Source organism: Natator depressus, chromosome 22 (genome assembly GCF_965152275.1).
Source record: "Natator depressus isolate rNatDep1 chromosome 22, rNatDep2.hap1, whole genome shotgun sequence".
Classification (NCBI taxonomy): domain Eukaryota; kingdom Metazoa; phylum Chordata; order Testudines; family Cheloniidae; genus Natator; species Natator depressus.
The window spans coordinates 12,638,096-12,709,444 of record NC_134255.1 but is presented as its reverse complement, the minus strand read 5'-3'; the positions used below and the strand labels follow the sequence as shown (position 1 = coordinate 12,709,444).

The 71,349-nt window shown below is 47.5% G+C and overlaps 1 protein-coding gene across 1 annotated transcript; it reads right to left on the bottom strand.

Annotated features, from left to right (window-relative positions):
* Window positions 1-35,529: 35,529 nt before the first annotated feature.
* Window positions 35,530-60,715, bottom strand: TRIM29 (tripartite motif containing 29). Its single transcript, XM_074936952.1, has 8 exons — window positions 60,605-60,715; window positions 53,123-53,218; window positions 51,248-51,481; window positions 50,609-50,810; window positions 49,212-49,295; window positions 43,776-43,865; window positions 41,115-41,191; window positions 35,530-37,152 (listed from the first exon to the last, which is right to left on the bottom strand). The coding sequence occupies exons 1-8, from the start codon at window positions 60,713-60,715 to the stop codon at window positions 37,090-37,092; spliced, it is 957 nt and encodes a 318-aa protein (XP_074793053.1). The 3' UTR covers window positions 35,530-37,089.
* Window positions 60,716-71,349: the final 10,634 nt, after the last annotated feature.

Below are 71,349 nucleotides of genomic sequence, written 5' to 3'. Positions count from 1 at the left end.
CCTATCCCTGTTGGCTGCCCTAACCATCTGGCCCTCCCTGGTTTGGGCCAGAAATTCCATCCTGCACAGAGAAACCTCACCAGTGAAAGTTTCAGCTAAAGTGATAGGTTTCCGCCGAAAGTTTCAAATTTCATGAACTGGCATTTTCCAACAACAACAAAGTTTTGCAGAAAAAGTCTTGACCTGCTCTAGCCATGTGTCTCTCTTCTCTTCAGAGCTGGGTGGGAACATGGGATTTTTTAATTTTTTTTTTGGCCTATGTATTCTATTCTCTCATCAGTCCGTCCGGTGCATGAGGACAAAGGAGATCATAAATAAAGCCATGGATTTAAGGTTGGACTAAAATCTTATTTGAAGGGATTTGCTTTCCATTTCATTTTTTTCATGTATTTTTATTAACAAGTCTATTCAATCAGAACTGGAACTCCGCTGCCTCCTAATCCTGGAAGGATCTTTTCAATGCAATTTTTCAGCTGGATCCTTTCCCGGTCATCTTCCTGTTTTTCAGCACATTCAGATTTCTCAGTTTTTCATCACACGCGGGCACTTTCTATTCCTGGTGCATGGGGATGTTTCAATCACAATTTTGGCTGTGCGCGCATGTGCGCGTGCACACACACACACACACACACACACACACACACACATTTATTTATTTATTTATTTATTTGGGCTTAAAGTTTTATTTGAGTTTTATGTGGGGGGAGAAGTAGGAGGGGAATTTCCTGACAGCTTGACACATGAAATTGCAATCTTCTCCCTCCCCTGCTTGCCTCACAGAAATTGTATGTAAACCACGTCTAAACACTGGCAAGTTTCACCATTGCACTAGCACTGGTGAAACTTGCAGTAGCAGCGTGTGTAGTGACAGCTGGTGTTTTTTTACCACCGAGTCAGTGAGGGTTGAGGGAAGGGCAGGTCAGTGAAATGGTTGTTGCAATCTCTTATTGTCCTTGTTGCGGATTTACCTTGAATAAGGGTTTTATCTGGTACACAGATCTCTCTCAAAACTTTGTTTGGGGCTGGGGGAGGGAACAGAAGAGGCAAGAGTTGGGGAAAGGGGTGTGTGAGAGAGACAGAGAAGCCCCTGTAACGTGGCGATAGGCTCTTTAAGGGAGACTCTATGACAAGCATTGCATTTGTCCTGAACAAACCCAGTCTGGGTAAGGGTCTGATGGGAGGTGTAGTCCAGGAATCACATGACTGTGCTGGGGTTATATAAGGCAAACCTCTTGTCCAATATAGAGACCAAAAATGACCCGCAGGGAAGCTCTGTCAGAAGAGCCAGGGAAACAGTCCAGGAGAGTTTGTGAGGAAAGCTTTGGTGGGACACCTGGGTTGGGTGTAAATTTTTCAAGGCCTGCAGAGACAGGACACAGAGGGACCCTGGGAGGGAGTGAAACAAGTGAGGGGGGAAAGGCTTAGGGGAACACAGTGAAGGTGTCAGCTTGTTATGTGTCTTTGGTTAATGGCTTCAGGCTGGGGCCTCGAGAGGGTGGGAGGAATTCCCCCAATCTGCCTCAGTGGGCAAAAACTAGGGCAGACCCTGGGGGAAAGGACGACTGACCTGGTTAGGACAAGGACTGATAGGTCAGATGTGGAGTGATCATAGGTGTTTTTGTCTTCTATCTTTTTTTTTTTTTTTTGAGAGTTCATTTGAGATCATAGCAATTGTCTGGTTTCACCCACTTAGTTGTTATCGGGGCATTTGATGCACTGGATGAGGTACACCACATGTTATGATAAGCATGTATAGGATCCATGGATCTTGAGTGGGTATGGGTTGTGGAGGGTATTTATCATCAGAGCAGTGGAGCAATGTCTGCAGATTTTGAATTTCCTGGGGCAGGGTCTGGTGCTGCTTTGAATTGGTGTGTCCTGGTCTGTTCAGAGATTGTTTTTGGTGAGGTTGGGAGACGGTTTGAAGGCCGGAAAAGGGGGTTCAGGAAAGATTTCTTTCAGGATGTGGTCCCCATCTAGTATAGGTTGTAAGTGTTTGATACCCTATGTGGGTTTCGTTGTGGGGTTGTAGGTGACAACTAGTGGTGCGTGGTCAGTGGAGGTTCTTTCTCTATATTGAAGCAGGTTCTCTCGGGGTATTTGGGTGGTCCGTTTCATGATGCAGTTTACTTCTCCAGTGGAGTGTCCTTGTTGAAGGCAGTTTTAAGTGTGTTAAGATCTGTATCCCGAACTTTCTCATAAGAGGTCATATTCTATGGTATCTGAGTGCCTGGCTGTAGATAACAGATTTCTTGGTGTATTTGGGGTGGTTACTAGATCTGTTAAGGTCAGCGTGGTGATCTGTCATTTTCTTATACATCGTAGTCTATAGGTTTCCATTGTTAAAGCTGAACCTGGTGTCCAGGAAGTTGAGGCTGCTGTGGGAGTGTTCTAGAGAGAGTCTGATGGATAAGTGGTGGTGGTTGTTGAAGTTGGGCTAGAAATCTGAGGGAGTTTAGGTCGTCTGTCCAGAGGATGAAAATCCCATCGCTGTATTTCAGGTATATCATTGATGCATTTGTCCAGAAATCCTTCCTTGGAGTGGGCCTATGAAGAGATTGACATATTGGGGAGCCATCCTAGTCCCCATGGCGGTTCCCACGGTTTGGACAAAGTGTTTGTTTTTAAATGTAAAATTGTTAGAGGTGAAGATTAAATGAATGAGTTTGGCAATGTGTTTGGGGTGGACAATTGAGTGTTTTCCATTGTCTTGTAGATATCTGAGGCGGGCAGCAGTGCCATCATGGGAGGGATTTTGGTGTAAAGGGAGGTAACAGTCCTGATGGCAAGGAGCGTGTTCTGAGGTTGTTGAGGGAAGGGTTTGATGATATCCTTAAGTTCCTGTGTGAACTGTGGTGTGGAATGGTCTTTGAATTTTTTTTCGTAGATGGTATTTGAGAGTTGTCAGTTGGCCTCACAGATGTAAGTCCTCAGAGTTGAGGACTACAGTGACACCCCACTTTGTCTGGTGGTTTGATCACTATCTGGGGGCTGGATTTCAGGGACTGCATAGCTGGCCTCTCGGCAATAGAGAGATGGTGATGTTTGTTAAGGATTTCGCCATTTTTCTACTTATGTCATCCTTAGGTTGTGCTCTCCTAGGAAGAGGCAGTCCTCCTTGAATGCTCTTTGGACATAGTGGGTGCTTCAGAGCAGGGATGGGTCATGCAATAGTCTAAAACTGATCAATGCAGATGATTTGTACAGAAACAGAGCCCATCCCGGCCAATAGGCATCCATTCTTCCAGCGATTGACTAGAACTTACTGCTGTGTTAGTGTTCCAACCATGGCTCCATTTTAAGGGGAAAGGCAAAGCCCAAACCACAGATGGCAGATGCATCGTGTAGTGGAGGACTGCAAACCACTGAGATACGACAGTGATGAGGACGGTTGGTATAAGAAGCGATGTAGAGTCGAATAAATACCCCAAGGTCTGGGTATTGTGCACTGTGCCTGTACATGACATTCCCATTGATATCCATTTCTGGTTTCCTGAAAGTTTGGGAGTTTCCCAGGCAGGGATGTAGCCTTGACACACACCTCTTCTTTCTTGCACATTTGATCTATTGTGCATGCCCTGTTGTTATTTATTGTCAGTATAGAGTTTGCAAAATACCCCCTGGCTGCCTACAGAAAGGGGCCATTCAGAAATGGAAATCTCCTACTGATTGCAGTTCCATATCAAATCTTGGATTTCAAAAAGTTTAATCATCCTTGTTAGCATAATTTGGGTGGATTTATTCCATATCTCAGTGACTTAGCTGATTATTTATGGGACCTAACAGCAGATTACAATTAACTTTGATTAATGTAAAGATTTCTGAGGGGAAAAAAACCACCTTCCTCCACTCCCACTATAATTTATAATGCAGATCGGTTTTGGTGCAGATAAATTGAACCAGGTCATAAACCATCGAGACTCGAAGCATGGGGGCTGTGGGGAGAATCTGTGAGCCAGATCCCCAGCTGGTATAAACTGGAACAACTTCACCAAAGCCAACAGGGCAGTGTTTGTTTGACATAAACTGGGGATCTGGCCTTTTATTTTTAATCCTGTTTTTTCCTCTTTCCTGCTGATCTCTCCTTTGCTAATGCTAAGAGAGGAGAGGGAGAAAGTGGGTTTTAATTTATGTAGATTTATGCACAATACCAATATTTATGTAGGTGTGAGTATGCAGAGAGGGTAGGGGGAGAACAGGGATGTGTCCTCAGAGATGTCCCTAATAAGCAGATGCTGCAATCTCCAGGGATCTTTACCCCAGTAAACAGATCTCTAAGCAGGCTAAATGAGCGAAATAATCTCGTGAGCCTGGAACGTGAGAAATGCTGCATGGCAGAAAATGATGCAGCCTCAAATCAAGGTAATAACCAGAGAGAGGTGGTATTGAAATGGCCAGGGGTGGGGTGGGGGAAACACTGTCTTCACTGGGATGTCATTAGCATTCCAGGGTGATGCTGTGTCCATTTTGAGCAGGGGAGAGTCAGCATGAGCTTGGGCTAGTATTTGAACTACCCTTCTGAGATGACGCTTTCAGAGATGCAAGGTCAGTTCCTGAGCGATGCCTTCAGGATGAAAATAACTGGGCTTGGGATGTTGCTGTGTCATTTGGGAGTTTTCCCAGAGATGCTCTGTGAATTCAGATCAGTCCAGCACTATCCCGATTCCATACCCAATTAACTCTCATTGGTTGAGATCCTGTGTGGAGGGCTGGTTCTTCTGATCTCCTTCCTCTAGTTCTGGAACTGGACATCTTTAGCAAAGAGCCGTTCTCTGGCAACGTAGTTGCGTCTGATCAGAGTGGCGGGTTAAACTATTTCCTATCCCTTCTGAAGTCTGCTCCTGCCCTGTACATGATGGCTATTCAGTTAGGGCAGGATGCCTTTGAAGATGGGTAACAAGGGATATGGCGCTTTTCCCACCAAGTCTCCTTTGACCTGGTCGGTGGTAACTGAAAGGTGGCTAATATCTAATGTCTGCTCAGCAGCCGATGTGAAACTGGTGGATGCGTCACAAAAGAATCCCACTACAGCTGGCACCCTGCTGGCAGGCTCAGCAGAGAGGTCAAGAACAAACAGGCTGGGAAACCTTAATCGTCCTCCCTATTTCTTACCTGGAGACGGGGCTCTTGCAGCTCCTGGCTCAAACACACTGGCTGGGTGGCATGGAGGAAGATTGCAGTGCTGCTGTCCCTGCTCTGTGAATAAGCAGGTCATTCCATCACTGAGGCTTTAAGCCAGTGCTGGGGCAGACGTTTAGGGGGCAGCTAGTGCCAGCAACAACTCTGAGCTCCCACTTCTGCCGGGGCACAGGTCTGCCACCAGTCAAACTCTTCCCATCAGATTCACATGGCAGCTCTATCTCCAGGCTGAGAGGAGGGTTACCGATGACCAGGAGAGCATGCTGCCTAGAGTTCCACTATATGCCTCTTGTGCTAAAACATCCTCCCTCACTCAAAGGAGAGACAGTGCTTCTGCCTAGAGGGTAAATGCTGCCCTCTGGAGCACATGGCAGCCAAGCTGTGATTACTCAGCTTGAGAGCAGCGTGTGTAGTTCCTTCTTCCCCAGGGAGTGCATGGTGGGCCTTTTATGCTCAGCCATGTTTCACGTCTCCAAATCACCACCCTTTACTGGTTAGCAACAAGTCTCCAAGGATGCTCACAGCTGCAGCCTTATGCCCTGGACTTGCTCTGAGTGGGGTTTTGTCCATGTAGTTGTGTCCAATTCCTTAGGCACAGCTGTCTGCTGACAGTGGCGTTTGCACCAGGTCTGCAGCTGCCGCTGGTTTGCAAGGATTCCAGAAGGGACTCCCAGCACCTGCCTCAGCCACAGGATCTGTGCCTGGAGCCTGCTCACATGGGAGCACTAATCAAACTATTTTAAACAGCAGAACTTAAAAAGGATCGGGGAGGTGTTTGGATCGACTGCCAGAAACCTTCTTTGTCCTAAGCTTCCCTGCTCCTTCCTGGCTGGGAAGTGTGTGACGTTGCCGGTGCACCTGGGTTTTGTCAGGTCAGAACTGGAGGCTGGGACAAGATGAAAAGTTAAGATCCTGGATTGAGAACACTCAGTTGGGAGATGTTAGGATCCAGGGGCTGGGCTCATCTCTAGCTAGACTATGGCTGTTAGGAAGGCATCCTCGCCAAATTTCTATGCAAGCAACCTTATGCTGCTGATCATAGAATGAGCCATACACTTATAGGATAAGCTCTCCCTCACTTTGAACGTGCTCTTGCTGAAAATCAGTGGGAACTTTGCCATGAAGCAAAACCGAGAGCAGTTTTTCATCCATGGGTCCCCACTCTGCAAAGGTTATATTTAGCTGCTCAGCACCTGCAGGAGTCCCCAGGCACCTTGTGGGATCAAGCACTAAAAGCAACTCTAAGCAGCAATGCTAGTGCAAGAACAGCTGCCATATTCCATCTCAGAGGCGGCTGCACATCACTGATGAGCAATATGGCAGCAAGAGGAAGGCCTGGCCTGGCCTGTTAATTAGTAGTACTTCCTGTGTGACCTTGAGCAAGTCATTTAATTTCTGTGACTCAGTTTCCCTTCTTCAAATGGCAAAAATAGCACTTCCCTCCTTCACCAGGGTGTGGTAGGGATAAATGGATTAGACTGTGAGGAGCTCAGTAAGCTGTTGTACGACACTGATGGGGGGCCATAAAAGTACTATAGATAGAGCACAATCCCTCCGCCTGCAGGACCAGCCTCAAGTCAGCATGGCTTGCTCTATTAACTACAGCCAGCTGAGTCACTGGCCCCCGGTCTGCTGATCACTGAGCAGTCCCCTTTGTGGATGAAAAGGTGCTATTGGAATGCACAAGGCATTGTTCTGCTTAACATAAAGGGGCTTGCGTGCAGTTGTTTCTTTGTGCTGCTGACCTCGGGGTGATCTCCTCCCTCTGAGCTTTTTACCAGCTGTAGTAAATGTTCATTCTAGATTAATTCTGTCTCGGATCAATAATTAATGTTGCTGCATCCTTTACAACTCTCCCCAGCGAGAGGGAGAGAGAAGCTTGGTGACAGGATAGCATTTCACACGTTCCTTGTCAAAAGATCTTTGTTGTACGCAGTGGTGTTGTCGCCATGTTGGTCCCAGAATATTAGGGACATAAGGTGGGTGAGGTAATATCTTTTGTTGGCCCAACTTCTGTTGGTGAGAGAGACAAGCTTGTGAGCTTACACAGAGTTGTTCGTGAAGAGCTGAAGAAGAGCTCTGTGTAAGCTCACAAGCGTGTCTCTCTCACCAGCAGAAGTTGGGCCAATAAAAGATATTACCTCACCCACCTTGTCTCCCAAAAGGTCTTTTGTATTCTTTGAAGACCCCTCTGGTCCTACCTCTATCAGGCTTTTTATATCATAGATGCATTTTACTACTTTAGGGAAAGCAAGATCTCAGGACATGTTGATTGACATGGTCTTTAATAGCTTCCCTCCTTGCTACGTACATGAAATCCACCTAATGTGCTTGCCCGAGTCTGTGAAGCAGAGCCCTCGCTATCCAGACACAGTATCTTGTTTTAAGGGGGAAGTGCTGCTGAAAGGTGCCAGATGGCAATGGAGATCAATCCTCCAACCCACAAGATAGACAGGTTCCCCACTATTGCACCTCAATCCTGGCCTAGAGGGAGATCCCCTCTAAGAATGAGAGGGGAGTTAAGTCTCCATAACCCATTCAATCCAGGCCTTTCTGGTGGGACCCCCAAAAAAGAGGACAGATGAGTAGACCAAGACCACCGACTTCCTTTTGGCCACCAAACAACTGTCAGATCATTGATGTCCAGCTGCTAACAAACTGAGTCAGACTTGAAGTGGTGACCTAAGGTGAAAAATCTCTGAATCCCATTACCAGCCCCTGGAGCCGTCCAAGTAACTCGTATTAAAAATCAAAGTGATCTTGATTCTGTCTCTTTAGAAGACAAATAGGTCAAGACAGAGCAAGTTGGAATCGGAGCTCCTTTAGCCTCCGGCTCCCCTTGAGACAGCTCGCGACACATCAGGGTTCCTTCCCAATTGCAGTTTTGACTAATGCATTTGCCACTGGATAGAGAAATCTAAGCATCTATGTTTATTTCTATAATGGAGAAAACTAGCAGTGCAGCTGGACTTAGCCATGCTGGTGGTATCGAGGAGCCTTGCCATTGCACCTGGGACAAGGACTTGTAATATGTTTACAGTATATGAGACAAATGCTCACTTAATACTGTGTTTCAATAGCTCCTTTCATGCATGGATCTCAAACAGATTTTGCAAGTCCAAACGTGTGGATTATGATTTCCTTTAAAGAAACTGAGGCAATGATAGGTGCTGCAACAGGCCTGTATTCTCCCAGAAAAGAGTTTTGAATGGAGCTAACTGAAAAATGCCAACTTTCCATGGAAAATTTTGAAAGATCCTGGGTTTATTTGGGAGTTTGGGAGGGGGGGTCCCTCAAAATTTCTTGTGATTTTGTTTTTTGTCAAACAAATGAAACAAGAAAAACTTCAGTTTTGTATTTTTTTCTCAAATTGATTCCAAAAACTGATTTTTGCCTGTTTCTTTTTAGAAAATGTTGACAGCTTATTTTCTGCACAAAAAAATACATAAAAATAAATCCTTTTTTGTAAAAAAAAAATTGTCAAAATGGCTTTTATGATGGCGAAAAAAATCGATGATAAATTTGGAGTTGTAGTTGTTAATAGAAGTCAAGTCCTGCCTCCTAGTTCCCTCCCTAACCACTGGTTACACTCCTTCCCAGTCCACGGGTATCACAGTGAATCAGTGCTAGACTGAGCAACAGAACCCAAAAATTCTTACTCTCTAAACACCCCTTCCCTGATCCTTCTGACCAGAAAAGGGAAAAAAGAGATTCTGAGTATAGAAAGAATAAAAATGTGACTAACGATGTAGAATGCAGACTGCTGTTCCTCCAATTTAATCTCTTGGGACCAGGACTGACTCTTGCTATGTGTATGTACAGAGCCTAGCATTATGGGCCTAGACATCAACTGGATTCTCTAGGCTCAATAATAGGAGCACTGAAATTTGGAAGAGCTGACTGGTAGCTCATAGTTAGGCTTGACAGAATTAGATTTTTATTTTTTGTGCCTGTTTATTTTTAAGCATTTTTCCATTTTTATAAATGTTCACATTTGTGGGAAAATACGGGAGGAGCTCAGACGGCAATTATTTCATGACAGTAGAGGCTGACATTCAAAAAGTTAAAGCTTTATAATCGTCAAAATCCAAATACTCAACATCACACGTTAGGATACACAAGCAAATATCCTTAACGCAAACACTGATAAGTTCTAAAGCAGCATTTTTCTTACCTGGGCTATCTGTAAATTTTGATCATTATCGATGGGAATATTTTTTTCGTCAGTTTGTATGCGTGCAGCAAAATTGACATTTCCAGACATTTACTGGGGTAAAATTCTAATCCTTCCAAGTCTACTCCTTGCATAGCCCAGGACCATCAGCTCTTTCTCTCTCTCTCTGTCTCTCTCTGTGTGCAGGTTTTTATTGCCAGGGAAGTCTTGCAACAAGCAATTTCTATTCATCTATCTGGGAACATACGAGCTCTTTGTTCTTGGTAAGTCGTCTAGCCTGAAAGACCAGTTTTACTCTTATGTCTAAAAAATAGCATGAGAGACAAACCTAAGGGGGCAGAAGGATCCTGGTGCTGGAATAGATCCTCAGCTGGCATAAAGCATTGAAAGCTGCACTGCTTTATACCAGCTGCGGATCTGGGCCCTCACAATGGGAGAAGCTTTGACACAATTTGCCTATATTCTCCCTCCTTGCCCCAGACTGGGCTTAGGAAAATCCTCTGCATGCTTCCTAGCCAGCACCAATCGGTTGGTGACAAGCAGCAAGGCCCTAGCACCTGGCTGCATGCCGTTGGTCTTGTAACACAGGTTCGTGACAGTGTTTGTCTGTTAATGTGATTGATGCCATGGGAATGGCTAAAGCCCAGCTCGTAAATCTAGCTGTGCAGACTTCGTGCCGAACATCGGTTGCATTGATCACTGAATCGAAGAGTCTGTGGCTGAGTCTCGTGGGGTTCCTCCCACAAGGTGTCTTCACTTGCGAGTCCATTAATCAGAGCTTGGAAGAGCGAGCACAGCCTAACTCTAGCCTCGTGGTTGCAATACACGGTGTGGCTTTCTCCTTGTACCACATACGCTTGCATATAAAACAACGTGCATGTAAACTGATCCTCCCCGCACTGCCCTGCAACGTGCTAAGATTGAAACAAAGAGCCTATAAATAATCCAATCCCCCACCACAACTTGTGTTACCGCACCACTCACTTCTGTTGTCCTCTTCGTTTGCCGTGGACATCCTCTCCATCCTTCAGCCGCTTTGCCAACCTCATTGTTCTCTCTGTGCCCAATAGCCTTTCCTCTAGGCATGGCAAGGCATTGCTCAGCTACCTTCTGCTCATCTATTGGTGCAACAATTGGGTTACTCTAATTAATCCATAAATACGTCAGTGAAATGGGTTGATCAGCCTTGGTCTCTCAATTGGGCCCTGATCTAAAGCCAAATGGCATCAGTGGAAAGCCATCTGTTGACATCAGGCCCATCTTGACTTGAGATTCCATTATGCCTTCCTTTATCTTCTAGGTGAGAGTACATGGTATGTTGCTTTTACAGTACAGGTGTTCAGATACTCCAGTGAAGATCAGGCAATAGAGTTGTCTGGGGCTAAGGGGAGGGGTGGAAGCAATATAGGGAGTGCAAACTAATTAGAATGGGACATAGGGAGAAAATGTGTAAATATCAAGATTAATTGTGAAGGGTTTTTTTTTTTTTAGGCAATATACTGTTTGCTTTGCTGTAGTTCTTGACCTGCAGAAGGGACTGTGGGATTTATTCCTGGAGTCAAACTGGTGCTTTTGTCTCACACAGAAGGGCAAACACCTTTGGTGTTTTGTTTTTTTTTTAAACTAGTTAACTTGTTTCTGATAATGGGGTGGGGGGGGGAAAGAACAAATATAAAGTGTCGCTGGGACAGAGCACCGTGATCTTGCTGGAACATTCTGCATCTGAATTAAAACACACAGTGCCTGTGCTGCAGAGAGTGAGGGTTCTCTGCATTTCAAGGGGAAGAAAACAGAAGGACCAACATCTCCATAGCTACAAACACCATCCAGACCAGGGAGAGGAGTGTTTCCTTGTGGGGGCGGGATTTGGAGTTATGTTTGGTGACTGGCCAGAAGTACTTAAAAAAGAAGTATATGAACAGGAGTGTGTTGCTGTGCTCTGCCTGTAGGAGGAGCAGAAAAAAAATGCTCCGTTTACAGATTTAAGCCCTGAGGGAGAGAGGTGTAAGTGGTATATGCATGATAGTTACTGTCTTAGCTGACACATTAGGGACTGAACTGGCGACCTCAAGAGCTGAAAGCATGAGCTAAAGTACCATGGCTCCTTACGTGTGGTTGTAACAAACACACAGCCTCACCAGAATGGGCACACTCACCGGTGGATTATGCAGGGCTCTTACCCTCACGGGGTGCTGAGGCTAAGGGACTTGCCCAAGGCCACACTGAGGGATTCTGTGGCAAAGCAAAGAATTGAATCCAGGTCGCCCAGTTCCCGGGCAACTACCTAACTACTGTACCGTCCCCCCTCACAGAATTCTGGGCTGCTCAAGGGGCCAGAGCAGGCCCTGGTGTTGCTCTAAGTTATGGCATCCTATCCCAAGCTGTGCCACTGTGTTTGCCTAGACCTGCACAGAAGGTCAACAGTGCTATGGGGCTGTCTCTCTGAGCTGGAACTTTGCGAGGGAGCTTTTGTAGAGCAGTTTATAGCAGCTCTCAGCAATGCCTACACTGCGGGAGTTCTCCTCTGGCAGGCTATGGGCTTTTACAGGCAGGGGCCTGTGCAGGGGGGTGTGGGGGGCAGTGCTTCCAGGACTCCTGAAGAAGGCAAAGGGGCAGGTAAGGGACTTTGTCTCTCTCACAAGGTCAAACACTTCCTCCTCTCTCGCTGGTTAGCAGAAGGAACGAAGACCACTGCAAAGGGCAGCTCTCTCGCTCCAAGCAGGAGTGTGTTTCGTAACTTGAGGTGCTCAGGCATATTCCTGCATCGAAGAAACTGAGATGGAGACAGTAAAATATGGATTTTTGCAGCGTTGCAGCAATTATGGCAAATTACAGCTCATGCCCACACCTTGGCTATGAATGCATACTTCTGAAGAATGCGCAGGATTTTGGGGAGGGGGGAGAGGACATGTGTGCAGGGAGAATGATAGGCTTGTTTTAGCAACCGCATTTAGAATAGCAATAGCAGCAGCCATGTGGACTGGCCAGTCTTCCAGTCCTACAATTCTATGATTCTAAATGCTAACCATGTTTTGTGCTGCACACCATGGTCATGAACCAGGGAGCTCGAATTCTTCTGCTCTAAAAGCACAGGCTGCTGCCCCTGGAGCTAAAAGAGAGTGTTAGAATTGTAGGACCTATGATACACAGCTGAGCTGTTCTGAATCCATCCAGTGGAGGACAGAGGCCAACTCATTGCATGGTTTAGCTGTAAGGTGCTTTGGGATTTGTTTAACTGCAAGGGCCTAGGTAAGCCAAAGCATGCGGGTAGTTGCAGGGCTGAGGGGGGAGCGGTACTAGCCTTGTGTGAGCATTCCAGTCTCGGTACTAGGGGAGTTTTGGGGAATGCTTTTACTGCCCCCTCCCTGAGAAGCCTTAAGGCCTGTGAAGTATCTGTCTTTATGCACCCCCTCTCTGAAAAGCTACCGCAAAATCATCTCACCCCAAACAAGAGTCCTCAGGAGTGAAACCGCTGAGCATTGTCTCATTAGGAGGTGTCAATCACAGAGGATGGAATAGGCTGTGGGAGGAAAGTGGCTGAGAGAGAGAGAGAGCTGGGAGCCAAAGACGGGTGGGGAAGGTGCAGGGGAAATGGGAATCTGACAGACATAGTAGTGGGAAGAATCTCTGACACAGCAGCTGCACCACCAGTCCCTCCCACTGATTACACCTGCTCGACTGCACCCTGGAGCACGAACAACATTCCCCCTCCCCCCCCCCCGCCGCCGCCCATGCATTTGGCCACTCCATCCTCCTCCATGTACAAAAATAGACTATGCAATAGACACCTGAGCGACCAGAGGCACTTGCCAGGTTCTCTTCGCCTGACCTGAGGAAAGGGAGAGGAGCACTTCTGACACAGAAATAGCCGTACAGGGCCAGGCCTTTGCTGGTGTACAAGGGTGTAACTCCACTGAAATGAACAAAGCTTCACCAAGCTACATGAGCGGAGTCCCATGGCCCCCTGTCTGCAGTTTGCATGCATTCATGTCTTCTGAGACTCCAGCACCAGTCAGGGATTGCACTGCATTCAGTAGCAGGCAGTGGAGTTTGCAACGTGGTGATTGGAGGATGGAGGAAATGGGAAATCTGCCTTTCATGATTACCTAAGCAAGCTGCAAAAATCAATTGCCTAGAGCAGAGATTGGTCTTTAGTATCCCCCAGGTACCAGTGTAATTTCCTTCAGCCTTTATTTAAAGAGTTGATTTAAGATGGAGTCAGAAGGGTCCTTTGTATAAATTTCTCTGTTATTTCTTGTCCATCAAGTGCCTGTCTGTTTCCTCCTTCCAATCTCGGCATCTCCCACAGATCCTCCTGACCCTGCTCTCTCCTCTTCCTTCCTCTCCTGAATTGTTTCCTATCTGGGTCATACAGAATACATCCCCCTTCTCTTCTGGCATGATATGGGGAACTTTAGCCTCCCTAAAACAGGAACCCTTTCTGAGTCTGAAAACCCACAAACCTGCTTCCCCACACAGCTTGATTCTAGCTCTGTCCCCTCTATCCACCAAGAATCTGCAGGGAAAGGGAAAGAGACCTCTGCTGGCTGAATATCCTAATGCAAGCAAAGATATCATTGCTCTGCAGGGAGAACAGAGGGACAAAGATGCAATAACATCCTAGAAGCTGGGAACATATGTCATTTGCCTGATGACTAGGTTGTTATCTGCAGCATATTGCACAGTGGATTAGGTCTCTGCCTTCTTCCTGAGCATTGTGGAAAAGCTGCCCCTAATTCAGAGTTAAAGTGAAATCAACCCATCTGAAGGTGATGAAGCTGTAGCCCATCGTGAAGTTGGTTTAGCCACACTGGCTATTTTAGATCTGGTTCAGCAAAGATCAACTCATCTGTTTCTGCTTTAAATTACATGTGACACTGGCTTATTTCATGATAAGCCAGAATTAAACTAACTGCTGCCTGGTTTACTTAGTCTGTAGCGAAATGGGTCCAGGTTAATGAGTCTGCACCCACCAGTTTAGTGTGGATTTGGCTGGCAAACAGCAGGCGCTGGCTGCAGTTACATAGATAGTAGCTGCCTTAGTTTCGCTGTACTACAGGCCTACCTGTCTGTGGGGTTACTAAGCAGCTCAGCGTGTGTAGACACAGCAATAGCAAATATTGACTGCTATTGATTATGATCCATTGGCTGCACCAGCAGCAGAGGAATGATGGAGCGTTGTGCCATGACTGTTCCTTAGTGCCACTCAGAACTATGGTGGCTGATTGACACACATAAAGTGCTCCCAACCTCTCTGTCCCTCCCCAGCCTCAAGCAAATCCACATACTCCCACCTCACTGTCAAAGCCCTCCTTGCCTTTTCTCCCTGTGTGCTCTCCCTTTCTGCGCACCTCTCCTCATCTAGCAGGAGTCTCTTTTCTGCCTTTTCCCACGGCCTTATCGTCTGCAGCTCCTGCTGTCTGGAAAAGAGGTCTTCCTCTTCATCTCTCCATTTTCCCCAAAATTTCCCTGAGTTCCTGGCACTATAGCGCTTATGACACACACTAAAGCACTTCTGATTCCATCCAGCAGAGGGCAGTGATACAGTGGCCAACTTATTACAGTTTATCAAAGTGAAGGTCAAGAGGTGACTTGATCATGGTTCACAAGTGCCTACCAGAAAGAAAACTTCTGATGGTAGAGGGCTATTAACCTAACAGACAAAGGAAGAACAAGATACAATAAGTAGAAGCTGAAGCTAGAGAAATTCAGGCTTGATACAAATATTGAACAATGAGTAACCATTGCAATAACTGACCAAGGGACAGGGTGGATTCTCCATCAGTTGAAGTCAAGATTGGATGTCTTTCTAAGGCCTGGTCTACACGTATAATTTAGATCCCCATAGTTACATCCCTTGGATATGAAAAACTCACATCCCAAGCATTGTGCTATGCCCACCCAACCTTCAGCGTAAACATGGCTTGGTTGATAGAAGAATGCTTCTGTCGATCCAGCTATTGCCACTTGGGGATGTAGGTTACCTACAGTGATGGAAAACCCCCTTCCGTAGCTGTAGGAAGTATCTACACGACAGTAGCATAGCTACATCACCATAGCTGTGCCGCTGTAGTGCCCCTGGTGTAGCAAAGGCCTTAAAAAAGGGCTCTAACTCTACCACAAGATATGGGCTAAAGGCAGGTATTATTGGGTGAAATTCTTTGGCACGTGTTATTCAGGAGGTCAGACTAGATGATTATAATGATCCCTTCTGGCCTTAAAATCTATGAATTATAGCATGATAATGCACGGTCTGTTCTGCAAATCTTTCTTGCTTCAGTACCACTCGGAGCACCAGGGTCTCAGTGCTGCTCAGAGTCTGGGCAGCACCACTGAGAATCTCGTGTCCCTCGTTAGCATGCCTGTTAGCACAGCTGAAAGTGTTTGACATGAACTCCACAAATCCCAGGATTACCATAGGTAGCTAAGTGTTTGTATAGTGCTTTGGAAAACAGAGAACACTGTCTTTAAGTACTTTGGTATTAGTATTGTCATCAGCCCTCCAAGGCCTCTTTGCTTGGCGTTCAAGCTGTGTTCATGCACTAGGACGTCTTTTGAACCATCAGGAAACCATCTGTCAAAGCTTTATGTGACCTTTTCTGGGCCCTCTCTGGATGCTGAGGAACATTCTGGGGTCTCCATGCTTTAGGAGACATGAGGTTCAACCTGTGTTTGCTAAGAATATGCACATAAGGCAACCCACGCAGTCATTACTTAGAGGACTCCTAGTCCTGGTTCCAGTGAGGCTGATACGAGTGCGCATGGCCCCATCCCACCTGATTACTCACTTGGCAGGTTCTGAAAGAGACTTGACCCACGGGGGAAGCTCAACCTGAACCCATTCCAACCCCCACGAATTGGCCAACTTGGAGGTGCTCATACAGTGCTAATACCTGTCCTCTTGGTGTCATTTAGAATACACTTGACCATGCTCTGGAGCTTCCAGACGTGGTCTGGTGAAGAGGGCACTTGATTAGTAGCTGGGAGAGCTGGGCTGTCTCCTTAATTATGTCGCTGTGTGAGCCGAGGCAAGTCACTTCCCCTCCCCGTGCATCAGTTTCACCAGCTGTATGGCATGTATGATAATGCTTGAAGTGCTTTGAGATCTGTGAAGCCGAGTGCTTAGCAGGATTTGAAAAAGGATGGGACATTTCCATGGCGAATGAGACTATCTGGAGCTACGTTAATGGGATTATTCTTTTTAAAGGTAGTTTGGAAGGGCTACATAACCCCACCTGCTTTTGAGAGTATAAACCGACCTCTGCAGGAGGAACAGGGGAATCTTCTTCCTATCTACATGCATGTTCCTCATTACCATAGCATTTGAGTACCTCCCAGTCATTAGTGGATTTGCCCTCATGATACCACTGTATGAGAGGGAAGGATTAATCTCCCATTTTTACTGGGGGGAACTGAGCACAGTGTAGATCAAGTGACTTGGCCAAGGTCACAGAGGCAGTCTGTGGCAGAGTGAGGAATCAAAGCCCAGTCTCCCCAGCTCCACTAAAATCATCTTTTCTCCTTGTGGGCAGGTTAGTCGATTTATTCCCCATTTTTGGGGGGGGAGGGGCGGGAAGGAGGGTGCACCTTCCTCTGATGCATCTGGCGCGAGGCGTTGTCAGAGACAGGAAACCTGCCACTCCAGAGGCCAGCCTGCTGTCTTTCTTCCTCTGCTCCTCATCGGTGCCATCCTTGAACCCACTTGGCATGGCCGTCTCCTCCTTCCACCACCCTTGCAAGTTGGTCACCTGGGCTGGAAGCACGTTTGAAGGCGGAGTTCGCCCATGTGTTGCCAGCAGCCCGCGCTGCTTGAAGCCGGCACCTGCTGCCAGGCTGGAGGAGGAATCCGCCTCCTATTTCACTTGCCATGGCTGCAGCAGCAGCGTGAGAGGCAGGGGATGAACCGGGAGCCGTGGAGACATTTCGCCATTAAGTGGTGTAATTTAGTCTCCGCTCGGTGTTTTGATTTTGCCCAGCTGAGTCTATGTGCATTTAGATTAATCCTGTTAGCTGGCAGGAGCAGGGCTGCCTGCCGTTTATCAAGTGTGCTTGTGTGATTTCTTATTTGATATGCAGCCGCCACGGAGAAGGACTTTGCTGCCTCGCTTCTGTCTCTAGCAAGGCCCTCTAGACAGACCATGCTTGGAACCCAGGGGAGGGAGGGGATCCCTTGCTTTTTGTTGCATGCCTTGGGATTGTCTGAAATGCAAAGAAGGGGCCAGCTCCTCAGAGACTTCCAGGCCCCTCTGGGGATAATGGCTTGTTTTGTGACCATTGCCGTCTACCATACTATTAATATAACTCATGGGCTTGTGTGTGTTTGTTCTACGGCACTCTAGTGGTTGGAATTGGAACATATCAGCTATATGTCATAGACCCCATACAGCTAAGAGTAAATAAGATTCTCCTTTAGCACAAGTGATAGGGGTGCTTTTAAAACAGGAAGCTTTGAGCTCTATCCCAGCTGCCACTGTTAATTTCTGAGTGGGCACGCTATACAGCAGAGTCACTAGCCATGAAGTCCTAAGTGGCCACAGGTTGGTTACGGGATAGATCTGCCTTTTCAGGTGTGTCACAGTTCCTTCTCAGGAACGTTATCCTAGATTTATGGGGCTAAGGTCCCAGATTCTAAATCCAGGGGCGGTGAGGAGGGAAACAAGTCTGTGTTTTGATTGTAGGAAATGATATGAAAATGGTCAGTCTGATTCAATCAATGTGAGTTTTGCCGGCATCAGGACTGCAGATCAAAGCTGTATCCTCTGTCTTTTTTAAATAATGCACAATGAGGACTTCTTGCCACTAGATGTCATCGAGCAAGGAGCCTAGCAGGGTTGTAGTTAAGGAGGGCAGAAGACCCTGGTAGAGTCTGACCCTGGTAATAGCTGGTTTTGGGGATTATTCACTGAGTCCTCCAAGGCTGGTCCAATCCTAGCAGGAGCTGGCAGATCAGGAACATTCAGTCCCAGAGCTGCTGCCATTAGAACTGGCTGAATATTTTTCTTTAAAAAAAAAATAAAAATGTTTCAGCCAGAAAATGGTCCTTTTTTCCAAATGAATCTTTTTGCAGAAAATTTATATTTTTGTTGAAATTTTTCTTCCTCCCATCCCAATTTTGGGGCTTTCAAAATACAAAGCACTTTTGGTTTTTGATAAAACTGCCAAACTTCCACAAAATAAATGGACGCATAGAAAATACTTCCTATATCCCAACCAGCTTTACTTACCACGGGTCTCACTGGCATTATACCTGCAGGTTAATGGATCCCCACCTTTATAACAGAGAATGCATACTGCATCCTGAAAGAAACACCCCAGAGTCCTCCCTCCTAACGCCACCATCTCGGTCCTGCCAGAGTTCTCATTTTGATCAACAGCTGGCCTTTTAGCCAGGAGGATTTTGCTAATGTAAATCTGCTGCTCATGACAAGTGAGAATGGATGAAGTCGATTCATCAACACATGCTCCTTGGCTTCTGTTGTATGCATCGTTGGGAAAAGCAGGCTCACCGTCTCCTGGGAGAGGAAACTGCAGTCTTTCTATATCCTGGCATTCACTGTGTCCACTGTGCCGCTTGCTCACCAACTGACCCGTAAACACATTGAGACCTTGGTGGAAGGGGCATTCCAACATATGGAGCAATCAATGGGAGGACTTCCTGAATCAGGACTGCAAGTCAGGGCCATGTCATCTACTTTTCACATAATGCCTAACTAGCCGGTGGAACTCCTTGCAACTAGATATTGTTGAGGCCAAAATTCTAATGCTTTTCAAAATAGGATTAGACATTTATAAAAAGAGCGAGAACACTCACAGTTATGTCAGGAAGCATGGTCCAATGGTTAGGGCACTAGTTGATGACTTCGGTTCAAATCCCCGCTCTGCCACAATCTTCCTGTGTGACCAGGAGCAAGTGACTTAGCTCCTCTGTCCTTTACTTGCCCATCTATAAAATGTGGATAATAGCACTGCCCTGCCTTGGGACAGGCTGCCTCCCAAGCACCCCAGAGGTTATTCTGCAGCTCCCACCTCCTCAGTGCTTCTCAAACAAACTCTCCACTGTCCAAAGGAAACCAAAACATCCCTCCTGCCTCCATGGGGTCCAATTTATTCACGCCTCAAGTAATCAGGTGCCCTCCAGGCCACAAGCCCAGTTCAGTGTCTCTCTCCCCTTACTTGGGGGGTTCCCAGCCCTTTTCCCTAAATCTGGGCACACTTCAAAGTCTCAGAACGAGCTAATGTTGCTTGCTGCAACCTCTGTTTCATGGAGATCACCCACCTGTCTGCCTCCACCTGCTGCTCTTTTAGAGAATCAGCTCCTCCCACAGGTGTGCCTCCTTTAGTAATCAGGATTGGCTAGCCCCAGGCCCTCCAGCCAGGAAGGGGCAAACCACCCTGGTCAGTACCTTAGATATCTAGTTATTACGATTTTAAAAAAGAGGAGGGGTATAACATAAGAACGGCCACAGTGGGTCAGATCAAAGGTCCATCTAGACCAGTATCCTGTCTTCCGACAGCGGCCAGTGCCAGATTCTTTGGAGAGAGTGAACAGAATAGGGCAATTGTTGAGTGATCCATCCCCTGTAGTCCAATCCCAACAGTCAGAGGCCTAGGAACACTAAGGGCATGCAGATGCACCCCTGACCATCTTGACTAATAGCCATTTGATAAACCTATCCTCCATGAGGGTTAGCTGATTCTTTCTTGAACCCAGATTTGGCCTTCACAACATCCCCTGGCAATGAGTTCCCCAGGCTGACTGTGCGTTGTGTGAAGAAGTGCTTCCTTATGCTTGTTTTAAACCTGCTGCCTGTGAATTTCATTGGTGAACCCCTAATTTGTGTGTTATGTGAAGGGGTAAATAACCCTTCCCTAGTCACTTGTTCCATACCCATCACTCTTGTCTAGCCCTCTGTCATCTATCCCTCCTCATTCGTCTCTTTTCTAAACTGAGCAGTCCCGGTCTTTTTAATCTCTTCTCATGGGGAAGCTGTTCCACGCCCTTAATCAATCCTCATAAATCCTCATCTTTCAGGGCATAAGCCAACGACTAACTGATGGGTGTCAGGAAGATGCTCCCATTATGGACAGGTTATTCCATAATTGTCCACTGTGTTTCTTGCATATTCCTTTTAAACATCTGTTACTGTTCACTGTGAGATGGGAGACTGGCCTAGAGGAATCCATTGGTCTCATCTAGTCTGGCATCTCCTTTGTCCTTGTATCCCCTGATTCCCCATTCAAATTTGTCATTTTCCCTTTGTTAATGGAGACTGATTATTGTGGAGCAGAATCCATCTCATATCCATTTGGAAAATCTGATGCAAAGGCTTGACTGAGGGCTTTTTTATTTTTTTTTAAATTATTTTTAATAAAATTGGAAGTCATCAAAGAAAATGAACCTTGCTCAGTGGTATTCAGGCCTCAGTGACTAGGCTGAGATGGCATCTGATAAATGAGAGGTAAGAAGAGTTTCAGGAAATTTGCTTCTGTTTCTTGGAAGCACATGACTGAGCGAGGTTAATAATCTGATTCATTAGTTTATATCTGTGTGAACTAAATGTAAATCTTGAGTCAGCACTGTATATCCTCCCACCTGGATGTTACCACTTCCAGCACAGCCCAGACTGTTCGCCAGTTGGCCAACGAGTGCCATCCTATGGTTGATCAGTGGTCAATGTGAAATGAATTTGGTTAGATTCTGCCCCATTCCTAGTATCTGTATTAAAAAAAAAATCTCACGACAACTGTCGAGAGCCTGGCCTCCTTGTTGGCCACCAGCGGAGACGTCATGCATTGAAGAGGCAGGGAGGGGCCAATGTACCCAATGTACCCAGGGAGGGGCCAATGGGGAAAAGATGGCCAGCCCTCTGTGGAGATAGAGGTGGTTAGGGACTATTTAGAAAAGCTGGACGTGCACAAGTCCATGGGGCCGGACGAGTTACATCCGAGAGTGCTGAAGGAATTGGCGGCTGTGATTGCAGAGCCCTTGGCCATTATCTTTGAAAACTCGTGGCGAACGGGGGAAGTCCCGGATGACTGGAAAAAGGCTAATGTAGTGCCAATCTTTAAAAAAGGGAAGAAGGAGGATCCTGGGAACTACAGGCCGGTCAGCCTCACCTCAGTCCCTGGAAAAATCATGGAGCAGGTCCTCAAAGAATCAATCCTGAAGCACTTGCATGAGAGGAAAGTGATCAGGAACAGTCAGCATGGATTCACCAAGGGAAGGTCATGCCTGACTAATCTAATCGCCTTTTATGATGAGATTACTGGTTCTGTGGATGAAGGGAAAGCAGTGGATGTATTGTTTCTTGACTTTAGCAAAGCTTTTGACACGGTCTCCCACAGTATTCTTGTCAGCAAGTTAAGGAAGTATGGGCTAGATGAATGCACTATAAGGTGGGTAGAAAGCTGGCTAGATTGTCGGGCTCAACGGGTAGTGATCAATGGCTCCATGTCTAGTTGGCAGCCGGTGTCAAGTGGAGTGCCCCAGGGGTCGGTCCTGGGGCTGGTTTTGTTCAATATCTTCATAAATGATCTGGAGGATGGTGTGGATTGCACTCTCAGCAAATTTGCAGATGATACTAAACTGGGAGGAGTGGTAGATACGTTGGAGGGGAGGAATAGGATACAGAAGGACCTAGACAAATTGGAGGATTGGGCCAAAAGAAATCTGATGAGGTTCAATAAGGATAAGTGCAGGGTCCTGCACTTAGGATGGAAGAATCCAATGCACCGCTACAGACTAGGGACCGAATGGCTAGGCAGCAGTTCTGCGGAAAAGGACCTAGGGGTGACAGTGGACGAGAAGCTGGATATGAGTCAACAGTGTGCCCTTGTTGCCAAGAAGGCCAATGGCATTTTGGGATGTATAAGTAGGGGCATAGCGAGCAGATCGAGGGATGTGATCGTTCCCCTCTATTCGACACTGGTGAGGCCTCATCTGGAGTACTGTGTCCAGTTTTGGGCCCCACACTACAAGAAGGATGTGGATAAATTGGAGAGAGTCCAGCGAAGGGCAACAAAAATGATTAGGGGTCTAGAGCACATGACTTATGAAGAGAGGCTGAGGGAGCTGGGATTGTTTAGTCTGCGGAAGAGAAGAATGAGGGGGGATTTGATAGCTGCTTTCAACTACCTGAAAGGGGGTTCCAAAGAGGATGGCTCTAGACTGTTCTCAATGGTAGCAGATGACAGAACGAGGAGTAATGGTCTCAAGTTGCAATGGGGGAGGTTTAGATTGGATATTAGGAAAAACTTTTTCGCTAAGAGGGTGGTGAAACACTGGAATGCGTTACCTCGGGAGGTGGTAGAATCTCCTTCCTTAGAGGTTTTTAAGGTCAGGCTTGACAAAGCCCTGGCTGGGATGATTTAACTGGGAATTGGTCCTGCTTCGAGCAGGGGGTTGGACTAGATGACCTTCTGGGGTCCCTTCCAACCCTGATATTCTATGATTCTATGATTCTATGATACCACTCACTCCTAGAGATGGAGGCATCCTGGCAGGAGTGAAATTTGCCCTGTTCTGTAGCTAATGCATCGCCATCTAGGGCTGCCAGTTGCCAGCACTAAATGGAGATGGATTTCACTGTATGTTACCATAATGGGTATAGCCTTGTTATTCTGACTCTTGCTGTGTGACGGGGTGTGTCCATCCTGTCCAGAGATGGGCAGGGAAAGGGCTTAACCCTCTGTCTCTGGCTAAAGGAAGGACCCACACTTGCCTTCCCTGAGGACAGGGATCTGCTCGGTAGTAGGGCTGGGCCAGCCGTGAGGAACTGATAATGACTGGGATTGTCAGAGGAATCTAAGGGAATTAGATACATCCCACTGAAACCAGTGAGTCAGGTACTTAACTCCCTTAGGCACCTCTGAAGACCCCAGCCTGCATCCCTCCTAGCATATTCAAAGGCGAGTTTGCAGAGGGGAGCTGGGATGGACTCTGGGCAGGGAGAGTCAGGATCCCTAGAGGCGTGTGGGAGGGGAGTGGGCAGCTTCCTCTTTAGAACTTGGCTGGAGGGAGCCATCCTTGGACCCCTGCCCTGGACACTGGCTGAGAGGCCCTGGATGGGGCAGGCCGTTCTTACATGCGCCCTCCTGGCTTACAGTAAAGCTCATCGCAAAGGTTAAAGTCCCCCTTGGTGCTTGTTTAGACTCGTGCAACTCTGCACCAGTGCACCACAGCACTGGGGAAAAGCCCGAATGCACGGCTGTAAAACCATGCTTGCGCTGGCCCTGCTTACCCCCCCGTAACTGGAGTCATTAGTGCATCTCCTCTGGGGATTTCCACAATGCAGCCAAAAGCCAGGGTAGGCGAGACCTTAGAGGGTTTAATCCTCTGCTGCTTCCTTGAGGGAGTGGGGGGTTGAACAGTCATGAAAATCAGAGACTTTGTAACCAGCAGTGACAGGGATAGACCCCCCCCTCCATGTTAGATCACTGGAGCTTGCCATGCCGGACTTCACTCATGCAAGTAACATAGATCTCATCCCTCCTGCTCGGAGCCCCAGGAAAACGGACGCTTAACAAGCTCCTCTTGCTGGTGCATGCAGCAAGGCAACGGCGGCACGTCCTTCAATGTGCAGGAGCCCAGCTGCAGGCCCCTGAGCTGGGAAACCTTGGCACTGCCACCCCCGCAGCCAGTTCCAAGCAGGTACTGACATGCCTCCAGCACCCACGACATTAGCCAGCGTGTAGCTCGGCAGGGATGGCCGCTGATGTATTTTAATTAGAGAGAGAGTGAATTACATCAGGCTGCAAGAGCCCCTGACTCCTACTTGACGGCCTGGGAAAATGGAAAAACTAGCATTTTCAATTTAAGGTTTAGTTTGATAATGCCTTTTGGTGCCAGTAGATTACAGAGTGGATATTAAATCCTGCAGGATTTGCAATAGCAGAATACCAGTGGAATCCATAAGTGGGTGGGAGATGCAGAGCCAGGGAGCGATCGTCCTCTGGAGGTCCTGAGAGGCAAGAGAGAATCGGAAGTGAAGCTTTTCTATGAAGGTTGCTCCAGGTCAAGGCACACACGCACAGGCCTGTGGCCTATAAAGGTTCCCTCTTGAGACACCTTGGGGCGTCAGACAGTAGCTGACTCAACATGTCTGAAAGAAGCAGTGTAAGAGAAGATGGGGGCATGTCTAGATGTTGGAAAAGGGGCTCGGGAGTCAGGACTCTACAGTGCTATCTCCCAGCTCAGGGAGGGGAGTTCGAGCTAGATGTTAAAACAGAGGGCAAGGAAGTAGGATTCCTGGGTTCTTCTCCCAGGTGGGAGGAGACTGTTATTTTGTGGTTAAAGCAGGGGGAAATGGGAGCCTGGACTCTTGGGTTCTATCTCCCAGCTCTGGGAAGGGAGTGTGATTAAGTGGTTGCAGCAAGAGAACAGGTCTCAGGCTCATAGGACCCAATTGACCTTTTTTGTGCACCTCTGTTTGGTTTTGCTTTCCACAAACGTTCTAACAAGCCAGAGCACTGGCAGGAATTTCTGCTGTAAACGTGATAAAATAGCCAAAGCCAAACTTCATACTTGTGTTATATTGAGTATTGGGCCTGGAAAGGCGATTCTAAGAGTTTGGCTTATCCAGGCAGGGTACAGAGACATACCACAGGACTTCTGCCTGTACAACACCCAGCAATAGCATCCCAGCACCTGTTCACGCAATCCACATGGCTTTAATCACTGATATCCAGTCCTTGGAGAGACAGCTGCTAACAGCCCAGGACAGTCGGTGGGAAACGCTGTGCAAATCATTTAAGATAACAATTGGATAACAAGAACATGCAGAGTTGTAACAGTTAAAGCAAACAAAGAGTTTTGGAAGGGATAAACCTCCTCCTGTTTCAGGATTTAAACCAATCTCTAGCTATCAGGGATTAGAAGGAGACCTTCATGGGTGGGAGGGTGGGGGGAGATGATCCCACATCTGTCTTGTCTTGTGCCTTCCTCTGAAGCATCTGATGACGGGCACTTTTGGAGACAGAATGCTGGACTAGATGGACCATGAGTGACCCAGTCTGACAGTTCCGATCTTTCTAGGACTAGAGAAAATTCTCTCTCCATAGAAAACTGGCAAATGGAGAGAGGTGCAACAATCTGAGTAAATTATGCATTGTACATTGTACATCTAGTCAATTTTTGGTCTAGCCTAAGGATAGCCAAGCTGGAGCAGACCAGTGGTCCATCTATCCTTTCTCCAACAACGCCCAGAGGCTTCAGGACAAGGGCAGCTTTAGTGCAGAGTCATGGGTGCAATTGCACACTCAGGATCACAGCGCCTGGCCAGTTTGGCCCGGCTACAGAGCCTGCTCAGGCTGGCCCAGCCGCCCCTCCATTGTGACATCATGGCAGAGGGGCAGCCAGGCCTAAGATGAGTGGCACTGAGACCCTGTGCATCACATTGCAATGGCCTGAGCAGGAAGCCAGGCCCAGCTCCGGAGGACAGGAGCTGTTGCTGCAGGGTGAGCGTGAGACAGGCTTGCTCTCCAGCCGCCAGACCCCAGGGCCTCTTGTCTGCTCCCACTGAATTGGGAGGCTACATCTGTCCCTGCTTCAGGGTAAAATGCAAGAAACCCTTATGAGATGACCTAACTTCAAGGAAAGTTTGTGCCTGATCTGCATTAGAGGTTGGCTGCTACCCTGAAAAAACAGGATTCCTATCACTTCCAAAATTCTTGGTGTGAAATCCTGGCCCTGTTGATGTCAATGGCAAAATATCCATTGACCAGTGGAGCCAGGATTTCACCCTTGGTTGTTTTTAATCCTTACCATCATAACTGGGTATTTTTGATAGCAATATTGGATCCTGCTTTGAATCCTGCTGAGCTCTTCATCTCAATAATATTTCACAGCAACGAGTTCCATGCTAGAAATGCCATGGCTAGGTTTCCCCATTAGTAAATGCAGGTAATATTTGCTTACCTCCCAGGATGGAAGTGGTGAAAATTAATATTTGCAAAGCACTTTGAGATCACTCTGATGGCAGGTGCTAGAGAAAGGCAAAAGGTTGTCACTTATTATTCTAATGTACAGGTTGGTTGGTTTGACAGTTTATGGAGACTGTTTATGGACTATATACATGATTGATGAGGTTATATAGGATTATTAGTTTTAAGTAGGATAAAACGTGTACATTAATTACCCTGAATATTTTATGTGGTTCAAACTTTCACTCATGGGTTAGGAGAAATATTAACCTTTAAGCTCTTTTCCAGCAGCGTTTCCTTCTATTTGGATACTAAGGTTAATTGAGAGTGGTTTCAAACACCCTGTTAGAGGAAGGAGTTGGAGTGGTAAAAGAATGTACCATATGTTTATCACTCGTTCTACCGTAGTACAGAGAGGCCCCGGCTGAGATGAGGGGCCCGTTATGCTAGGCACCGTAATACCTGTGGGATGCTCAGAAAACTCTGAGTAATAATTCAGGTGTTCATTCTCTGACCACGATGGGAGAGAAGCTGCTGTGGGGAAGGGAAGGGGGGTTTCCTGGCCGCTGAGAATTAGCAGATACCTCCCAACAGAACACTTGCATCCCTCTGCTGATGATTCCAGGTCACTGCCTCGAGAACTCCAGTGGGCAGGGAGGTGGGTCTCCTGAAAGGCTGTGGCACAGAAGCACCTCCATCAGGCGAGGCTGACAGCACTGTGGAGTGCGAGACTTCTAGCCTTGGGAGGGCGTCAGAGAGGGGTAGGGGATGGCCGAGCAGCGAGAGAGAGCTCGTTATGTTCAGGTGAGGGAGGAGAAGCTAGGGCTGGGAGAGAAAAAAAAATCCAAACTCTGTCTTTCCCTTAGTTTGGCCTAAGAAGGTGAGGTTGCACGGGACTAATTTACAGCAACGTCTGATGATATGCCTTGAAAATCAGTGTTTTTTGATGCACGGGTGAAGGATAAAGAATGGAATTAACAGACTGCTGGGAGGAGAGTAGGTGGCGACGTCCTACAGGGAGTCCAAGAGCTATTGCATGGACTCATAAACCAAAGGGCTCCCAGTCAAATCACAGGAGTGCTGAGCACTTACGGCTTCCATTGATAGCAACAGGGGTTGTAATGCTCAACACATCTCCGGGTTTGGCTCACTGACCTTGGTGAGCATTGTGGGTGCTCAACATCTGGCCCTGCTGGCAACGGGATCTCCACAGATGTGGATGCAATACTCAGGCTGCCCTGTCTTCCAGGCCTGGATTTCTACCTCCTGCCTCTTTTTGTTCTTCCTGCGCTTAGAGAACATTAAGCACATGACTATTCACAGCTGTTTCCTGGGGCATTTTGCAAATGGCTGAAAAAAAGCCAATGTCTCGCTGTCAAGGTGTCACCGTTATCAATCCCTTCAACCTAGCAAGGTCACCGAAGTCATGTGATCAGAATTATTTCAATAGTACCCAGAGCCACAGTCATGCACCATTGTGCTGGACATTGTACAAACACAGATCAAAAAGACAGTCTCTGCCCCCAAGAGCTTACAATCTAGGTATCAGACAAGAGGGAGAAGATGGATACAGGTAGGCACCTGGGGGGCCACAAGGAAACAAGGAGAAGTTGCTCAGCATGATCTCTTGGTGAGGGTACTAAACCAAGAGCCAGGAAACCTAGGTTCTGTTCCCGGCTTTTCCACTGACTTGGGGTAAGTCGCTGCTACAGCATTTCCGCCCTGTAAAATAGGGCTAATATTTCCTTATCTCATGCAATGTTATGAGGATGAAGTTCTAAATGTCTGTGAGGTACTCAGACTGTTGGGTAACAGGGTGTGTCATGTCACTAGCTACACAGTATACTGAGCTCCTATGTGTCTAACTTGCCGCCAAATAACCTTAGGCCCCAGTGCTGCAAGCACTTATGGACGTGCTTAGTTTTTTCTCGTGCACTTGGCTTCAATGGGATCACCTGCTATGAGTAAAGCTAAGCAAGTGCATAAATGTTTGCAGGCTCAAGGCCCTAGACTGTAAACTCATCAGGGCAGTGATGTCTTGCTAACGGCCTGATTCAGCTCCTGTTGAAGTTAATGGACTCCCTTCCATCAACTTTGACCCCTGTGTTATCAGTAATATGTTTTTAGGTTCTGTATTGATGACGGGTGGAGGTTATTTTCCAGCATCCTAAACCCAGGAGTTTCCGATGATTTGGATAAGCTTTTGCTAAGGATTTAAAGGTTGAGATGCATATTGGAACAGCACCTCTGAGTCTTCCGAAGGTCTCCAGTCACCATTTGTAACCCTTGAGTAGTTTTATCAGGAGGCTGTATTTTACACTTGCTAATTTGCAAATTCAAATTCTACTTTCATCTGTTATTTCTTTTATGCAAAAAGTGGCAAATTTATGTGGCAAAAAATATTGCGAGAACAGAAAGGTTCACATGCAATTAGACTTTATTAGCCTTGTTTACGCCTCCCAAGAATTGTTAATTGTAAAACTTTATAGTCAGTATGTAAGAAAGATAAAACAGTGGCCTGACTTGCTCTGGTAAGAGGGGCCAAGGATTTGACTGGACTGAAAGGGATTAATAAGAAGCCCATCCTTTGGGGAAGTTTAGGGGACATTAGGTCACATCCCCAGCTAGTGTAAACTGGCCTCAGTGGAGCAATGCTGATTTACGCTAGCAGAGGCTCTGGCCCAACATTATCCTGATCTCCTGCTCAGTGGTGCACACAGAGAGTAGATCCATTTAAATCAATGGAATGACAACAACACACAACCAAACACAAGTATGAATAAACTCAAGCCCATTATGATGCAAACCTATGTTAGTGTGGATTTGGGGTCAAATCCTGCATTGCTGAGCACCCTCAAATGCCATGAGAGTCCATTCACAAGACAAACACTTCAATGCTGCTCTGGGGTCATCCTGACCTTCCTGAACAGGGCTGTAAAAGCCCAAATTCAACCACTGGAGAGGTGAGGTATTGCCCAAATGTCCCCTACAAGAACACTAGGCTACATCTGTGTTAGGAACGCTTCACCAGTCTAGGAATTCTGGAATAGTGTGCTGGCAAAGCGCTCCTAGCATATGTCAACTTTTCAATCCGAGGTGTGATGGCAGCATGGCCAGGCATACCTGCCCTAGCACAGTTAAAAATAACAGTGCAATCATGGGGGCGCAGGCTAGCAGGGTGTGTATGTCCCTAGAATCCCCAGTGTGCTTGTACAGCCCATGCTGCCCTACGCAAGAACTAGGGGTCACCAAATGAAATTAGTAGGCAGCAGATTTAAAACAAAGCATTTTTTATACAACGCACAGTCAACCTGTGGAACTCCTTGCCAGAGGACGTTGTGAAGGCCAAGACTATAACAGGGTTCAAAAAAGAACTAGATAAGTTTGTGGAGGATAAGTCCATCAGTGGCTTTCAGCCAGGATGGACAGGGATGGTATCCCTAGCCTCTGTTTGCCAGACGCTGGGAATGGGCAACAGGGGATGGAACACTTGATGATTACCTGTTCTGTTCATTCCCTCTGAAGCTCCTGGCATTGGCCACTGTCGGAAGACAGGATACTGGGCTAGATGGATCTTTGGTCTGACCCAGTATGGCCGTTCTTATGTACACTGCTGTTTTTAGCCCAGCTAGTGTGGGTAAAACTAGCCAGCTTTTCCTACCCAAGCTGTAATTCTACCATGGACTGCAGTGTAGACGTACTTCTAGTGTAGACGCAGCTGTGCCAGCAAAGATGCACATTGTAGCAAGATAGTAAAACCACCGCCCATGAACGAAACAAGCTATGCCAGTAAAAACACAGCTCTGCCGGGATAACTGTGTCTACACTAGGGACTTCTGCCAGCACCGCTATCTTGGGCAGCTGTCTTCACCCCCTTATCTGACAGAGCTAGGTCAGCAGAAGCCTGTTGTGTAAACACAGTCTTAGTACATAGTATTGCAGTGTTCAAAAAGCATGAGTCCGGCTCAAGAAACCGTGAGCTTGGCTTAAAACCCATGCGATTTAATAATGATAATTAATAGGTTCTTTTTATTTCTTTTGGCACTTTTAGCAGGCACAAGTCACATTTTCCAGCTCCTCTTGGCAAGGAGAAGGGCTAGAAATTATTGTTAAAGGAAGCTCAGCTTCTCATTTGAACACGTTTCCAGGACCTGGTGCTTCAAGGAAAGCATCAAATAGTGCGAGAGATGACACAGCTGATTACAGGAAAAAACAAAGAGCAAAGGTTAGCCGCCCAGGGAATGCCCAGTTCAGACCACGCTGCCCACTCCACCCCACCTCAACTCTGCCCCTTTTTGGAATAATAGCAGTTGGCTGTACTGTCATGTTTGGGAGTGGGGGATTGTGCATCTGGCTCCAATGAGGCATCTCATCCTGTCCAGTGTGATCCTTCGGCCAGTAACAGTTGTGCTGCTGCACAGGCCAGATGGAGAGTCCCATTCAATTATATGAACAGTTGTTATGCCTTGGAGCTGGGGGGCATGGGAAGATGGCAAGGAGGGGATAGGCTGCGGTGGGCTTGCAGGCTTTTCATGGCATCCCAAGGGGCATGCAGAGGAGCCTTAACTCCACCTGATCCGGTTTTCCAATGGCTGGATTCGGGCTCCGACACTTGCGTTCAGGAAGGGTACAAAGGCCACCAGCCAGCGTGTGGGCTGCAGCCTTCACTCCACCTTAGCTCCCTTGGACTGTGAGAGAGGAAGAGTCTGCATTCAGGTCTCAGCTTCACCGTTCAGACCCAGTGCGGCTCATATATTGCTCCTATTGTGGTAGCGCCCAGGAGCCCCAGTCATGGCCCAGGCCCCATTGTGCTGGGCGCTGTACAAACCCACAACAAAAAGGCAGGCCCTGCCCCAGAGAACTGAGTATAAGAGAAAAGACAAGGGATGGATACAGATGGACAGGGAGCGCAAAGAAACAATGGGACAGCCGTGGTCCGCATGACAGGCAGCTCATCCACCCCTTTCTGAAGAACAGCTTTGACTCAAGTGCCACTTTCCTAGGTCGAGTCCGGTTCCCTTCTTTGGGCTTTTGCCATGTAATTCCTGGGTACCTCGTGGCAAAACAGGGGTGCGACGTGCTTGAACACACAGCCCTGCCTATGCCCGTTCAGCCCTGCGACACCAGAGCTGCAGCCTCCTTCGAGAAGAGGAAGACTCACAGTACCATGCTGCCATCTAGTTCTCAGCCTGAGCAGGTGAGGGAGGCGATGGAGGCGTGCAGCTGTCCGTCCGCTCTCCCTGCCAGTAGCAGTCATGCGGCTGCTTCCCCCAGCGCTGTGTCGAAGTGAAGTATCTCGAAGGGTTAATGCTGGTCCAGTGTAGGAAGGTAATCCCCAGAAGGGCCCAGCAACAGGGATATGCGGCACAGAAGATGCTGCAACTGAAAGGCTGTTTAATGCTGACATCTATTGGACGCTCATGTCTCACAAACCTGGAACTCCCCCAGTGCTATGGGAATAGATGTGTGGGAAAGGCAGCAATGGGAATTTTCTGTCTGTTCCCCTTAGAGGTGGAGGTGTCCAAATGTTCCCCCCTGCTGCTCCAGGACATTCCCTGCCGCTGGCATTGGCACATCGGGGAGCAGGGACAAGAGGGCCCCGTCACCTTGCCCTGTTTGTTGTCCCTCAGGCCAGCGCTAAGTGGTGGTGTCACAAACCAGAATGGTAGCCGTTTACACTGAGCTGGCAGGGATGTAAATTGACCACTCAAGGTGCAGGGCAGGGGGGAGCCCTGGCTATTGTCCACCGATGAGTCTGACTACTCGTCTGCTGAGGAAACCCCTCCTCTGCGCCGAGACTCTAGATCCGGAGTCTCCTGAGTTTCGTAAGGAGTTCAGCAGAATAATTCCCAGGCAGGAAGGGCTGGCTCTGTGCTGTGAATAATAGCTGGGTCTGTCTTGAATGTCTCAACCAATAGGAAGGGCCCTCTTGGCTTGTCCTCCTCCACGCAACCCTTGTTCTGAATCTTTTCATCTACTCCCCCATCTAATAGCCAAGCTGCAGGGCCCTCAGCACCAGCTCCATCACCCCCCCACTGCTGGCTGGCCATGAGATGCTCATCACCTTGGCTATGTTCTCCTTGTAATTTGTTTCCTTTCTCTCCCTTAGAATCTAAACTGAGGAAGGGCTACCTGAGGGGAGCCCCAGGGCAATGGTGATCTGGCTTTAAAATACTCTGGAGTTAATCAGCCAATGTCTGGAAGCACCCAAAAGCATGCCAGCCTGCCACGCCAGAGGCTACTGCCGTCCTGCCACCCTCTGACGTCAAGGGTCCCTGACCTGAGCAGCTGCTTTCACTATATATTCAGCATGGAAGAGGGATATGATTTGGGGCCTGCATGTCTTATGTTGCACAGGGTCTGGCAAAATTTAAGGCCAGCCCGGCACCTGTTCTCACTGGGACTGGAAGCACTGAAAATCTCTGTTCTTGTCAGATTTCCAACCTGGTTCGCAGCTCTTAGAGGGGCCGGGTGGTGAACTGGACCTCAGAATTTTTTGAGGGGGTCTTGTAATGCTTGGGACCAAGTATCGAAGCATGAATCCAGGTCTGAACTTCCCCAAAGCTTAGGGCTGTGTAGATCCAGCTTTGGTTGGGTCTTGTCTCTTTGTATGAGACTCTGTCCCAGTGTCACAGAGCTGTGAGCGTGGACCACACTCCCGGGGGGGGTTCATTATTTTGTGTCTCAGGGCTGGCTCTAACTGGATTCTCTAAGCAGGGAGTGCACAGTCCTGCAGCTGTAAGGTTCATTATTCTATCCCCATGCTACCACACTGACTTTGAGGCTGGCCTGGTGTTGAAGTTCATTTCCAGGAGCTGAGGTTTGTTATTTTCTCCCAGAGTCACAGAGACAGGAGAGCAGGCTGAGGCTGTAACTTCCTTGCCTCATGCTTAGGAGCAGGAACAGAGCGGTTTTCAGTAATTTCAGGACCGGAAGAAGATTCCCTGTGATTGCTTTTTAATCACAGTAATAACAGTAATGGATGCAGCGAGTGGAATTGATGGGGAAGAGCTGAGATGTGTGCGCTCATAAACACATGTGGGATAAATGAGCAGGATTTATTGGCTTCTCCACTTAAGTGGCGCTGGCTTCATTCTGCTGGAGAGCAAGAGAGACCCGCAGTGTGGAAAAGGTACCCATCAGGCATCCTATGGCATGAAATGAGCCAGCCATCCTCTGTAAAGAGATGCATCTTAGGGGCTTATTATGGCACCGGTTACCACAGTACCTGGGCACCTTACAATAACCCTCTGAGATAGGGCAGGGCTGTTATCCCCATTTTACAGGCACAGAGACTAGATGATTTGACCAAGCTCACACAGGAAGTCTGTGGCAGAGCATGGTATTAACTCTAGGTCTTCTGATTTCCAGGCAAGTACCCTAAACACTGGACCATCTTTCCTCTTGAGCACAGTGAGAGCTTCACCCTGCTCTGACCAGCCTTTGGGCCCTGAAGACGTAACCATTCTCATTCTAGTGCCATTACTTTGGTTTCCCACTACATTTAACTTAGCATCAAGCCCCTTTCACCAGCAACCTTGTTCTGGTGAAGTTCAATCCTTCCTATAGGAGGAGAGCTGCTTCCAGGGAAGAAGGTTTTGTAAAGCTAAGTTAGTGTGGCGGACCTGCTGGTAGATAGAACCGGCTTATAATGTACCAGCCTGTTACAGAGACCTGGGCCCAGGCCATGGGTGAAATAGCATCCTCAGCTCAGCCCCCTTATATCATAAAACTGCTACACTCTGGTCTTTTTTTGTTTGATTGGCAGTTTTTGCCAAATCTTTCCTTCAGTGGGAATTGCACGTGCTCAGGATTCGGCCCAAGATGCAAGCTGTGAATGACACTGGCAGAGTTTTGCGGGGCCCTAAGAATGGATATTGGAAGGAAGGAGCTGTGTGGGTGGGATGTGACTGGGCTAGCTGGGGGTTTGGGGGCTGCAGAGCAAGTGCGAGGTGCTTTAGCAGAGCTATGTGTGAGAGGGCCTGGGCCAGCTAGGAATTCTGCACATCTGGATTTCTAGGCACTGGCAGAGGGCACAGAGTTAAAACAATGGGATTTGTTATACATCAGAGGATGTTACAGGGCCGGGGGGGGGGGGGGCACACAGCAGGTGTACACTCAGCCCTTCCCCTGCTCTATTTGTGGCTCTCATTTTCGAAGGCCCTAAAAGTGATCCAGAATAATGTAAACACGCAATCCACAGAGAGAGAAATCTTGACCCCAGCTGCTCCTCAGACAGAGGTTTCTCTTTTATTTCCGCAGTGCAGGTTGCACACTCCAAGAACCTCGTTTACATCGGCACAGCGTTGGCCTGCCTGATAAGACAGAAGTCTGAGTGGCGTTTCTGCTTTGCTGATCAAGACAAACAAAATAATAAAACAGTTCATGCAAAATTCACCTCTAAGCCTCAGTGCTAATCCACGAGGTACAGTAAGGACAAGAGCCCTGCCTGATACATGATTGCCTTCCATTGGGCGAGAAGGTCTCAAGCAAACTAGGGGTGCTGGCCGGAGAAAGTGGGGGCCTGATTCTTCTCTCACACTGGGGTAAATCAGGAGCAATTCCACTGAAGTCAATGGTGTTACATCAATGTAAAAAATGGTGTGGGCAAGATCAGATTCAGGCCCATAAGAGTACAGATCTAAAGTAGGGAATATCATCGAGATGGGCATGAGACATATATACACTGGGTCTCGGGGAGGCAGAAAGTGGTCAGTTTCCCTTATTATAGACATAAGAGCCTGTAATGAAATTCAGATTTAGATCTGAGCTCCCCCCAAAGTTTGTGGGTTGTTTAGATCTGGGGTTGTGGGAGTCATGCCTGTCTCTTAACAAATACGCATGAAGGAAGTGGGAGCATTTATCAGACTAAAACAATGAGAGTGCCTTTCAAGAGCCCAGACCGGGGATATTTTTTGTAAAAAGGCAACCGCTGTTGTATTTGGGAGAGAAGCCAGGGAAATCCTTTTCCTAAACTACCCCATCCCTGGTACCTAGACAATGCATCACTGCCTCTTTCCCCTGTGGTTTGTCTTGTTGCTTGCTAAACATATTATATTACTGTGTGCTGTTTCCCTAGGTCCATGACTTCGGGACCTGTGGTGTCCGTCCGTCCCCCCCCCCCCCCCCCCGCGCGCTCCGGACTTAAAACAACAGCACGGGCGGTAGTTTATTTTAATATCACACACATGCATACATGCTACTCTAGCTTTTTTTTTATCAAAGCCAACGGATACCCGAGCCCAACCCCACTCCCACCCAACTCCAACCCCAACCCCAGCCCCCTTCTCCCTCCCCAGCCCCTTCCTTTCATTTAAAACACGGATATAAAAGAGGAGGCGTTTCAAATATTCTGGAGCAACCATCTTTCAGACTCAGAAGTTTTGTCTGCAGAGTCAGATTCAAAAACAGCGCATAGCTTTGCCATGGGGATTAACTACAAAATAATTTTCAGCAAGCAATAGGTGTGACCTCACTCAACCAGGTGCTGCATGCGTGTGTGAGCGGGGAGCAGGGGTGGGCTGGCTGGGACCCTGAGGAAGGCTTGAACTGAACAAGTCACGAAAAGTAGCTGCACACGCTCACATCTCGGCTCTGCAGCGACTTATCATTGTCAGAGAGCCAGGCCTTGATCCTGCAATGTGCCTTTAGTTCCAGCAGCAAGCTCCGATGCTCTTGGAGTTTTTCCATCGCTACAATGACCCCTCCCTGTTGCCCAGAGGGAAAAGCTAAGTTGGATGATTGGAACACTAACCGCCTCTGCCCTGCTTTCTGGCTGGCAACGGTCATGCGACTGCTCTGTCCAGAGCGCAGTCAGAAAAAAAACAACCCTGAAATATTACGCTGAGCAACAAAAAAATTAATTCCTGATCCAGAAAAAAATAAGGGAACCAAAATATATAAGCCAATTTTGTTTGTGGGGGGAAAAGCGGGGGGTGCCCACCTAAGACATCTAATCAATCTTCCATTAGTGGGATGGATTTTCCTTTTCTTTTTCAATTTGAAGCGGTGGCCGGGAGTGGGGGGGGGCATGTTAATGGGATGTAGAGCCTTTTTGCCATCGATTGGGAGCCAGCGCAGGGGAGGAGTGACTGGAAGCGGTTACAGGCTGATGCTTCTTTGGTGGCCACTGTGAGATGGGTGGGTGGGACTCAGAGCTGTCCTTAGTGAGGAGGTGGTGTCCAGCATGTGGTAACCACTGGACATTGGCAAGGGGAAGCCCGAGTGTCTCCATAGAGAGGCCAAGGATTGAGTGGCTCACAGAGACAGAGCTGCCCTTTCCACTGATGGGGGCGGGGTCCCTGCAGATTAGGTTTGAGGCAGGTGGATGGAGGAGCATAGACAAAGCGTGGCCTGCCAGTTCCCGGGATGACCCTGCCTTTTAGATTCAAAGAGGACTTCAGACTCCAACTTGGCACCTTTCACCAGCTCTACAAATTCATTCAACGACGACTATGTGGTCTGGAGAGCAGGAAGCACATGGTATGACACTGTGGAGGGGAAGGGCTCAGTGCATACCATATCCAAGATCCCACCTTCCCCAAAGCACCTAGGAGAAGTAGAGCAATCTGCTCTGCAGGCAGAGGAGGGTGTTGCAAGACAGGGAATAAGAAATCTACAAGGGTTGTACTTGTTACAGTTCTCCGGGGCTGCAGAGCTTTCAAGGGAAATATAAAACGGTCCTGGGACCGATTATGAGTTGGGAAAAGTCCTCATTTCTTCTAGCGCCGACCACCCAATCCAGCCTCTCCAGAGATTAGAGCAGGAAGTTTAATATAGTAGCAGGTTCATATGTGAAAATTCTTGGTTGGTTCTCCACTCCTGGCACATCTGGCTTTTCCCATGGACAGCGGGATTCAAGGTGCCTCATTTGAAGTGATTCCGTTGCCTTTGTTGACGTAAAAGGGGCGGTGGTGTGACTGCAATGGAGAATTTGGGGCATGTGAATTAAGAGGACTGTAGCTTGCAGTCTGTCCTTGACTTACACTCAATTTGCACTGCCTCCACCATCTAATTAGCCCTCCCACATACCCCTTCCACCCAAACTGTTATATATTAACAGTTCCAGACATTTTTTTAGCAGAGAGACACCACCCATTCCCCTTTTTCGGAAACTGGAGCCGCTTGACTTATTCATTGCAAACTTAGCCCCATTCTCCAACCGCACTCAGGCTTCGGGTGAGTTTTGTTCTCAGGCAGAGGGTCTACACCAAGTATCTGCATTAATTAAATCCCACGTGAGCCTTCAAAATAGGACTTAGGTGGAACATGTGTCTGCTGCCAGCCCTCTGGACAGGGCTGAATTTCACCCTTTGATTTTTGTATGTAGCTCTTCATTGTTCAGAACTAAAATTGTGGATGAACTAAAATTTGAATCTATAGGATGCTCACAAACGTTGACCTGTGCACTGTGTGTGATGGGTCAGCTAAGTTGCATGGTGTTTTTCTGCTCCCTGGCTGGATGACGCAAAGCCCTTAAATGTGACTGTAAGGAATAACCATTGTTAAATAACCAGTGCTGTTGTCTGTCCTCAAGTCCACATGTGAATATAGGTTTCTGTGTAAACAAAACCCAGTTTGTGCGAATATTTGTGAATGATAAAGGGGCAGGAACAAAGCTGAACTTGAGCATCTATTTTACAAACTTCCCCCCACTCTATGCATTGCTGCTTTCCGTTGTGCCACTTCCCATCAGCGTCTAAATTAGTCATCCTGCCGTTACCACCAGGATGGTCTGGCCATGTTAACCCCTGGGAAGAGTGTGTAGCAAAAAAACCAACCTTGGCTGGAACAAGGGAGCTTGCAGCTCTTGTAAAACACAACAGCCACATTATGGGTTAGTTGTACTAGTTGGTTGCAACATCTCAGACAAGATCTTCAACTCAGAGCCACCTGTATTGGTAAAATCTACCATGACTTCTCTGCTGTGTGTAGCTGCACCAGCTCAACAGGTCCTCTTAATTACCTGCTGGAATGCAGGGCATTGTTTATGGAAATTACCCAAATGCCTCTGCTCCCAGCAATGTTGCTGAGCCCTGTGAGATCCACTCCAAAAATATGCTGATGTGGCCAGAGTACCAAAGTGTCAAAACTAGTGCAGCCATGAATATGCACTAAACCAGCACAAAGGTAAATGAGCAAATCAGCCTTTTCATGACCTAGATGTCTCTGCTTAGCATAGGCACAATGGGGTAAAGCAAAGGCAGCCTTGGTTTTGCTTCATCATGATATACTGACCTAGATCCAGATTGTGTCTTGGGAAGGGTTGGATAGATAGCTAAAAGGACTGGTTTGGGCTTATCTCTATTAATCATGCCAATTAACATCGCATACACTATGCAATGATGAGCATGAGATGGATGGATGGATGGATGTAACATGTCCATCCAGTCCTGCTGTTCAGACCACACTTCTAATACCTGCTGTTCAATGCCCTCTTGTGTGTGAATTCTATTTGCTTTACAGCTCCAATTTCCAGCATAATTAAAGAAAGAAGAAAAGCTCCCCTTTAAATAACTCTCTGAGGGCCGGCAGTTCTGGCCTCCTAGAGCATTGCAGTCCGGTGTGTGAATTAATATTTACAAGCCTTTTAGAAGGTGGATTACTTAAATACATATTTAAGGCTATTTTAAAAGCCAGATTATTGGCCCAATAGACTGTAACAGCTCCTACAGAGCCACGGCAGTCCAGAGCGTGTGTATCTGTTTTGCAACTTTTTAGTGCTCATATATATCATCTGGATTGTTTGGTTCAGGTCTATCTGGTGAATATAAGCCATAAAAATAAAATAGCCCCAACTACTATATGCATGCGAAAGACATCCAAGTGTTTACAGGGAGGAATCTACCCAGACTGTTGGATTAATAACAGGGCACTAGTAAGGGTGTGAATTGCCTTCATGGAACTGGACTGTCACAACAGGTCCATGCCCACTGTGGGGCTCACTCCTAGTAGACAGTAGATCTGCACTCAGTCTCATCACTGTCAGATGGAACTGGAAACCCCACTTCTCTAGCCTTGCTTCCCCCATTATAATAATGTGCTATAGCAGCAACTTCCTGGTCTCTCCTAACTTCCCCTACTGCAGGGATATCTCTTATGGGAACATTTTCCCAGCATGCCTTCCTGGGTCGAGTCCTTAAATTTGGCAGAGCCAAACAGCTGTCTCCCTAAAGCAGCCATTTTGCAAGTAGTTGCTGTATTCTTCTCTTCTAGCTGGTAAGTGTGCTTAACTCCTATGTTTTTTTCCCTTTCTAATTCCTAAGGCAATGGCACGTTCTTACAAATGCATAATAATTATTAAAAGATAAACTTTCTTTTGGGAGGGGGAGAAAGGGTTCTTCGTGCGTTTAATTTAGATCTTGCAAGATGCTAAGATATTTCAGTGCTAAGGGAGATAAAGGAACCAGGATAGATAAGTTCAAGTAGGTTTTTATGTGATCAGTTGTTTTGCTAAGGGCTTGCTAATCCAGTATGTTTTTTATTTAGGAATTAAATAAAATGGCCTTGCACCTTCTGTAGTCCAGCGTTTCTGATTCCTGTGAATTGAGATATTTTGGTGTTTTTGTGAAGCCCCAGCTCCTGGAGTCAGGCGATTACCTAAGAATCTCTGCTTTTGTTTTTTTGTTGTTGTTTTAAAGAAAAGTAAGCCTCTAGCTGTCATGGTTTCAAGGAAATCTTGAAAACATGAAATATAAAGTCTCAAAAAGCAGAAGGCAAGTAAAAAGAATCAGCCCCAAAATGTACTACTTTTAAAATCTCTTGAGTTTTGGACGGCCTGACTTGTGAGATTTGAACACATGGGGTTGGTAATACTGATATTTGTTTAGACCAGTGGAAAATGGGTGCAAAACATGACCACATGGGTCTAGGAGTGTTTTATGACTATTTTGGAGTGGTATAAATGATTACATAAGGTACAAAGTAGCAATGATATGGGCCCACTTTTCATAAAGACTGATCCTTGATACACCCCATCAGGCTTCAAGGCTGTGTGATCAGTATGTGAGGTAGTCTTATGCTCCGGTCTGTGGTGCGCAGACTCCACAGAATGTGTTTTCTAGGCACCATGTAGGCACTTGTTTTCTAGGCACTTGTAATAGGTGACCCCCATGTAGCAGCGTATTAACGCCTAGGCCGACAAGGCCTAGGCCTAGAGTGGCAAATTTGCAGGGGCAGCAAATTTATAATAGCAGCCAGAGGCGGCTGCTTCCCCTGGTGCCAGTTAGCACCCTCCACCCCCAGTCCCACCCCAACTCCATCCCTTCCCGGTCCCCTTCCCCAAATCCCCGGCCCCGTCTCCTCTCCTGAGTGCGCCTTGTTCCCCCACTTCCCCCCTCCTTCACGAAGCTGTTTCGCACACAAGCCCTGGCAGGGAGCAGGGAGAAGCAGGACCCGGTGGCGCACTCAGGGGAGGAGGTGGAGGCGGAGCGGAAGTGAGCTGAGGTGGGAGCGGCGGGGGGGCAGCAATTATTTCTGGGCCTAGAGGTGGCAAAATCATTAATCCGCCACTGCCCCCATGCAGTGAACAGTAATATTGCAGAGTTTAAGCAACCGTGGCAAAGTCTAGACTGGAGCAGATTTCCATTTAAAGCCCCAAAATTAAGATTTGAAATGGGGTTGAACCAAAACCCTGCATCCAAACATTTCTGAGCCATGGGCAGGTTTGGAATCTGATCTGAACCATGCAACTCTGCCCATCTCCCAGTGACACGGGAGGTGACTATGAAAAATAAGAAATACTGTCACAGGTGAAGTCAGTCGCTGCCCCTTCTCCAGATCCAAAACGCCCCGAAAACTCCCAAAGTCCTGTGTGCTCCCATAGCAGTTCCTTCTCTTGCTGAAGCCCCATGAGTGCACAAGTCCAGGTCTTATCACTTACCAGCATGGACTGCTTGGAGGATTTCCATGTCTGCGGCTGCACCTTTGTCGCTTGGTGTCTCACTATTGCAGGGTAAGCTGCGACAATACAAACTAGCTAGTTAGGAGCAGTGATGGGGTTATGATCTGCTCTGTGTATTACCCCCTTCTTGAAAGCACCATCGGAAATTACAGGATTAGAAAATACATATAGTTAGGAATCCTATCGTCTACCACCGAAATGCTACCACTTCTGGGGTGGATTGCAACATCTCTTAGAATGGTGGCTCCACCATTCAACAGTTCAGGGAAAGGGAGTGAAAAAATAACCTATCCAGTTAAAGTGTCAGGGGAAATTATGGAGGCAGAATGTCATTAGCCAAATTAAAGTTAGGCCAAGATACCAGACTAATTGCTCTAACTCTTACAAAGAATGCAAAGGGATTTTTAATTACTGCAAAAAATCAAGAGCTTGGATTTACAGCTTAGCTGAAAGATGGCATTCCAGCAACCCTAACCATAGCTTTTATCCTGAGCTCTCCCGTTCATTTATTGGCCAGGCCTGACCCTGTTTAGCAGGAATTAATACAATCGCAACTCTTGGCAGTAGCCAGTGAGGAGGAAAGGGTGAAATCCTGGGTCCAGTGAAGTCTGAAGCTAGGATTTCACCCTAAAAGTGCATGTTCCTCTGTTTTAATTGATGGTGATAACACTTTTCATCAGTAGATCTCAAAGTATTTCAGTATCCCCATTTTACAGATGGGGAAACTGAGGCACAGAGCAGGGAAGTGACTTGCCCAAGGTCACCCAGCAGGCCAATGGCAAAGCCAGGAATAGAACCCATGTCTCCTGGGTCCTAACCCAGGGCTCTATCTACTAGACCACACTGCTGCCCACATTATTAAGTTCATAAAGGTGTCTCCATTAGGATATGACAAGGAGGGGTCAATGAATGTCATTCACCAGAATCCCTCCCTCCCTCCCCCCCCCCCACTACTGCCCAAATAACTCCTTTCCTTTCCCTTCTCTCCCTGCCCCCCAACAAATCACCCCAAACTGTTTATTAGATCTGACAACCCCAAAGTTTAGCAAAATCCTGCATTGCATTAAGCTACTCCCATAACCAAGCTGGAATGAGTGTTCAGGGGGCCACGTGTGCCATTACTCCAGGCTGCCTTTCACAGGGGTAGCAGTGGAGAATGGGATTAAACACCCCCCTCAGGTCAGTCACTACAGAATCTAACCCCTGAATGGTGGGGTGGAAGGAGCAGATAGAGGGACATATAAAGCAGCTAAATCCCCAAAGCCCCATACCAGTCTTAGTGAAGAGGCTCCCGTCGGACTGTTTGCTGAAGTCACCAGGTGAACTCTGCCCCATCTGGGAGAACTGATACGGCATCTTAGTTCCATTGCCTACTGGAAAAGAGAAGAGCTTATGTTACTTTCGAGATGTTGCCTTCCAGGGGTAAAAGTCCTTATCTGTGTAATCATCAATCTGTATAATGGCCTGGCACCTGCTGGGCGAAGGGAACTGAGATCCCTGGGAATGCAAACAAAGGACTGTTAATTATCAAACAGTTATCTCGTTTAGTTTTAATGGATTCTTAAGGGTCAGAAACGAGAAAGGAGAAGGTGGCAGTCTGGGTTTTATAAAGCTGCCTAGGGATCTGAAATTCCAATCTCCTTGGGGGACTTTGAAAACCTCAGCAGGACCCATCGGAGGATGGGAAGGGCCAGAGCTGCAAATGGGGGAGTAGATATGAGGTGGCCAGGCCAGGTGAGAGAAGGTAGATGTTAGCAGGGTGTTTGTATGGTGTCAAAGCTCTGCATAGAGAGGGAAGAGTCTTTCTCCTGAGAAACCACGGCGCGTGTGTGATGCTGTATGGATGGCACCGGCGCCAGGCCCTAGTAAACCAGTGTGCCACAAACTAGAATCATTAGACAGACTCCAAGTCTGCCAAAACTCCTTCACCTTCGGCCTTTGGGACCCTGGGCAATGCTCAGTGAAGTCATCGGGAGTCCTCACCAGGGCTTTGGATCAGGCCCTTCCTGCTGAAGGGAGTCTAATGGCAGAGCATGTGGTAAAAGGGAGACAATCCTGCTAGCCGTGGAAGAGCTATGAGAAAATGTTAAGAGTATGAACAGAGAAATGAAGAGAGATGGAAGAGGAAGGGCGAGTGTTAAGTCTGGTTGTGCCTAGGGACCAACCAAGAACAGGGCCCAATTGTGCTAGGCACTATACAAACATAGTCTGTGCCCCAAGCTTTCAATCTACACAAAACAGAGATGAGGAGAAGGATGGTCTTGTAGGTAAGCCACGGGCCTGAGATTCAGGAGATCTGCATTCTGTTCCTGTGTCTGCCACAGACTGTCTGCATGACTTTGGTCAAGTCACTTAATCTCTCTGTGCCTCGGTTCCCTATCTGTAAAATGGGAATAGCAATATTTCCTACCTTCCTTTGTCTCTATTTGGATTATAAGGGGCAGGGACTCTCCCCAACTACGTGTAGCACAGTGGGGCCCTGAACCTGGTTGTAATGTAGATGATGATGATATAAACCAAATAGAAAAGGTTCAAATAGTGGGATAGGGCTGCCCAAAAGCGTCAGGGTGGCTAAGAGGGCAAGGGTGGACTCGGTAGAAAGCGGCGAGAAGCCCTGGCACAGGTGGTAGGAATGAATACCTTTCATTGAGAAAGCAGAGTTACCCATGCCAAGTGTCTCCTCTGCATTTTGGAAGGAGGAATATTCCCACGCTCGGTTGCTGAAACTGGCTGCAAGAGAAGAGAATCCAGTTCAGCAATCAGCTCCTGGTGTCCCAGACCTAGGCCCATGCCCTGATGTTGCTCCACTAACAGTCCTCCTGACAGACTTAGAATCAGAACCAACACCGTATAGGGAGGTTAAAGCAAGCCAGAGGGCTCGGTCCAAGCTGCAGAAGAATTGTCTGTCTGTTCTTTTCACAGTGGCCTGGGTGGGAAAAGAAGGGCGGCTTCTCTCTCCCTCTTTCTGAGCTGTGTGAACGAAGCTCCGTCAATGTAACAAAAAGCCATCATTAGTTACATTAAGTTGCCCGCTCAAGCTTTGTCAGCATGATGATCTTCCAGAGATACCTGCAGGGAGAGGCTGGGACTCTTGCTTACACACACGCTCTCACTTCACCTCCACCAGCATAGACTTGTGCTTCAGGGTTTCCCCAGCACTTGCTGCAGAGATGTGGGTTTCCGCTGCTTACCTCTCCTCCAAGCAACCAGGCACTGAGGGCATATGCAAAGAGGAAAGGAGTCGGATCTCCGATATGCGTCTGCTACCACCCTGTGGGCTGCTCTCATTTTAGCACTTCCATTCGTGCTCCTTTCACGTGCTGTAACATCTGCACCGCTCCCAGATACAGGGACAAGTAACCTCCCTGTCCCAACTTTTCAGATGTGGGCAGGTGGTTTAAACAGAGAGAGAGCTGCCCCTTGCTAGATGAGGGGTTGAGATGGTCACAAATGACTGATTTGCAAATGAATCCAACTCCAATAACCTTTGACCACATCACTCTAGTATCCAATAGGATTACTTGCACTAGCTGGTTCGGCAGCCTGTCATTGTATATGGTACTGTGGGACCATCAGATTAAGCACCGCATGCTTGCTTCCCTGCAGTATCCTCTAGATAGACCTCTCGCTGCTAATCTGCACATGCACTGAATCATTTGCTTTAGAGAGTGGTGTGTGTGGAACCCCAGGCTGAGAGCCAGGAACTCCTGACTTCTAATTCTAGTGCTGACACGGACTTTGCTGTGTGACCTTGGGCAAGTCATGTCACCTTGCTTGGTTTCCCCATGCGCAGAATAACACCCATGCCACAGGGATTGTTGTGAGGATTTTTGAGTTAGCTACTGCTGCTAGAGCAGGGGTTCTCAGACTGGGGGTCAGGACCCCTCAGGGGGTTGCGAGGTTATTACATGGGGGGGTCATGAGCTGTCAGCCTCCACCCCAAACCCCACTTTGCATCCAGCATTTATAATGGTGTTAAATATATTAAAAAGTGTTTTTAATTTATAAGGGGGGGTCGCACTCAGAGGCTTGCTATTTGAAAGGGGTCACCAGTACAAAAGTTTGAGAACCACTGTGCTAGAGGGCTCTGAAGCAGATGACTGTCCCTGTATTTAGCAAGTGCTAAGGGGTTCCCTGTGGTGCCCAGTCACAAAACCCCTACTGGTAAAAACCTTCCTCTGAAAACTAATTGAGGGGGGTGCAAGGTCCCCAGCACTGCATCAAGAGGGGGTGTCTGTTCAAACGCAGGGAGAGATGCACTGAGATGCGTATCGAAGGAATGTACAGGTTTGATCACTTGCTGTGAAGTTATTCGTCATGAGGAATAGTTGTTTGGGATCCAGCCCTCTTTCCTGTTTGTAAATCCTTTATGAACCAATCTTGCTGTCTGCAAATGGCTTTACTACATGTAGCTCTTTGCTGAGATCTTTGGACAAACAGTTTTCAACCCCCCTGTGTCTTTTGGGAAGTATTCACTTTCTCACTCTGTGCTGTTTGTTATTCTTCATAGTAGGTGATTTGTTGCCTAAATTACATGGTCTTGATTTTACTCCCTCATTGGCTGATTAAAACAGAAATAGCAAATGATTGAGAGCAAATACCAACTAAGGAGTAGCCTTGGTAGGGAACGAATCCCCTGTTCTTGTGCCAATCTGGGCGCTGTTGGGGCAGCAGCTGCTTCTCCTACAGTGTGTACATGCAAATAACAAACCACCAAGGAGTGGCTGAGGGCATTTGTGTGAATTCCAACCAAGGCTCTGCAGCATTCAGCCAGCTCTGTGCACTACTAATCTGTGACTCTCATATGGTTTATTAAAGTGAATGTCCCATTGACTTCAATGGACATTCAGTGCAGTTCTCCATATAGCGATAGACACAAAAGGCTCAATCTATTCAGCTTAACCAAGAGTTGGTTAATGGGTGACTTGAACACAGTCTGTAAATTCCTATGTGGGGAACAAACATTGGATAATGGGCTTTTCAGTTTAGCCGAGAAAGATTAAAACATGATCCAATGACTGGAGACTGAACCTGGACAAATTCAGAATGGAAATATGGTGCAAATGTTTCACAATGAGGGCAGTTAACCATTGGAGCAACTGACCAGGGTCACGGTGGATTTTCCATCACTGGCAACTTTTACATCAAGATTGGATCCTTTTCTAAAACATCTACTCTAGGTCAGACAGGAATTAATTCAGGGAGATCCTACGGAGTGTGTGATACAGGAGGTCAGATTAGAGCCCTGTTCCTCAAAGGTATTTAGGAGCCTAACTTCCATGGAAGTCAAGGGGAGTTAGGTGCCTAAATACATTGAGGAGCTGGGCCTAGATGATCAGTGGCCTTATAATCTGTGTACAACAGGAGAGGGCCTACCTGCCAAGAGAGCCCCTCTACTTCAGCCTGGGAGTGGTCCCTTCTTCAGCACCTGCAGAGGTTGCTGGCAGATACAGGGGGGCGTTCAGGAGGGCTAGATCTTTGCTCCCAGCCAGGAGGCAATGTAGCAAGATCAGCTTCTCTTGTCTCCCCAGTAAGACAAAGCAGCAGGGGTTCTCCTCCAGCATGGAGTAGGAAGGGGAGGTAACAAGTGGGGCACACATTGGACTGCAGCTCTGAACCCCAGTCTTGTAGGTAGTAATCTCTATGTTCAGTGACACTGGACAGAAGAAACTCAAAATTTTTCCCCTCACTTCACTATATCTGCATTCTGTGTGCTCAAATCTCATGCTTCAGCCGCAGTAGTCAGGAAATATCTATCCCCACCATTCTCTCTGTGCAGCGAGTATCTCAGTGCATTATGGGGAATTTTCACCTTCCTCTGAAGCATCAGGTATTGGTTAGAGATGATCTCGGACTGCAAAATTCAGATCAAATTTTAAAAGCCCCAAGGCTGAGAGGGGTTCAGGATCCAGGTTTTTGATTTTGGCCCATCTCTAGAATTGTCCACTGCCAGAGGCAGGACATTCGGCTTAACAGCCCAAAGGCCTGGACCTGTGTGGTAGTTTTTCTGCTTTGAGAGGGGGTGTGGCTGACTTGCAGCCAGCTCTGGGAAATGGGGAGATGGATTCTTTACATGAACTTTGGCCCACAGTCTAGCTTGTCCAGAGTATTTCCCTGATAGGATGAAACCTGTAAAGACCTAAAGCAGCTGTGTCATGACTGCAGCAGCTGTAACTTAGAACCAGGGATGGTTTGGATCTAGGTTCCTTTTTAAATTAACCCACCACATGCAAAATAAAGAAGCCTTCAGAAAATGCCCTTCTCCAGTCTGACAACCAGAACTTGATCCTTGGTTAGGCAGGCTAGTAGGGAATTGTGCAGTTGTGTTGGGCTGAGGAAGAGGCAGGCCCTGAAGCCTTAGTGTACCCTAGCAGCACTGCTGGGATGAGTTCTAGAGTGCTACATCCTTGTCATTCACACGAACACATGTGGGAGCCAATAAGGCAGCTGCTAGGGAATCCATGTATGGACTGAAATGGAGGAGAAGAGAATGAGCCTTAAAGGAAAAGTGGGAATCCAGACAAATGGATCAATGTTGGCATTCACATGGCACCCTTGTAAAACCCAGCAGGTGATATTGCAAAACAGGGAAATGCCACTGTTAATTACAGATAGCAGCCACAGACCTACACTCTGCCCACATCTGTTTGTGCAGAGCAACAGCTGTAAACACAGGGCAAATCCAAATGTGGTTTTGGAAACTCAGGAAGCAGAACCTGAAAGGTGACGGTTCCAAATGTCAGATCTGTGGGAACCTTAAATATGTGGTTACCATTTTCACATATCTTCTTACTCTCTTCTTGCCTCTTTTTTATTTATATACATCTATACTGGCAACGAATTCTCGACTAACCTGCACTGTGAGGTCATTTCCACCAGACACAATGGGTGTAGAACGCTACTAATTCAGGAGGGTAACAGTTTATACCTACTTTGCATTTTCTTTGTGTAAGTGACAGAACAAGGTGCAAGGCAGCAGCCCCTTGTCCTCACTAGAGGCTCGTCAACACAGGTAGTTACACAGGTGTAAATTTATACTGCTGAACAGACGCTAACGTAACTCGCCATGTGGAAACTGTTCTAGGGTTGAAAGTGACGTTTTTCTGGTATCGCTTAAACAGCTTCAAAATCAACCTAAGCTGTACCAGAGAGAGCCACTCTGCATTCTGAAATAGAGTTATACCAGCATAGCTATATTGGCATACTTAGATCACTGTTGTTCTGTTGCTCAGTTTCCCCGTGAAGGCAAGCCCTACGCTAAAAGGTGTGCTTGTGTAAATCATGCTCGCTAACACCTTTGTGTAGACAGGTAAAGTTATATTTTAACATGTGCTAGCTGGTAGGGGATGAACATTACCAGCCAACACGTGTTGAAATACTTGTTTTGTTAAAATGTGTAATAATAATAATACCTAGTTCTTATACAGCACTTTCCCCCCATCCATCTGAAAGTGTTTGACAAGAATCGTCATTATCCCTAATTTATACATGGAGAAACTCAGGCAGCGAGCAGAGCCATGATTTGCCCAATGTTCCCCAGCAATCCCTTGGCAGAGCTGGGAGTAGAACCGAAGTCTCCTGAGCTTTCCTACACGTTAGCAGGTCGAGGTAAAGAGCTCAACCTGCTAACTCATGTTAAAACTTCAAACTGCCCCGTCTTCGCTCGGGTTTTACTTCATGTTGGCTAAGACAAGGTAAGAGCACACCTTTGTCCGAGGGAGAGAAGCCCTGAGCCCTTCTATGCTCCTACAGGTTTTGCACTGAACCATGTAAGCATTCAAAGCCGGTTACCCTGGCCAGCACCTTGTCTGTTGCCCTGTTTCAGAGAGTGCAAAAATGTCTCTGTGTTTTTAGGCTAGACAGAAAACATGGGGCCAGATCCAGACCAGGCACGAACAGTATGAAGGGGCTGAATTTGCCTAATTCCAGGATGGTGATGTGAAAAGTAAGTGGTCAGAGGAAGCAAATTACAAGGCATATGTTGCATCTCTGAGTCTTATCTGCCATGCTTTGTTTAGAGGAAGCCCAGCCGTGGCCGGAAAGAGAGCTTGAGAGAGAAGGGTCAGCCACGCGTACCTTTTGGAGTCAGGAACATGGAGAATCTCTTCACGTTGTCAGGCTGGTTCCAATCGTAGTTGTTGAGCATGTAGCGGTGATCCCCTGGAGGAGCGGAGCAAAGCCTGGGTCAGCAGGAGGTAGGACTGGAAGCAGCAGAGGCGAGAGGGGTGGGGGTGGGGTGGGGCAGCATAGGCCAGAGCTGTTCCCCTTTGGCCTTCCTCAGACCTTTAGGGAGAAACCATTTTGCGCTTGCAAGATGGATCCTTTGAAAATAGACTTCCTTCGTTTTGCAATTCCTACCCAGGGCTCTTTGGAATGCCCTAGGAATGGGGTGAAGTGACGGTGGCTTTACAGCACAAAGCTATCTAAGTGGATTTGACTCTCGGGTCAGGACCCTGTGCAAAGAGCCAACACGAGGCTTACGTGCCGCTTACATCTGACTTCAGCTTAGTTGTGAGGCCTTGAGTGGAGTATGAGCCTTCTGCTAGCTCTCTGCAAACAGGTGAATTTGACCCAATGTTCAGTTTGTTAGTTACATTGGTTTGACTCTTACATTAGTGAATAGAGCTGTCTTTTATTTGCTCTGATTTATTTCTGCAGTATTAAAACTCTCAGGATGCTGTTTGAATGTTCTGCCTCTTTGCAAGACTATTAAGCGGGCACCTGTTGTAACAACTAAGAGTAAGCAGAGTCTCTTTGGAGACTGATATTAAACAGGTTTCACTCCACTAATATATTATTTCTCCCGGTGAAGTTTTTAACAATGAAAGATCAAATGGGTTGCAGGTGAGCTTGTTGGGTTGACTCAGGGGGAGTCTGTTAATTAAGGCCAATAAGTAATTGTAGAGTTATTTCCTTGCAGTCACTAGATACAAACTCTGTCTTCTTTCAAGTGTAACTGTGGCTTGCAGATATGACAGCTGTAAAGAGTTTTTGGATTACCTTAAATAACTTTTCCCAACAGTTTGAATACCTTTGGACTCATTAACCAGATTCTAAGCAGTGTCCATTAAACTATTGGTAAAATTTTCTAAAGTGCCTGAGATTTGTAAAGATATTTAAGCATTGCTACAATCAGTGTTGGAAGGCCTAAGTCACAGATGGCGAAGTCCAATTGTGTGTTACACAGGAGGGCAGACTAGATGATCACAGTGGTCCCTTCTGGCCTTAGAATTTAGACTCTTGAATCTTCAAAAGTGACTCAGAAGCTTAAGTCTGTTGACCTTTGAGCTCTGACTTGATCACTGACTTTGGGTCACCTCCTTTGCTGGACTCTGGGAAATGGGCACAGCTGGCTGGAAAATTTCAATGGGAAAAAAAAACAAGGTTGAAGGTTTTTTTCCCAGAGAAATACTGTGACTCTGGATATGAACAAAAAGCAGAAAGAGGGAGGGAAGAGCAACTCGGGGAAACGCTACCATTCTCCATATGATTCCTCTCTATGAAGTTCCGGCTGAGGTCTGCCTTGCAGATCTTCTCCACGTGTCTCATGCAGACGTTCAGCAGATCATCCCGGAGCAGCCCCATCGACGGGCTCATGGTGTCCCCGTCCAGCAAGACGCTGTAAGTCGGGAGAGACGGCGGGGCGATATAGTTCCTCATCATTGCGCCAAATTCCTGCCAACCCAGAAGGTGTGGAGGTTAAAGTACCGAGAGGCTGGAATGCAGAGAAGGCTAGAGAGAGATTTGGGTACAGGAGAAGTTAGATACAATGGAGATAAGGGCTCTGAGGAGGCTGGGGGATGTTAGATTTCAGGAGAGGTATCACGGTCAATCAGCTAAGATTGTGCATCGCTCATAGGCAATATGGTATCATGTGAACTCCCTCTGATTGGGTGAAAGCCTTGGATACCCTGCTCAGCTAGCTGATTCCTGCTTATGTCAGGGGTATGTCTCCAAAAAAACAGACCCTAACATTTCACAGCAAGATTGCCGGCCGGTGTCAATTGACCCCGTTCTGTTATGCCTGTGGCACCAGCTGGATCATCTGCCTATCAAAGATATCCCTTTCTCAGTAGAAACAGGAGTGGCGGAAAGATGCAGCCTCGATTTACCTGCAGGAAGAGAACAGAGTCGCTGATCTGATGTATCTGCTCCCTGGTCTCCTTGTCCTCCTGCAGCAGCTTTGCCCTCTCTTCTAGCTCCTCCACAATTTCTTTTATGTTCTCCACCGCGGTCTTTTCCCTCTGGTCCAGGGCAGCCTTCACCTCATCCCGCTGCTTCTCCAGGTCGCGGACCAGCTCTTTGTAATGCTGATCCACGGTGGCTTTCTCGTTGGTGGTGAAATTCTAGTGGGGGGAGATAGAAGGTGCATGGCATGAGGCTCTCACACCGGGGACTCCAGCAATCGAACACAACCGCAATGTAGATTCAGGAGAGGAAGAACAGCATGATGTTGGAGGCAGACACCCCTCCCCAGCACCTCCAGCTATTCCACACATGGCCAGGCCCCTTCATCCCCTTAGGCAGCATTTGTGCATGCAAATCCCCTATCCTATCAAAACGCAAGCTGGAGAAGCTGAAATCCTAGGCTGTGTCGGGAGAAGTGTAGCATGGAGACTTCTTAGACGGTAAGTTCTCTGGGTTAGGGACCCTGCCTGTGTTTGTGCAGCACCCAGCACAATGGGGCCCTGACCCTGGGTGGGGTTTCTGGGTGCTACTGCAAAATAAAGATTCATCAGTGTCACTTAAAGGGAGTCACTCACTAGAGTGAAACTCTTGGGACTGAGGCTTGGGGGGTGGCAGAGCATTCTTAGCAGCCAGCCCATGGGAGCAGAGATCCTGACCTAAGGTCTGGCCACGCTATAAAAGTTACATTGGTATAACTCTATTTGCTAGGGTCGTGATCTACCAGTGTGGCTATCGCATTATTACTTCTAGTGTGTATGCAGTTGTACTGATATAGCTTATATATACTAGACTAAGATGCACCAGGAGAAGCACTTTTGTACCGGTGTGAATATGTCCACACTTGGAGGGTTTTTGCCATGTTAACTATACCAGTGTATACACTATACCAGTGTAGTGACTGTAGCAAACATTTCTAGTGTAGACAAGCCTATGTCCCTTGGACTTTGAAGAGAGTCCTAGGTTCTGAAGTGACACTTGAAAATAAGTCACTTAGGCCCATGTCCTCAGTGGTATTTTGGTGCCTAATTCCTGCTGAAACCAATGGAAGTACCTAAATACCTTTGAGGATTGGTCCTTTGGCCCTTTTGAAATTGTGTCCCAGAATGACCAAGGATAGCCCCATGTTCAGGCCGAAGTTTTCTAGCTTGGCTTCCCAAAATAATATTAAAGGAAAAAAGAAAGCCAAGGTACAGTTGTGGAAGGATTGAGAGAAGGCAGGATTTCTTGTTGACTGTACATAATTTGTTGGGCCTGGTGTACAGGTAGGGTGTGAATTATGTTGACCGATATTTACATTGGTCCCCTCCTGTGGATGTAGATATACCAGTATAGTGTACCCTTTTCCATACAAAAATAAGCTGTATAAGGCACCTTTCTATTGGTATAACTTGATCTATATTGTGGGGGCTGAATCATTTTAACTATGCCGGTATAGTTGAGCCAACCCAGCCTTTGGAGATGATAGCTGGACAGAGAGAGAGCACCAGTAACCCCAGGCAAGAAAGTAACAAGGATAGTCATCCAGCAAGTCCATCTTCTGTGTTCTTGGTCTCCTACAGGGTGTGTCATGAGAAAATTGCAGCGGACACCATTCTCCCAGACTTAGAGTGAGTGTGGTTGATCAGGTGATAAGAGAGGAGTGGAAGGAGGGAGAAATGAGTGTGATGTGAAAATATGAATGGGAAAATCAGAGCACGGGAAAAGGGGGCAGGCAAGTATGAAAAACACTAGAAAGCGGGTGGGTGAGGGGGGGAAAGGGAGCAGTTGGGGAAAGCCAAAGAGAAACGTCCCATCCTCACCTTGATGCGATCCTTCTCCTTTTGCCACTTATCCACTTCATCTTCTACCTCTATGATCTTCAGCTGCAGCTGCTCTTTCTGCAACGAGAGCTCGGCCTGTGGGAGGAAGGAGAGGGGGAGACCTGTGAAATCGAGCAGCGTATGGCCTACTTCAAAGAGAATTTCTGCTTTTACTTATGCATTTGGCCCTGAACCATAATGGCTGGGAGCTACAGGCTCCTGGCACCACTTCAATGGAGATCATACGCTGGCAGCTGGAAAAGATCCCAATGCCTTCAGCTGGGTCAAGAGATGTGGCTCCCTAAGCAAAGGAAGCAGCAGAATCGCCTGCTTGGGAAGGGTGGGATTGCAAATGGTACTGCTTTTAATCATGCTGGAGTCATTAGCTAGAGGGCAAGAGGCTTGTTTCAAAATTCAGCTGGGTATGAAATGAAGGGCCCAACCCAGGGCGTGTTTGTGCAGCCCTAGCAGTTTTCATGTAATTATGGAATGACGTTTGATTAGTGTTGCAACCAGGGGATGACGCCCCCGGCAGGAATTCTGTTTAGACAGGACTGTGGATTAATTTGCTCTGAGTCTAGGGTTTTAATGTTCTCATAGAGCTGGGTGAAGGCAGCAAGGGGGAAAAAAAGGGGGTGGGGGGGGTGACTGGGAACATTTGCTTGGTCTAAATCCGCAACTTTCCTTTGATACCTTCATGAACCCCTTTTATTGGCTTCCCACGAACATTTGTACAACTGCTTTATTTGTTGATGAGAATGTTCATGTAAAGAGAGAGAGCCCGAATACCTATGCAATTACGGGTTTGTGTAACCCACCTATCAGTGTTTGCTGTGTTTCCCTCCGCATTCTGTCTTCAAAGGGTGAGGTTGGGATAGTTCCCACCTCTAGAGCCTAGCGCAGGTTGTAGAGATTCATATCTTTAGCTCCAGAGGTCCCTAGTCCGGTCCCTGGGATCAGCCAAGATGGGTGGCTATCCTCTTTGCACAGCACAGTGAATTGCGTCAGGAGAATTTGTGTGGCTATTTCAAGGTCTTCCACGTCTGGGTAATAAGGCTGGGTTTACACTATACCTGTAACCAAGTCAGGGAATTTGGCTGTAATGCTGGTGTGCTTACGATATGATTCAGTGGGGCCGTATCCCATAGCTAAGCTAAAGCTAGTTTCAAAGATGCAAAGTACTTTTAACTCTCGCTGGCTCCGCTGGCAGCTGGGGTCACTCACTGTGTATGTAACCCACTCTGTCCCCGTTTCTGGGGTACTAAGTTGGGCCACGTAGAGGTGATTTAGCTGCTACAGCTGTGGCTAACAGAAGTAGATCTTCTAGCTACTTCTAGCAATTTCAACCACCCTTGTAACTAGATTCCCTATCTTAATTATAGTTGTAGTGTAAGTAGGATCTAAAGGTTTCAGTCATCCAGTCGCGTAGTGGAAAGAGTACCATGTGACTTAAGAGATCAGCTGCACAACATAAATAATGCACATGGCAGAAAGTCAGCCAAACAAGAGCAACCAAGCTCCAGCGAAGGAAATCTATTTACTAGGTTCTTACGCTTGTGCCCATCACCATGGTATCAGAGTGCCATATTGAGCTTGGGCAAACCGCAGCAGCTTTTGAGACCCATTGATTCTGACTGTCCCTCTTTAATAAGTCCCTGTTTATCAGGGAAAACATAATTTGCCAGGTTTTTTCCCCCATTAAAAACAAAAGTCCAGCCACTCCAATATATCTCAGCGGAGTTAAAAGTTGCATCCCTGTTTCTCCCGCGAAATCTCTCTCACAACAATCTTTGCTTGGTGGTATCTATGATCCTCTAAAAGGGTCCCCCAAACCATTTTATGGTTCCTAGGTCCAGGGAGGTCCCTCTGGGCTATTGGACTGTGACCAGCCACATAGTCATGTCCCGGAGTTCCAGGTGTACAGAGGTTGGAAAACAGACATAAGCAGGTTGAGTGGCTGGGGAAGGGATGCGTCTGGGGCTTGTTCACCTACCAGCTCCAGCTCACATACAATGAGAGGAAGAAGGGGGATTGCCTCAGGAAAAGGTACTATGACAATGGGCGGGGGGCTATACAAATATCTAAGATAGAGGAGATTTTGCTCAGAGCAGGAAGGTGAAGGGATGAGACTTAATTCCTTGATTTGTGTTTAGGGAATAGGTTACCCGGAGCAGCCTATGCTGGAACAGTCCCTGACCACGCAGCAGCCTTCCTGAAGGCTTTCTTTCTCTCCCTCAGGCTGTGCAATGTCATATATGTGTCACAGTCAACCATTGGTGCAGAGGTGGGACGCCATGGGATGCGAACCCTTTGGATCCAAGCCCCCATTATCCTCGAATAGCCAGCCCAAATTCAGAAATGAAACTGAACGGCAAGGGGTTTTCACAGACAGCCAGGTCTGTTGGGTTACCTTCTGGTAACACTGAATGGTTAGTGAAGGAAAGAGTTGGACTACGAAGGTGGCTTTCTCGTAAGGGTTATTGGTATCGTTGTCAAGAACAAGATCTTGGCCATGTGGCTGAAAAGCAAGTGACGGTGTGGAGGGGTTTAGGTCTGCAGGGCACTGGGCCTTTCTTTGGGATGGATCGACCCTTTCTGAAGGGGTGGGGGGGGGACTGGATAGAAAGCGCTGTCAGGAGAATTGAAGCTGATGGATGGATGGCGGTGGTGATGATCCTGAATTTTGATGGTACTTTTTATGAAAATGGATCCCAACAAGATTTCCCCAATTATTACTAGCTCATTGTATAAGTTATAACTATCCCTGCCTCCAGCACTGAAATGCAGCTGCCTCTGGGGAGGAGTGAGGCAGCTGTTTTAACAAGAAAAACTTCTCTATGATTTAGAGCAAGAATACAATTTTTGGTGTAAATCAGAGGCAATTTAGGTAGCCAGAATCTAACTATTGTAGATATCCACACCAGATATGGCACCAGGGCCAAGAGCAGATGGGAAAGCTTACGAAGACACCAGCAAAAGGCAAGGAAGATGCAGATTAAATCAAGTGAATTGGTAGCGGGGGGGAGGGGGTAACTGAAGCAAATTAGAGTGCTCTGTGGAGAGCTAATTTATAACAAGGATGGAAGATGCAAAACCTCTTCACAGAAAAGAACAGGGAAAATAATCTAAGGATAGGCTGGGAGGTAGAAGGGAAAGAGAAGGAAATGTGAATACAGCATAACTAGTGACAAGAGAATTAAAAGATCTGAAGACAAAGGTCCCGATTCATTAGTGGGTAAGAACCACCCACACTGGGTCAGACAATTGTCCATCTAGCCCAGCGTCCTGTCTTTTGACAGTGGCTGATGACAGGTCCTTCAGAGGGAATGAACAGAGCTGGACAATTTATCGAGTGATCCATCCTCTGTCGTCCACTCCCAGCTTCTGGCAGTCAGAGGTGTAGGGACACCCAGAGCATGGGGTTGAGTCCCTCGCCATCTTGGCTAATAGCCATTGATGGACCTATTCTCTGTGAGCTCATCCAATTCTTTTTCAAACCCAGTTAAGGGTCTGAGCACATCCAAGCACACAACCAGAGGGTTTGGGGAAAGGTGCCTCTTTGCTGCCTTTGTTCTGGGGCTACCTGGCAGGCTGATTTAGCATCCAGTGTAGATTAAAGCAGCCTCAGGGCTGGCCTAAATTCCACTCAGCTGCTTGTGGCCCAAAGGGGCTATTCTGGCAGCTGGGAATAGCCGGAGCACAGTGAGGCTTCAGCCACCCCCACACCTATGCATAGGAGCAGCCTTACAGGAGGGATTTTTAGGATATCATAGAGACATTGTGCCAGCTCCACACCACTTAGGGAAAATTCCCCTGTGCTGAAAGGCTTCCCCAAGGTCCAGATCTATTGGCTTTTCTCTCATTCTGCACAACTTTTTCCAATAGTTTAAGAACCAAACAGTGCGGGGGATTGGGTCAAGCTCTCCCTCCCATAATGGTCTGCAGAATGCAAAGGTTGGAGAACCCCTGCTCAGGTTACTCCTGGCCTCATCTACATTGGTGGATTTGGCCCTGGTTCCTGTGTGACTGAACTTGCACCAACACAAAATCTTAACGAAGAAGCAAAGTTGCTCTAAGCAATGATGTGCAGCTTACCCGGTCTTCAGGTTGTCAGTAACTACACCTGAGCAAGGTGTGCTGCCCTCGAATAGAGTGTCTGCGTTAGGATCACATCTAGGAGAGTAGCAAGACTTCTCCAGTGGCTGAAACCTCCACTGTACACAAGGTCTCACAGACAAGCCAAACCAAAACCCCACCTTACATCAAGGGTGGAGGGGAAAGAAGCTCCTCCATTGTGCATATCAGTGCACTGTTTGCTCTGTAGCAGACAGTCTGTAACAATGCAGAAAGGGCAGTGAGTGGAAGCACCATCAGAATCAACAGTCAATTTCAAAGCCTTGTTCACCCCTTTTAAAGGCGTCCCCTTTAGAAGCCACTTTGTTGAAACGAGCAACGCCCAGTTCCAGTCACTGAATGTCAGTTCTCAACCACTTCATTAAGCCTGCTGTACAATGTAAACTTTTCCTTAAAGGGAAAAGAAAAAAATATCAAAGCACTCTCCACTAGATATGATCTGACACAGAGTATTAAGGCTAGGGATGGACGGTAATGCAATGCTGTTTACAGATCAGTGGTTGTTGGGTATTTCCAATGCTTCCTTCTTTGAAAACAGGCCTACAAAACTGGTTGTGAACTGAGTGTCTCTTTTTAAAATGCCGGGTGTCATCTGTGCTGCAGAATTCTCTTGGGGAATCAGTTTTGTGTGTGTGCATTAGCTATCGGCAGCCATCATTTGCCGATGTTTTGTACTGCTATCTTAGCTTTATGATTTGTTGCTTTTTAAACAGCCTGGCCCTGAGGATGTGTTACTGTTTGTTTAAATCTGTAGCAGGAAACTAACCAGAAAGGGGCCTTGCGGAGGTTTTAAGCAGATACTCAGCGGTGTAGCAGAGGGAAAGAAAGGGAGAGGCAGGATGGTCTGGTAGGTGGACTGCTATCCAGGAGACCAGCGTTCAATTCCCTGCTCCACCACAGACTTGCCTGTGTGATATTGGGCAAGTCACTTTGTCTGTCTGTCTGCCACAGTTTCCCATCTGTAAAATGGGGATAATAACATTGTCCTACCTCGCGGGGCAGTGTGAGGGTAGATGTATTAAAAGGATTGTGAGGTGCTCAGACTCTACGGTCAGGGGACTGTAGAGGTGCCTACAATAAGGAAAATACAGTTTGGTACGTGACACGCTGGTGCGTCTTACTGTGTTTTCAGGCATTCAAAGCAATCAAAAGGATCAAGTGTAATGGGAAAGAAAAATAACGTATTTGGGATAAATTTCAGGGGGTTCCAAGGCAGGAGAATCCCTACAGATTTCCCTTGTTATTAGATGATGATGAGCAGCAGAAGGACCTGATTGTATGTGGGAGGTTTCTGGACTCCAGTTTGTGGTGGCCTTTTAATTCAAGTTAATTAGCTTCCACCACTCACAAGCCATTATAAATACTAATATAGACACTTTCCCATGTTCCTTTCTCATTATGTCTCAGCCTAGAGTGAATTAACCAGCACCAGAAACAAACGAGTAACTACAGTTGAACTAATTGATTTCCAATTAATTCACGTTCCAGCATGGCCAAAACCTGTAGTCTAGAAAACCCTTGTGCATGTGAGTGATTCATATCGATAAACCCCTAAATCCTTTAGGCTTAGTAGCAATGGAAACGACAACAGTTCAGGGATGTATTTGAAGTGCTGTTTGAGTTCCCCAGGGGCTCTGCCGTGGCACTAATGAGAGCCAAATAAATAGACACAGACAGATATGAGAAATCAAATAACATCACTTAAATCCTGAGTGAGGGGGGAGGCTATCTTTCTGCCCAGTTGTGGTCACTTGCTTACAATCAGGATGTTCTAGGTCCATTGAGCAACAGCAACGATAGAGGGCCGCTTGGAGATCTGAGTTAATCAGAAGCGCTAGAGAGAACATGGTGGCCAGTGTTCTAAGGCAGAGAGCAGAGATTGAGTGGGGACCTCCCCGAGACTAGACATGATGTTAAAGGGAACAGAGGCGATGCAGATGCTACAAAGCATCAAATGTAACAACGAGGCATGAAATTAACCTGTAGACTGAGAAAGACCTTCAGGGATTTAGATGGGATTTCTTTATACAGAGAGTTGCTGAGATATGAGCAAACCATCACTTAGGCTGGTTTTAAAAAGCAGCTAGATGAGGACAATGTTGCAAGCAAGATTACAAACTGCGTATGAGAGGATGGAGATTAGATAGACTTTCCTCCTTCACCATTAACATATCTGATCATTCTAGATTCCCTGGGAATCCCCCTTGCATGCACTTAACTGAAAAGGGTAGGCAGTTTCCTTTTGCTCAGCCTTGGAAAGAGTTAAACCAGTTCTCTGTGTTTAGTGTCACTGAAGAATTCTCAGCAGCTCTGTCCATATTGGAATTTGTATTGTCCTGTTCACCATGGTATTTGAGGGGCTTCCCAATCCTCAAAGGAAGGATGGGTTTGCACTTAAGGCACAGGAATGAGATCTGGGTTCATTTCCTGACTCTGCCACAAATTTCCTGTATGACTTTGGACAAGTCACTTGATCTCTTTGTGCCTCAAGTCCCCCATGTGTAAAATGGGGATAATCAACCTTTCTTTCTGTCATATCTATTTAGATTGGAAGGTCTCTGGGCAAGGACTAGCCCACACAGCACCTAGCACAATGGGGCTCTGACCTCAATCCATGCCTCTGTAGTAAACATACCACATCCACGTGGCAAACAGACTGTAAACAAAGGTAGGAAGGTCTTTCTTTAGCCTTTACTTAATAGTGAGGGTACTACACTCTTTTGCAGACACACTCTCATTAGGATTCCAGCCCTACAAGCTTCTATACTTGCAAACAGCTCAGTAATAATAACACTTGGCATTGACAGTGCAGTTTTTGTCTCAGCAAAGGAAGGGCCAGCATTATTGTCATCTCCACGGAGGGAAAAAACAACCCCAGAGAGGTTCAGACCAACCTTTTCAAAAGTGGCCACTGATTTTTTGAGGACCGCCACTTTTGGGTCCCCAACTGGAGACACCTTGAACCCGAGCCAGGCCCTACCTGACTACATTTGCGTACCGAAAAACTGAGGCATTCAGAATGTGAGGTTGCTCTTAAAAAATTGGGACTTAAATGATATGCTCAAGGTCACACAGTGAGCTAGGGGCACAGCAGGGGCTAGAACCCAGGTTGCCCCACCCCCATCCCCAAGATCAGTCTGCTAGACCATATCAGCACCTTACTAATGTCATCCAGTATACCGGCAATGTCTGGTCAAGGACACGTGCATGCTCCACCCCCTGTGTAAGTAACTTTATACCTAGACATTCTCTGGGGTGGGGGGAGTTGCGGGGTGGGAACAGAACAGGGGCTATCCACTATTTAGATGAGTGGAAAGAATGATGGGAACAGGCAGTGGGGAGCATTACCTCTTTCCCCGATTTCTCAACCTCCACCGTCACTGTAGTGTGGTTCTTGTGCTCCTGGAACATGCAGAGGTAGCAGATGCACATCTGGTCTGTCTGGCAGAACAGCTCCATGGTCTTGCCATGCAGCGGGCACTTCCTGGCTTCAAAGTCCTTGATGGGGTCCAGCAGCTGGTGATCCCGGAAAGCAGCCCCCTCCAGATGGGGCTTGAGGTGCAGCTCGCAGAAGGAAGCCTGGCACACCAGGCAGGACTTCACTGCCTTCTGCTTGTTATCGATGCAGGAGTCGCACAGGACCTCCTCTAGCTTCACCCGGGGTCTCGACCCGGACACTCTGTTGGCGGTGTTGTAGCTGGGTCTCTTCAGGTCCCCTGTCTCCACCAGAGGGAGGGAGGGCTTCTTCAGATCCCCCATCTGCCCGCTTGAGTACACTGACCTCCTGCCCTCTCCTTCACTGGAGAAGAAGGTCTTTTTTGACTCTGCCAAGAAGAGCGGTTTCCTCAAGTCCCCTTTGTCTACAAAGGAGATGGGGGGCCGACTCACATCCCCAAGCTGCACCCCAGGGTATGATGGCTTCTTCCCATCCCCTGAATCCATGCTGAAGTAGGTTGACTTCTTCTCGTCTGACTCCACAAACTGGATGATCGGCCTCTTCCAGTCAGTCCCTGAGTAGATAGAGCTCTTCAGTTTCCCTGTCTCCAGAGAAGAACTGCCAGTGTTTTTGGCATTTTCCTTCTCACCCCCACTGGGACTGGTGGACTTCTTCAGCTCCTCTCCATCTTTCTTAGGGGTGGACAGACAAGTCACATCTTCTTGGTTCCCAGCCACGCCATTTGTCCTTGTGGCACACCCTGTTTCCATTGTGCAGAGGGATGAATTGGCCTTTCTCTACCCTTGCTCCTTTCTCAGCCCTCTAGGCACGGAGCAGATCTTTGGCCAACAGCTCTTCTCTGTAGAGCAGGCAACCTTGCTGGTGGTTGGGTCAGCAAGGAGTGGAGGCAGAATGCAGGAAAGCCTCTGCCTAAGTGACACACCTTGAGCTGCTGGGAGGTGGAGAACACCAGAACTATGCTGGGTAAAGCAAGAGAGAGAGATGTTACAAAGGGATCAGAAGCCACAGCTGTGTGATTAATTATACAAGGCAGCCCACACCCAGAACATTCTTGCCTAACCAGGTTTTGGGAGGAAGGGCTGTTTATATCCTTTTTTTAAAAAAAGAAAAATAATTTTGATTAAGACGCAGCAACTGGTTCTGCAGCTTGTTTCGAAAATAATTACTTTTTTTGCCATCAGGAGCTGAGCTTACCTCCTTGCAGATGTGGGCAGGGCAAGAGAGTGTGAGGTCAATGACATCGGCTTTAACTGGGTCTCTCTCGTGCACTCGCATGAAATACTCGCACACAAAATAAGGTTGAAATTAAAATGAATATGGTGAATAAAATGTGTTGTTGTTTAAGATGGGATCTCCCTAGGACTTAAGGTGATGAGTACAGGTAGGGGAGAAAATTAATGGATCATACTTGGTATAAAATGATCCTAGTATCTTTATCGATTTAGATTTTGATCTCATATAAACTTCATGCCATGGGGCATGCATCTAGAGCTTTAGGAAGCTCTGCCGTGCATTTAAAAAAAGAGAACAATGTGGGCGATACAACGTAAAAATCAATCAGAACCTCAGCATGACGTCTTCTCAGTTTACCGCATATTATGTGATCGCCAGTCATGTGACCAGTACAATTTTAACCCCCCTTTCCACCCCAACACACTTTCACACTGGACAAGAATCAAACTGTCCTCTGCTGAGGCCTCTACCAGCAGCGGGCCTCAAAGCTGAATACGTGACGATTTCAGAGCTTGCTTGGCAGAGCTCGGGCCGGCCAAACATAGTGTTTTCTGTGGACATTTTTGAAAAAGATAAGAGTTCTTTTCTTTTTTTTTCTTTTTTTTTTCCCTGAATTTTCCCTTAGAAACTTTGACCTTTTTGTCCAAATAAAATGAAAGAGTTGTGGGGGTTGGGGTTTTGTTTTCTTCTCTTTTTCCCCCTTGGAAAAGGGGAGAGGGGGCAGGGAAGGAGAAGAATTGGCGGAGTCTCCTACAGTTTTTCATTTTGATTCAGATCACATTGAACATTTTCAGTTTGGGTGGATGAAATATTTTGAGCAATACCAAAATTTTCCACGAAAGGGTCATACTGGTCAACATGTCAATTTCATCTCCCTCCCCCGCCCCCTTCCAGCTTTTTAATGATAAAATGTTGATGAGCTTTAGACGCGGAACGGTCCAAAGGCAAAGGCCCCTGTGCTTTGTAACACAGAAAAGTAGGGCTGGAAGGGACCTCCAGAGTCAGCCAGTCCATCCCCCTGCACCAAGGCAGGATTAAGTATACCTTCAGGGAGTTCCGGAGATGGAGCCGATTCTCCTCTCGCATTGATTTAATACTGATTTCACTCTACTAACTTCAGGGGAATTACTCCGGATTTACACCTAGTAAGGGCGTTCAGCAGGCCTGTGGTCTGTGCTTAGTTTCAGTTTCAATACTAAAATGGGTTTATTCCTTTAGGATAAGAGTGTCATTTTTCCCCATAATACTTTTTATTAGAGAGGCTCCACACCAGAACCCCAAATCTAAGCACCCACACTCTGAAGGAAGTTAGGTCAAGGTCTATACTTTGCAGCTGGTCTGTAGTGGGTAGAACCGAAGCCCTGAATCTGAGCAGCCTACGCCTTGGATCTGGATTCCAAAAATTGCTCAGTCCTGAATTCTTATCTTTTTTAATTAAGGATTTTGTCAATGCAGAGAGAGACAAAGAGAGAGAAAACTTAAAAGCAACAAACTGGTAGCCTACGAGCTGAAAGGATCTCAGCAACAGCCCTGCGGAACTGAAAGTGATTAAAGAACCTTCCAGGGTGGAGTAGTCTGTTCTCACATGTACTGAGAAAAATATGCAGAGCTTTTCAAACTGGCATTAAAGCTGAAGAATGAAGATAATAGACCAGCTCAAAGAGAGGCAATTGGGTTTCTACCCCTCTGGGTCTGGTTAGGGAGTGCAAAGGGTTATGGTCCAGATTCTGATCTCCGTTCCTCTGATGTAAATTTAGAGTAACTCTCTGTGTCGTCTTAGAAACCTGCACAATTTTAAAGCCAGTCCTATATTTTGAGAGGGCCTGGCTCCTGGTTTTTTGAATGTTTGGGGTTGGCAGCACCGGGCGATGAGGAGGGAGTGTTGAATGCCAGAACTTTGTGCATGCTAATTCTGCCACAATGGGAGCTGCACCAGTAGTAATGAAGTTGTGGAGGTTTTAGGGGGCAGAAAACCCTGCTGTGGCTAAGGGGCTGTGTATAATGAGCACAGGGGAGATGCGTTTGTTACAGCCTCAGCCAGGGAGCATTTGCTCTTTAGCTCAAGCAACAGCAGTTCATACTCTTCAGCTCTGAGGTCCCCAGTTCATGCCCTGGTGTGTCAGGCAAGATGGTGATGGTCATGCGTTTACACGCGCGCGCTCTCTGTGTTCCTGCAGAATCATGCAGTGCCTGTAACTGCTACCCATGCAAGGAGGGGGAACTATTCTGGTCATAGCCAATGGACTGTAGTCAAAAGCAGACAGGCCTGCATTATATCTGCTAGCTTCCTGCATGCTGGGTTGTGTTTGGCTTGAGTCGGCAGAGTGTTTTGAGCCAAAAGCATTACTAGCATTGCCTGGCTGCTGTACGTTAGCTCTGTGTAGTGTCAGCTTTGCCTACTCCCTTTCGGTCTCTGCTGCTTGTTGCAGAATCCCAAGCTGTCCTTGTCAGCCTGTGGGGCGCTCCTGGTTTGATAACCATAGCTATGTCGTGCCCAGTGAGTGAGGGCTAAATGCAACCCCCCTACCCTCTCTCCTCCCCCCGGACCCCCATGCTGCCCAGCTTCCTGGCCAGGTTGCTTCTGAAGTGCTGCCCTTGGACATGGCTGAAAGGGCTAAAGGAAAAGGCCGCCACCTTTGCTTTTCCATTTGTGCACCTCACTTTCATTGAATGACGGTCAGAAAACTCCTCGCCGACACGTGACCCGCCTCCCACTTGTTATCTTTGGCCTCTGCTGTGGATCGATCCTGTACTCACCTGTCTGAAAGATGAGCCAGACACAGTCTTTCTGACCTTGTTGTTAAGCACTGCTGTAGCAGCTTGACTGCAAGGGGTGCCCGTGCCGGGGAGGATGGTGGGGAATTCTGAGGATTAATAGCAGTCCCCGGCTGGTAGCTTTTAGGGTGGGCTGTGTCTTGACTCCCAGGCTATAGCTCCCATCGGCATTCCACTCAAGTCAGGCCAGTGTACCGACTCTGCTCCACTGGGGCACAGCTGTCTTTTTCATAGGACAGATTTGTGGTTACTACAGGCTGTATCTATGTCTTGGGGGTCATCCCAGTCCGAGGAGACAGACTCACGCTAGCTCTGCTCCAGCTAGCCTGCTAAAAATAGCTGCGTGGCCCTTGCAGCATGGATGCCAGCTCGGGCTAGCCACCCAAGCTCAGACCTAAGGGGTCAGGCGGCCTTGGACGGGGGCGGATAGCCCACCCTGCCACCAGTGCTACAGCGTCCATTCTGCTATTTTTAGCACACTAGCTCTTCACTACAAATAAGTAAATTCTTAACCCAGTTTAGGCAACTCTGATTAAGGTAGAAGTGAAGACGGCAAACTGTTTTTTTAATTCAAATTAATAGCTTGAGTTTAATCCCTGGCTTCCCTGCAATCTTTAATTTGAGCTGCTAACCTGAGTTTAAAACTGAGCTTTCATGTCCTCACTGCTATTTTAGCCTGAGTTAGCTAATTTGGGTTAGTTACCCTGAGTTAGCACACCTTTCTTTGCATAAAGGCATGCCCATTTCTGTCAGATGTGTTCATATTTGTTTAGGGTCTATGTGTGTTTTGCCCAGGGCACCCCAATATTTCCTGCAGGGTGCATCTGTGTCTCATGCATAGTACACCGCATTAGGGATAGTGTAAACCCATTTCTCCCACATATAAGGCAGGGCACAATCCCTGACTCACAGGCTACACCCATGTTTGGAGCTTTTAAATTGCCCTTCAGCACCTTTCATCTGAGGAACTCTGGGCCCTTTATGTACATGAACACACTCGGCTTCACAGCACCCTTGCAAAGTAGGTCAAGGTTACTAACCATGTGTAAAATTGAAGGAAACTGAGGCACAGGTTTCAGGGATGTTTAAAAATTTTCAATTGAAAAAATGGCATCAAATCAGCTTTTTTAAAAAACGGTTTTGTGAAACCAATTTGGATTTATTTATTTTTTTTAATTGTTTTAAATGTTTTCATGGACACGACTGCCAAGAAATGGAGCCTCTTGGGTTTTTTCAGTGTTTTTTTGGTTATGATATTTATTCATGGGTTTCTTTCCCCCCAATTTCTTGTTGGATTTTCAGTTTTGGTTTTACTCCCTTGCACTGACTCTCACAGCAGCCCAATGCTGGGAACAGAACACCACTTGCCTGCCTGCCTGCCCTGTGCTTTAACCACTGGACTATGCACCCTCTCTTTACACACCTTCCTCTTACCGAGGATACGCCAATGTGCTTTCGAAAGGGAAGCCCCCATCTCAGGGAAGCTTGTGGTGAACAAATATATAAATAATCCATATTGCCATCAGGGTCTGTATAAATCAATCCAACGAAAAACAGAGATAGTAATGATCCATGACCATAAGAGTGGTTTTCCTAGATCCATTGTACGGTGCCTAATTTCCAACTACAGCAAGTAAAACAAGTTCAGAGGCCTCATTCCACTCTAGTTCCCATCAGTGTAAATCAGGAGTAAAGCCACTGGAGTTACACTAGCATAAAACTTGTGTGAAATAAGACTTAAGTGCAAGGCTTGTTTAAAATGTGAGTCATGACGTGGGGGTTTTAATTATAAACCTGATCTCAGAAATCTGTAACGAGATATGGACCAGATATATGGACCAGATATATCCCCTTTAAAGTCAACTGTACCTTCTTGGGAGAGGCAGCTAAGCCAAAGGGATGCATGACTAAATCAGTTGTGCGAGTTACATGATTGGTGTAAATGGTTAACTAGTGCAAAACAAGTGTGACAGTGAGGAGATGGGGCATGGGTGGTAGGAAGAGTCACTAAAAGGAGGATGAGAATGCTTAAATTAGTTACACTTGATTTTCACACTCACTGAAGGCCAAGTGCCCAATTCTGTGCTCGGTTATACCAGAGTAACTCTACTGACATTGAGTAATTTACACTGATGAAACTGAGAGCGAAATCTGGGTTCCATGGTAGTCATTGGGAATCTTTTCGTTCATTTTAATGGGACGAGGATTGGTCCCTGAGAGCAGAATTTGGTTCCGGTTCAATGCAAGTTACGCTTACTGGCCTTCATTCCCATTAGTCATTTGTTATATTGTGGTAGCACTGGAGTGTCCCAGTCATGGGCCACAACCCCTTTGTGCTAGGTGCTGTTCAAACACAAAAAGACCATCTTGTACTAATGCAACACCCATTTATTTCAGTAAAGTGACTCCTGATTTATGCCGGTGTAACTGAGGGGGGCTTCAGGCCCCTTTACAGTTAACAGCAACTTAAACTCCTTGTCTGTGCAATTTACACCCCTGTTTTTCAGAGCATGGCCCACCCCAAGCATTCAAAAGTCATGGGCTAGCTCCTGCCTCAAATTATGAAATTGGCTTAAAAATAATAAATGTTGCACTTTTGTAATTTGCCTTCTGGGGCTCTGAGCCTGTAGGGTGAGGTTTTGAAGCTTTTCTCTGCAGCTGTGTTTGTGTGGCTTAGCGGCAAGAGCACAGGGCTGGGAGTCAGGAGACCTCATTCTGTTCCTGGCTCTGCTGTTGACCTGCTGGGTAGCCATGGGGTAAAATGGAGATAATGATACTGACCACCGTGGTGAAGTGCTCTGAGATCTATGGATTACGAGCGAGGTGGTGGTGGTATTATTTATTAAAATGGCAGATGAGATTCTCCCATAATCATAGGACTCCAGGAGCTGGGACTGTAAGAAAAACAATAAATATCTAAAGACTTGGTGCAAGAAATGGCTATACTGAATTTACAGTATTGAAAACCAAGGAAGCTACAGCATTTATAGCAACTAATCCTCTGGCTCCCTGTTCATATTATTTCTGAGCTGAGCTCAGGATCAATAACTGTATCACTTGGGATCTAACTTTGTGCTCAGTTACATGGCAACTCCCGCGTGGAATTTGTAGCATGTAACCAAGAGCAGAAATTGCCCCTCATGGTCTCATTCTGCATCAGTTTGCAACCCCATACAGGATCTGAGCCTGTCATCCAGGATGTGAGCCTGTGCCGAGTTCGTTCCCTAGCATTTATATCGTGGTTTACATCTTCAAAGCACTTCAGAAACATTAGCTAATTAAATAAACCTCATGACAACCCTGCAAGGGAGGGAAATATTTTCCCTGTTTTATAGATGGGGAAACAGAGTTGCTCTGAGGTGAAGTGACTTGCCCTGGGTCACAGAGCCAGGAACAGATCTCTGGACATCCCTGGTCCCCCAGGTCCTTTTTCTTGGGACACATACACCATCATGTCTGTTAGAAGAAGGATCCATCTAGCACAACACAAACTGTCCCTCACTTTCAAATGGAGCTGGAGGAAGGAGCTTCTGAGTTTGATAATAGAACATACAGTAGGGGAGGTAACAGCAAAGAACAAGTTCCCCTTACTCCCTGCCCTCCCTAGACTGATATGGGGGGATCTCCACTCTCTACAGCACCCTGCTAATTCCTTGGCACCTCTAGTCTCTCACTAAGTCGGGGAGTGAAGACAAGCGAAGCTGATGACACGGGATGTGATTCATGCTTCAGGGAGTCGGTGATGGGAAGGTGAAGTGGGGATGGCGTGAGTCAGACCAGGAGAGGCAGGCTGTAAAGAGGGGGAATGAAGGAGAGGGAGGAGTAAAGGTAGAGAGAAAGGGGAGGGCAAAAGCAGGACAGAGGGAGAAGGAGGGCAGGGACAGCCGAAAGAAGGGCAAAAGAGAGATTGGAGAGGGGAGAGAGTCCCTAGTGCAGTGAGGCCATCTGTATCCTTCTGAGTTCATCTAGCAGATGGCTGGTTTCCTTCCCGGAGATATCTGGTGCTTGGTGACAGGGTTTGATTAACTCTCCTCTGGGCCCAGGGCTACTAGATTTTGTGGGGCCCCTGGGGGTTTGGAGTGTGGGAGTGAGCTCAGGGCTGGGGTGGGGGATTGGGGTGCGGGAGGGGGTACAGCTGCGGGTGTGGGGCCAGGGATGGACCAGGGGGTTTGGAGTGGGTTCAGGGTTGGAGCAGGGTATTGGGGTGCAGGAGGGGGTGCAGCGCCAGCTGCGGGGGTGGGGCCGGGGATGGGATAGTGGGTTGGGGTGTGGCAGGAAGTTCAGGGTGCGGGCTCTGGGTGGGAGTTTGGGTGCTGGAGAGGGCTCCGGGCTGGAGTAGGGGATTAGGTGCAGGGTACAGGCTCCAGCTGGGAGGTGCTTACCTCTGGTGGCTCCTGGTCGGCAGCGCAGCGGGGCAAAGGCAGGATCCCTGCCTGCCCTGGCTCTGTGCTGCTCTGCTCCCCGGAGGGGCCAGGCCGCTCTGCGCGGTGCACACTGCCTGTGCTTGCAGGCGCTGCCCCCGCAGCTCCCATTGGCTGTGGTTCCCAGCCAATGGGAGCTGTGGAGCCGGTGCTGGGGGTGGGGGTAGCACGCAGAGATTCCCTGAACACCCCTCACCACAGGGGCATGCCGGCAAGCTGACGCTCATGGCTCCAGCCCTGGGGGGTGCGCTGAGGCTCAGGGTCCGGCATCCGGCCCTTGGTGCGGAGACTTGCCGCAGGCCAGATGAAAAGAAGCAGCAGGCCACATCCGGCCCATGGGCTGCAGCCCCTAAAGCCCCAGCCCCTAAAGCCCCAGCGTTAATCCGGCCCTTCTTTGTGAGGGCAGTGCTAAGTTGCAGAGGCAACCAAGCACTTGGCAACCATTCCCTCGGCAGCACTGGTTTTGGTGTTACAGGAGCGTGGCTTTCTCCTCCCTGAGCTGTCTGGGCCTGAGCAACGAGGGAACAGAACAGCCCGGTGTGGGGGAGGCAGTCAGGCCTGGGAGAGGCACCCCTAGCAAGTCCACAGTTGCAGGGCAGGCTGTAGGGCTGTGAGGGAGAGGGGGAAATCCTAGGAGGCATCTGCGGTTTGTGCTCTAGGACCACGTGCAGTAGGGTGGCAAGTGCTTTGCACTGATCCAGAGCTCTGCGGGGTGACGAGCTTCTTCTGCTTGTGGAATCAGGTTCCTTCCCCTGGCCCCATCATTACGCCTATGGCTGGCACCCCTGCTTGTCCACCATCCCTTCTCCTCTAGAAGCCTCCATCTGCATCCTCCAAACTCCCTCTGCTGTTCTGGACACCCTGCTTGCCATCCTGGGACTGGACCCAGCTCCTCAGAAAGGCAGAGCAGCATGGGGCAGGTAGCAGGAGCCCTGTAGGTTGACAGAAAGCGAACTCCTGCCAAAGGCAGCAGAGTTGGGGAGGCCTGGCTAATTCCAATAGACTCCTAGAAACTGAAAAGCCTCGTTAGCCCATCCAGCCCTCTGCTCTAGCTCAGCTGCTGGGTTCTGGACCTTCTCTGTTCCTCCGTCGGGATCCCAGGCTTTGTCTGAGCGAGGGCCACCACCCCATGCTGCCATCATACATTCACTGTGCAACCACGACCACATCCTGGACTGAATACAGTGCCCTGCTCTGAGGCTGCTGCAAAGGGTGTCCGTGAGGTGGGGGTGGGGAGGGGTTCCTGGCAATCTGTGTGCAACGCCCTTGGAGAGGGGAGCCCTTGGAGAGGGGAGCCGTGAGGAACGAGTCCAATGCAAACAGTAAAGGGCTGTGAGCTCAGCTATTGCGTCTCATTGTTCAGATGAGTTTTCAGGCTGAAACCCCCCCCCCCCCCCCAGGAAGTTAAATGGGGAAAACGTGTTGAAACAGGGACACTTATTCACTTTGTGGCTGGGCAAGACAAACATTCAGAGCCTATTCTCCCTTCCCCCTCTGTTGCTTACAAAAATTCTGAAAGCTGGAAAAATGAGGACAGCTGGGGAGAGGGGTGAAGGGGGAGAAAAAGAACAAGGGAGAGGAAAAGAAAGGAAGGAGAAAAGGGAGAGGAAAAATGAGGGGAAGATGGGGGGGAAGAAAAGCAAAAAGATGAGGAGGCAAAAGAATAGAGCTTGAGGGCCTGATCCTTCTCTCATTTACCCAGCTGTAAATCAGGAGTAACTTAACTAAAGTCAGTGATGTTACACCAGAGGAAAACCGAGATCCAAATCCGGCCTTGTGCGTGTCTGAGAGCGAGCAGGACCCTGCTTCACATATCAACGCCTTGCCCAGGCTTGCTTGGCTTCGATCAGCATTTTTCCTCCATGGCCGCGTTTCACCCTAGTCTTTTATGAGTGTTTAGCTGGTGGTGACAAGTGCCTGTGAAGTGTCTCTGGCGAGCCAGTCTATCTCCAGTGAACGGCAGCAGGCTGTGCGGGAAACGAAGCAGAAGTTGGTCTTCCCCAGGCTGCAGTACAATGAAGCTCAACTTTTCTTCGGTGTCCTAGCTCAAATTTCAAATGGAGCTTCAGGGGTCCCTAACATAGCTGTCTGTATTGGATCTCCTGCTGTTGTTGGGGGTGGCCCCTTATTGTGGGGGCCGTGAACACCCAGCTGTTGCGTTGTGGGGGAGTCTGGCAGAACCCAGGAACAGGAGGGATCCACGTGGA

Bases quoted from the DNA above. Each gene is read 5' to 3' on its own strand.
- TRIM29 (XM_074936952.1), bottom strand. From the start codon at position 60,715: ATGGAGCTGTTCTGCCAGACAGACCAGATGTGCATCTGCTACCTCTGC. The intron at 50,811-51,247 runs GTAAATCGAGGC...CTGGGTTGGCAG, and splicing joins ACTCTGTTCTCTTCCTGCAG to GAATTTGGCGCAATGATGAG. The intron at 43,866-49,211 runs GTACGCGTGGCT...CTTCTCTTGCAG, and splicing joins CATGTTCCTGACTCCAAAAG to CCAGTTTCAGCAACCGAGCG.